The 72089-nt window shown below is 34.8% G+C and overlaps 2 protein-coding genes across 2 annotated transcripts; both read left to right on the top strand.

Annotated features, from left to right (window-relative positions):
* Positions 1-13288: 13288 nt before the first annotated feature.
* Positions 13289-19462, top strand: LOC114754063 (protein gar2-like). Its single transcript, XM_028942798.1, has 4 exons — positions 13289-13845; positions 14063-14234; positions 18597-18643; positions 18739-19462. The coding sequence occupies exons 1-4, from the start codon at positions 13412-13414 to the stop codon at positions 19235-19237; spliced, it is 1152 nt and encodes a 383-aa protein (XP_028798631.1). The 5' UTR covers positions 13289-13411; the 3' UTR covers positions 19238-19462.
* A 16738-nt stretch (positions 19463-36200) lies between these two features.
* On the top strand, positions 36201-40393 carry LOC114754065 (protein ALP1-like). The gene is made up of 2 exons (XM_028942801.1): positions 36201-36668; positions 39168-40393. The coding sequence occupies exons 1-2, from the start codon at positions 36533-36535 to the stop codon at positions 40211-40213; spliced, it is 1182 nt and encodes a 393-aa protein (XP_028798634.1). The 5' UTR covers positions 36201-36532; the 3' UTR covers positions 40214-40393.
* Positions 40394-72089: the final 31696 nt, after the last annotated feature.

Below are 72089 nucleotides of genomic sequence, written 5' to 3'. Positions count from 1 at the left end.
AGAAGTAAATACCTGCACGCAAAGTTATGAAGTAGTGTTCGATCATATTATCGATAAATGGCTTATCGATAATGTGATCGATAAATGGCGACTAAGGCAAAACATAGAATGAGTAAAGCGCATTACCATTTATCTGTCTTCTCATCGATAATCTATTTATCGATCATGTGATCGATAAATACCTATCAAATTTGTATCCCGATATTCGATCATCCTGATTATTGATGAAGTGATCGATAATTTACTCCAGACTTTCATACACGACTAAGTTAAGAATGATCGATCAATTGATCGATCAGCACATTATCTAACACGTTATCGATCAAAGTTTCTGCTGAGTTACTTAATTCTACAGAGATATTATCTAACAGCTTATCGATAAAACCTTGATCGATCAGATGATCGATCAACATAATGAAACACAAATTACTTACTTTGTTATCATCAAAACCTTAATCCTAACAATCATTGATGATTAATCTATTTACTTGGTATTCTAGATTATGGATTGACAATCTGAGGGCATTTGCATCATCAATTCATTTACACTCTAAGTGGTTTCAACAATGTTTTAAATGTTGCTAATTAACTTTGATTAAAGTGGGTTTCCATTAACTAAGACATTGAAGAGATTTCTAAACTCCCAAATCAATTTAAGAGCCATGATAGCTAAGCCTTTATCATTAAGAGTCTATTTCATGTTACTTTCCTACTTAATCCAAATCATTCCTTTGTTCATTTAAAATACCAAAAAGATTTACTTCTTTGCAATTTATATTTACTACACCACTTTTTGAACAATTCAAACCCCTTTTACCTTACCCAAATCAGTATGCTTTTGAAAACCAATTTAATCTTGGTTTTTCTAATAAAGCGCTCCTCGAGAAGAATGATTATTGGTGCCCTATACTGCATTATCTGATGCAATCACAATCTTGATGACCCAAAAGGTGACATTCTGATCCAATCAATAGCGCTGTTGTCGGGGAGCCATTAAATTGGTTCCCTAGTAAATGGTTTTTCATACCATTGTGATTTGGGTCGATTTTCGTTGATTTTTAGTTTTTGAACTTTGATTTTGCATTCCATGGCATAAAATTTTTTGAGAAATAGAAACAAATATCTTGTTTTACTATACTTTTGCATTTGCACCCTTACACAGCATTGCTAAGATCCTGGATCTTACACCATTCCTTGTACCATTGGAAAGATTCGCATTAAGGGAGCATTGTTAGATCTAGGAGTTGCTATAAATATAAATAAATTTATTGATGGAGTAATAACTAATTTATCATTATACCCTCGCATGTTATTTTGGATTTTTTTAACTTCTATATTATATAAATAAATTCACACCTTATTTCAAATTGTATAATTTATAAAAATTCACTCTCATGTCAACGTGTCAATACGTGTATAAAACAATTGATATGATGATGTTTTTCTATCTCTAATTGATATAATAATTATTTAGAAAATCAAAATTAACAAATTTGATCCATATAAATCCATCTAGTACCTTTTGGGTAGCATTAGTAAAATTATTAATATTTTTATTTAAACTTCGTTCAAGCAAAATGGATTCAGGTGAAAAGTACAAAATGACTAGTTAACATTAAAATCTCAACATAAATCGTATCCTATGGATAAGCAAGACGTAAGTGGTGAGTGTTGTGTTTTTTCATTAATATTGACTCTTTCCTTTGTCGTAGCCAATGGATCAATGTGGAAGAAAGTTGTAGGCGACGTGAGAAGGGTCTAAAATAGTGAACAAAGTGTGAAGTTTTTTTTTTTTTGAATGGGCATAGATGAAATATCATAAAATACATAAGGACAAATTGATCATAAAATTTGACTCCCCTCCAAAAAAACCCTAATTTGGGAGGAGCCAAAATGAGGGGAGGGAGGGGAGGAGAAGGGAGATTTTGACTTTCCTCCCCTCCAAAATTTCTAACCAAATGAGGGGAGGACCTCATTTTCCCTTCCTTCCCCTCAAACCAAACATGAGTTCATATCTCATTTGCTTTCTCTCAAAATGCATCATTCCGCTTCTCATTTGGTCTTTCTTAGTCATTCTCATTATTGATCCTTGCTCGTAATTTTACAATTCTGTTTTGCCATTAGTCCACGCCCTTAATTGCCATTTCTGTGATTTTACAACACTTTATCTTTTCTCTTAGTTTTCCTGCACATTGAACCCAGATAAAATGTAATACCAAATATCAAAATAATAAGACATATTGAATTTAAGAAATGGTAAAATAGGTCAAATTAGCAATTATTCTATACAGTCACTCTTAAACACAATTGGCCTCTAAATAGCCCATTTCGGCTCAATTAAGGTACCAAAACTCTAAGATTTGATGCATTTACTCCATAAAAAAAATGGACTCATCAAAATTTTAATTATATTTAAAAAAAATGCAACAAAAATTTGACTTATTAAAAATCATTTTTGTTAAATGTTGAAAGTTAGTAGCGATTGTCTACGTCTTCACAAATATGTCTATTTCACTAAGCAATCATCCTTTCCATAGAGGTAAATCTTTGCTTGCTAGGCAAGAGAATAACAAGTTACAAATTCTGTCTTGGTAAGACATATATAAAGAAGGCATAAAAGTTCAAATTGTTTGTGCTCAAAACTTTGTAGTAGTTTTTTAACTGTTACAAAATTGACATAAAAATTCAAATTGTTTGTAGCAATTTTATAACTACTACAGCAGGTCGCATCTGCAAAAAATTCAAACTTTGGAGCTGATTATCTAGTAGTGGTTGGTCATAGTCTACAGCGATTTCCCACCACTGTCATATCCACCTTAGGATCCACACTTAGTATTGGCACTTGCAGCAAGTTTCTCTCATAGATACTAAACTTAGTAGCGGCATTGATGGGTTGGCAACGATTTTTGGTAACTGCTACAAATCGATTTGCTGCACATGATTTCATGTGGTTGCTAAAATTGCTATCAAAGCTTTTAATACCTGTCAAAATTACGAGGAAAACATCTTTTTAACCATTGCTAATCCGGTCTTTTTCTAATGTATTAATTTGTTGAAATGAGAGAAAATTGTTATAAATTATCTACTTTGAATTAATATATAAATTAGTTTACATTGTGCAGAATTGAAAGTGTAAGAAAATGGGCAGTCCACCCTTGGTGGATTGGACCCAAACCCATTAAGCTTTAGGGTTCTGATGTAAATAACAAAACATCCAGGTCGAAAACTACAATTTACCCCTTTTTGGTTTAAAATGGTTGAATAACCGTCGGGATCAATTCAAAATGGGAGGCAGTTTTTGGTTTCTACGCAGACTTAAGAAACCAACCGAGAGATCAGTTGCATGACAATCATTTTCGGTCCTTGCGTCTCCTCTCTCAAGTTCTCTCATTTTTTCTTCCTCCGAGAGTGCATCTGCTGTGTATCCAGATCCGCGTTCGAAACCGTAACCGGACCTCCGCGTGGCTATCTGAGATTATCTTATACTTCAGGTACGCCCGAATTCATCAGTGGCATCAGAGCCTGGTTCATTTTTCTGTTGCTTTATTTATCTGTAGCCTGTGTTCTTTTTTCTCTCTTTTATCCAGTGTTCTTTTTTCGATTCCAATGAAAATTCTGTGATTTGCTTCAATAAATATTATGCAAATCCTTTATATTACTTTCAATGTGATAGTTATGTGTCTTATAATTGTGATTGGACATACTAGATATTCTCTGCCTCCATTAAACACGTTGTACATCATATTCATTTTCGGTTCCTCTGCTTTTTCGTTATTGGGTCTTCTTAAAATCAAGTTTTTAGGCTCCAAAAATTATCCCATTGTGTAGAGGACAAAAAAATGAAGAAAATGATATAAAATTTGTGAAAAACGAACACCAGACGGCCAAGATATGGAGGAGAGAAGTTTCCAGGTCCGACGGGTCCGTCAGACCCGACCTATCACTCCATCTGGGTTGAGTTAACCTGGCTGGAGGAAGAAGATTGTGGACAGTGATCAAAACGGTGTTGTTTTGATCACTATCCCAAAAAAAAAAAACCAAAAGTGGGGTGGTAAGCCGGTTGGGCTCACTTGGTCCGGATTAAACCTGGCCCAACTGGTCCAAAAACAAAAAAACAAAAAATAAAAAATAATAATAATTGAATTAAATTAAAATTTAAAAGAAAAAAAGAGGGTTTTTTTTTTCCAAAAATGCCACGTGGACACCACCACCTAAGAGGTGGTGGAGCGTAGATGTTGTCGGTACAGCGCTTGTTGATGGCGTCGAGCTCCATGGCGGCATGTGGATTACACGCGCCGTGATCGCGAGTGGGCTTCAAAAAAAATTTTAATTTTCACAGAATTTATTCTTTTAGGGGCGCGTGTAGGAGCGTGGGAAGTCCGTTTGAGGTGCGGTTTGTCTCTAAAAATCCGTAAAATCAAGATCTTCATTTTGATATATAATTTGCTAATTTTTGAGACAATTAAGGATCTGTTTGTGAATATTTTTAGTGCATTTTCTTGTATTTTCATGCGAAAAAAATTCTAAAATATTCAAAATAATTTATACTATTTTGTTTTAGGTGAAAATGAAGCAAGAGGCTTCTGGTAGCACTGAAAATATCGAACATGGTTCATTAGAATACTCATACATGGATGATGGAGTTCCAGAATATGAACCAGAGGATGAGGATCCTGAGGAGGACCCAGAAGAGGTTCCTCAAGAAGACCCGGAGGAGTAAATAGATTCTGGACCTGAGTCAGAATCTTTATTCCCCATTGAACCCCTCTGTGCCCAACCTCACTTGGTCTTTAACGATTCGCTAGATCTTCCTATTGAAACTGAAGTTGAGGAAGGAGAAGAGGTGAATCAACCCTGTACCCCTGCTTTAGCTATGAGTATAGCTGAAAGAGATGCAGCCAAATTGACAAACATAAAAGGCGTCAATGGCGTGCTCGCTAGTTACGTCCATTACATGACCGATAAGAAGAATACCAAATTCTACCTTAAAGTGATAATGGAGTACGTAAGAGCAATAAGGGTTAGATTACCTTATGACCAAAACACACAAACTTAAGAAACTGAGGAAAGCAATGCTTGATTACCTTTATGTTCATATCAAATGATGTAATATTTATATTCGCTTTATTAATGTTTGTTATATGAAGTTTTTGGTTTCATGCATTGTAAACAGACTAAGTGTGTTACTTCATTTAATGAAATTACTTAAATTATTGTTATATGATTATTTGTTAATAATATATGTATGCTTTTTTATAAGTGGGAGCTTTTAGAAGATAAGACTTCTAAGAGCCACAATTTTTGAAGTGCTTATATAACATTCTTGATAGGACATAATGATTATTGCCTGTATCTGTGTGATGAGAAGTACAAACATATGCTCTTGATCATAGATCTTGCAATGTCATTACTTTCTAATCAAGGATGATATAAGTACAAGACATTGTATACTTCGCCGTGCTATATGACTAAAATGTTCCATGGTACGTCTCTCTTTTTGGAGAGAATGTAGAATAATATGGGATAAATTTGTCATAGAATTGAAAATGGCAACCAAGAACATAATTGCTGAGCTTAATAAAAGGGGAAAGCTTAACGGGGATAACTGGGACATATGGCACCGAAAGGTCCAATACATCTTGGAAGAACAAGATGCTGTTAAACCTCTAACCACTGCAATGATCAAACCTGAGGCTAGGAATATGGCCCAACATAGGAGAGACCAAGAGGCTTACCAAGTTTGGAAGAAGAAAAACAACATAGCAAGAATCACGCCTCTGAGTGTAATGGCTGATGACATAATGTGCAAGTTTGAGAGGTACAAAATTGCACAAGCTATGTGGATAGTGTTGAAGGACAAGTTTAGTGGTACTTCTACCACTAAACTTAGAAGGTTAATGATTAAATTCGATACCTACAAACTCAAGCCAAACAATCCTATGAAGCAACATCTGAGAGAGATGGCCAACATGATCAGAGAACTTAAAGAAGCTGGACATCTGCTGTTTGATGAACAGTAAGTGCAGGTTGTTATCAGATCGCTCCCTGCTAGCTGGGAGCACATGAAAGTCAATTTGACCCATAATAAAAACATCGTTTCTTTTAACGATGTAGCCAAACACTTGGAGCTGGAGGATGAATGTTTAGAGGCTTACAAGACCTCTAGACAAGCTTATTACACTGAGGATGCTAGCACTTCCCAACCAAGGCCCGATTCCAAGAAGGGCAAGAAGTTTCAAAAGAAAGGGAAGAAGGGTTGTCCTCAACCCAAAAAAGGAAAGAAGCAATTCAAGAAGAAGGGAAAGAAAGGTGGCAAGAAGAAGCTAGACCTAAAGAAGGTCAAATGCTTCGCCTGCCAGAGAATGGGCCATTTCGTATGTGACTGTTCAAAACAGGCTGAGAGCGAAAAGGTATTAGTGGATTATATGAATTCACATGTTTCATATGTTTCTAGTACTGTTTTTCTAACATAACCTGTTTCTTCTTCTTGGATTATAGACTTAGGCTCCACAGACCACTTAACTAGGGATGGAGGATCCTTTATCGAGTACCGTTGGTTGCCGTATCAAAACAAGTGGCTTTACATTGGGAACAACGCAAGGATCGAGGTTAAAGATTTGGGCACCTGTAAATTTACTTTGCGTGGTAGGAAGACTTTGATACTACATGATGTACTTTATGCTCCTGACATCCAGCGGAACTTGGTTCCTGTGTTATGCCTTTGAGAAGTTGGGTTTGAAGTAAACTTTCATGGTAAAGTTACAGACATTTTAAGCAACTCAGTTCTTTATGGTTTACCTTTCTTGTTTAAAAAGTTCTTTGTTTTGGATATTGTTGGTGATTTCAATAGTAATGAATGCTTTGCTATTTCTTCAAGTAATGTTGACATAAACACCTAGCATGCTAGACTAGGACATATTAATCAAAATAGAATGATTAAATTAGCCAAAGAAGGGTTGTTAGGTGCCATTCCCAATATGGAAATGTCATTATGTGAGAATTGTCTAGCTGGTAAGGCAACAAGAAAGCCTTTCAGTAAGGGAACAAGAGCTGAAAATCCATTGCAATTAATTCATTCCAATATATGCAGTCCAATGAGTGTGAGGGCGAGACACGGAGCTTGGTATTTATTACCTTTATTGATGATTTTTCACGATATGGTCATGTCTATTTTATCTCACACAAGTCTGAGACTCTTGAGTGCTTCAAACGTTACATAAACGAGGTAGAGAATTAAATGGACAATAAAATTAAGGCATTACACACTGATCAAGGTCGTGAATATTTATCTGAACAATTGAAACTGCTCTATGAAGAAAAAGGGATAATTAGACAACTGACTATCCCTGGCACTCCATAACAAAATGGAGTTGCCGAAAGAAGAAACAGAACTCTTCTAGACATGGTTAGGTCTATGATGGCTCAAGCAAACCTGCCAATTTCATATTAGGGTGATGCTTTGTTAACGGTGACCTTCATGCTTAACCGTGTACCCTCAAAATCAGTCACTTCCATGCCCTACAAGTTATGGACAAAACGTAAATCAGTTCTAAGCATCTTGAGACCCCGGGGGTCAGCGACGTATATCCATGACGCTTCTCATAAGCATGGGAAGTTAGGTCCCAGAGGAAAGAAATATATCTTTATAAGGTACTCTGAACAATCAAAGGGATACGTTTTTATAGGTGAAAATGAAGATGGAACGGTGACTGAAATAGAATCAAGAGATGTAACATTCATTGAGACCAAATTTCCTAATAGAGGAGATGTTGACCGCATTGTTTCTCTTTATAAGACATAGGAACAAGATAGTACAGAACAAATTGACAAACCAAAATCGTCTAGGTGTGTCAATTTGAGTGGGACCAAAGAAAGGTCAACACCAAGACCTGAACAAAGAAAGAAAGATAAGTAAATAACTCTTGTCAGAAGGAGTAACAGGAAAAGTGTTCCCAAAAGACGCTTTCAAATAGAAGGCGAATCTTTCTTAGTTACTCCAGAAGGGGATGATAAGCCCCGTTCTGTACGAGAAGCCTTGTCAAGTCCTGCCAAGGAGGAATGGATGAAAGCGATGGAAAAAGAAATGGACTCAATGAAAAAGAACAAAGTTTGGGTGTTAGTTGATCTTCCAAAAGGGCGTAAAGCCATTGGGAACAAGTGGGTTCTAAAGATTAAAAGAAAAGTGGATGGATCATTTGACAAATACAAGACTCGATTAGTAGCAAAGGGGTACACACAACAGGAAGGCATAGATTATGAAGATATGCTCTCACCTCTTGTGCGTTTCAACTCTATTTGACTTATTCTGGCAATAGTAAACAATTTAGACCTAGAATTACATCAGATGGATGTAAAAACCACATTCCTAAATGGTGATCTGGATGAAGAAATCTATGGAACAACCATTAGGTTTCATCAAAAAAGGAAAGGAAAATAAAGTTTGTAAACTCAAAAGGTCCATTTATGGATTGAAACAATCATCCAAATAATGGTATTTGAGGTTTCACAAAGCAATAACCTCATATGACTTCCAAATGATAGAGGAAGACCACTACGTCTACATTAAGCGGTTTGAGGGTAATTTTGTCATATTATCCTTATATGTAGATGATATACTATTAGCCGGAAATAGTCTAGATTTGTTGGTGGCCATTAAAGAATGGCTTTCGTTGAATTTTGAAATGAAAGATATAGGCAAAGTAGAGTATATACTTGGAGTTAAGATCTAAAGAACTCAAAAAGAATCCTCTCTCTTTCACAAGAGAATTACATCAACAAGATTCTTGAGCGATTTAACATGAAAGACTGCAATCCCATGAGTACCCTGGTTGCTACCAGAGTAGCCTTGAGTCTTGACATGCATCCCAGAACCGAATCTGACAAAAAGAAGATGGAAAGAGTTCCATATGCCAGTACTGTTGGTAGTTTGATGTACGCAATAATGTGTACAAAACCAGACATCTGTGTAAGGAATTGAAAGACACGTAGCGGAAAATAACTTTAAAATTTTCTAATTCCTTGGTCGGATCTACTGATTGTGTTTAAGTCAAGTGGTAAGAGGTGTTACCTGCGGTATTCGAATCGTTGGTGGCTCGGGGATTTCGACGTTCGGGATGCCTACGCTCTCCTTTTGTTTGTGAGAAGTCGACAACTCAGATCGGCTTCCTATACCGGTATCCACACGAACAGCTTTCAATCACGAACGACGTGCTAGCGCCTCTTGTCCTTCTAGGGTTTTTGAGAATCCGTCCTCACCGTCTCTCTTTTGGCTGTTTCTTATCTGCAAACCTTTTGCACTCTCATCCACACAAAACCCTAGCTCCTAATATCAAATATATAGGATGTCATCGGTATTATGAAGGACATTGGATTTCGGAATTAATCCTAAATTAATTCCGAAATTAATACAATATCATATATTGCGTAATCTGATAAGAAATCAATTAAATAAATACGGTTTGTATATTAAATCCGTCCTATAGATTTAATTTACCTATTCATTTAATTCAAAATAAAGATATGACGAAATTATATTTGATTTATTCTAATAAATCAAATTTGAGATATTATACCTTATCAATTTAAAAAATGATATAGATTTAATTTATCCTTATAAATCAAATCTTATAAATATCTCTTATATCTATAATATATATATACGCGAATTTATATATATATATACATGTCCACCCTAGATTATTCATTGAATCTGGACATATCTTAGATTCAATGAATCTGGACATCATAGCTCGTGTTGGGCTATTTTGTGTGCGACCCTGTAGGCCCATATGAAGTTGGCAGTGGGCCATTTACTATAATGACTCACAAGTCGTAAGCGGTCTCTAGCAAGACATCACGACTACCCAAATCATATGAGGATCGATGAACGATGTAACCTTTCATACAACCATATCACGTCCCTTTTGTCACACGACATTTCGGTCATGGATGAGGCATGGAGAACGTCATCCTCCTATTCCTAACTGTTACTTTCTCAATCGCTGAGTAGTCTGAGTATAGAAATAGAACTACCTTTCCATTATAGTATGGCCATACATTTCTTAGACTCACTCATCGAGGGGCCCAGTAATATCTCTCTACGAATGTGAAGGACAAATTCCATCTTGACCATTCACATTCCTCCATATGAAAAACCACTAAGCCTGAACATAGTCTTTATGATCACTCGGTCAAAAGTGACTTTTGACTAGGTCAAAGCTGAGCGTTTCTCATGAAGGAATCCATAATGATCTCAAGTCAAAGGGCATAGTGACACGGTTTGTATATGAGAGAAGCTTATAACTTAACCCATGCAGCTCTCTCATAGCGGGTCGGTCCAACACCTTGTACTCTTACATGTGCCTATGACTTTGATTTATATCTCATACATCTTCAAAGTAATACTAGTCTTATTTCATCTCTGCTCCCACATAGATGACCGACCAAGGACATTTAGGATAAAATCATGAGTTATCCAAGGATAATCATCACAGTAAACATGCAAATAATATGATAACATAATTAAGAAATTCATAAATCAACAATGTTCATAACACAATGATTGGTCCCTGGGGCACAATTTCCAACAATCTGTTATGCAGCCGGACTGGTAAGCAGATTCCAGTCTAACCCCGATGAAAAGCATTGGAAAGCAGTGAAGAGGATCTTGAGATATTTAAAGGGCACTTCTAATTATGCACTGTGCTACGAAGGAGGTGATCTGTGCCTTGTTAGGTACTCCGATGCCGATGTAGGTGGAGATGAAGAAGAACGAAGGTCAACTTCAGGTTATACCTTCTTGCTCAACAATGGCGCCATATGTTGGAGTAGCAAGAAGCAAACGTGCATTGCCTTACATTCAATGGAAACTGAGTTTGTGGCATGCACCGCAGCAGTGCAAGAGGTTTTATGGCTGAAGAGATTTATAGAACACCTTGGATTTGGAAACAAGAGTACCAATCCAGTGATGGTATACTGTGACAATACTGCAGCAATAGCCTATACCAAAGATCCTAAGTATCACAGCAAAACCAAGCACATCGACATCAAGTATAATTTTGTTAGAGATTATATAGCACAAAAGATTGTTACTGTACAATACATTTTAACCAAATGTATGATAGTAGATCCTCTGATAAAGCCAATAAGCGAAAAAGTTTTTAAAGAACATTTACAAGCCCTTGGCATACGTAAAGTGTAATTTGTAAACCTCATTAATGAAATTATATTTTTTTTGTTATCACTTTATGTGTTTGTCCGAAAGTATACAATGTCTAGTATGTCGTACAGGTTAAAAAAGGTTGGCTCTCTCACACGGGCAACCGCCTTTGACACTCAGGTGGAGTGAGCAAAGATGAGATATTTGTGTTAACCAGTAAAGTAGCAAAAAAAAATGCTGATATGGTAGGGAAGAAACACAAACTTTATGTCACCTTGACTAAAGTGTAGCAAGTCAAGATGAGATCCATGTTGATAAAGTTGGATCAAAGTTTAGAATCCTACTTCCATAATACCTGTAACCAGATAACAAACTCTTCAACGTCGACGTCATAGCAATGAGCAGAGTTAAAGAATTTGGGTTTAGATACTAAGTGTGTCTAGACTTAAGTCTGTACGATGTTAATGATAAGTCCAAAACGACATACGCTCTTATAGTAAAAGAGTAACACTATAGCATGTGTTTCATACCATATGTGCTGGGAGAACTGCAAAAGGAAAGCAAGTGAAAAATCCCTGCTTCATTGCTGTGTGAGTCCCAGGGAGGAATTATCCTCCTGTTGGTGTCCTTTGACTTTGACAATATCACGAAGATATGTTTCAGTGACTGCTACTTTGGCATGTCTCCTATGGTCATGATTGATGCGATCTAAGGTAATATGCTAAGAAAGTGACTGATTCATATCAAAGTGATATTTGGGTGAAAGGAAGATTGACTGTGATATACACACCTATGCTAGTGTATGTGACATGTCCCTTATGACATTTTGTTGTCGTAAGTGTGGACACTAGACATACGAGAAAGGTAACCTGAGTCAAACATTGACTCAAGAGGGATTAGATTTACCATGAAAAAGTGTATATAGGTGAATCTAGGACATCTGAGGCATAATATTAAAATTCAAGCTACACGTAGGAGTGGTTGACTTGTGCTGGTCCTATAAATAGGATTTCTAGTATAGGCACCCTACTGAAGACATTATGCCCATGCGGTCACGGCAAAACACTATGTATGAAATTAAGGTGAGAAAAAGAGACTAGACCCACAACATCTAATCCACCAAGTGTGAGTGGGAGATGTAAGAAAATGGGCCAATCCACCCTTAGTGGATTGGACTCAAACCCATTAAGCTTTGGGGCTCTGATGTAAATAACAAAACATCCGGGTCGAAAACTGCAATTTACCCCTTTTTGGTTTAAAATGGTTGAATAATGGTCGAGATCAATTCAAAATGGAAGGCGGTTTTTGGTTTCTACACAGACTTAAGAAACCAATCGAGAGATCAATTACATGACAATCATTTTCGGTCCTTGCGTCTCCTCTCTCAAGTTCTCTCATTTTTTTCTTCCTCCGAGAGTGCATTTGCTGTGTATCCAGATTCGTGTTCGAAACCATAACCGCATCTCCTCGTGGCTATCTGAGATTATCTTATACTTCAGATACGCTCGAATTCATCAGAAAGAATATAAATAAATATATAAAAATATAAGGATTAATGTAATTTTTAGTCTATAAAATTTGTACTTATTTTAGTTCTAGCTCTTCAAATTTTAAAATTATAGTTTTAGTCCATAAAATTTAGTCCGTCTTAAAACATTAATCCCAAAAGGTATAACGATGTTAAAATCTACTGAAATATTGTAAATATTGTTAGAATGGTGATATAAACTCGCCATATGGCACCTAGTTGATATTGTGTAGATAACAAAGGGAACGAAAGAACGTGTTTTTAGAATATAGTTTTTTAGCCCTGTTTTTCTTTCTTGCTATTCATTTGAGGCGTTGTTCATGTTCTTAGAACTCATCCTCTGTATAATGTATAATGTTCTGCTATCTATATAAGATTTAATTATGTGCCATCTGATGAGTCCACATAATCATTTTAACACTATTTATGATACTTTAGCATCAACACCATCACATCAGCAATTAATATTTTGAAATGTACTAAATTTTAAGGACTAAAACTATTTATTTAAAATTTAAGAGATTAAAATCAAAATAAACACAAATTTATTTAGAGATAAAAATTATATCAACCCAAAATATAATGACATTAGCATTCCCTCGCCTCCCTCCATTCTTCCCAAACATCCCTTCCGTCGCCTCTCCTCGGGGAGCAAACAATCCCGTAATCCCTACTTGTATGAAGCCGTTTCCACGAGTTGTATTGCGTGAGTGCCGACTTCAGGGATGGTTCTCTCCAACAAGAAGTTTAAACAGAAGCTTAGAGCGGAGTTAGCTCATTCTCAGTCCGCAAATCCCGATTGTTGTTTAAAAAATCTTCTTGATTCTACGACCCAGAAAATCCGATTTTCAAAGAGAGAGAAGCGCAGAAAGATTCGTTCTTTGCGACAATCCGAGGCTGCCCAAGAAGGTGGCGATGGTCATACCGTTGATAAAAGCAAAGAAGACGAGGGTACACAGAGGAAGAGCAAAAAGAGGAAGAGGAAGGCTGAGGACAACGGTGTGGCAATTGGGGCTGTAAAGGATGCGAAGAATTCGAAGAAGAGACGTGATAAGAAGAAGAAGAAGAACACGAAAAAGGCCAAGAAGCACAAGGATAAAGATCCTAATCCTGGAGATGAGCCTCCAGAAGCTTCAGAGTTAACCAAGAGTAATGGCAGGTAATATAGAATTATGCCCAGTTACGAACTGTTCGACTTATCAACGTGATGATGGCATGTGTGACACGATTTCTCAGCGAAATAATATAATATCTGCATTCGTAGTTGCTTATTGAACGAGTTAATAGGATGTTGAGGCTTATTTATTTTGTATTGTTTGATATAATGTGATTTTATTAGGATATTTTAAGCGTTTGGCTTTTCTGTTATATGTCAGTGGACAAATTGCTGATGTCCCTACAAAAGTGTATGTTGGAGGAATTCCCTACTATTCAACCGACGATGATATTCGAAGCTATTTCCAGGGCTGTGGCACAATAACTGAAATTGATTGCATGACGTTTCCCGAGACTGGCAAGTTTAGAGGGATTGCCCTTATTAGTTTTAAGGTAAGAAGTAAAGCAATATCATGTTGTTTACCTCTTTCTATTCTCCCCTCTTCCTCTTGCTCCTGAATAGCTGCCACAGTGAATGATCCTAATATGATTTTAACTTGTGTCTTGCAACTCTTTTGACTTCTATTTCAATTTGAATTGATTGCTGCTCTGTCATTGTTAAGTTTAGATACTAACGTAAAAATCATAACTCACAAATTGGTTATGCTTCAAAAATGAGAATTGTATTGGTCTTAAATGCAGGCATCAAAGATGAAAATTACTAAGATGCTTGAATAAAATATTCCTCATACTTCTTAATCTGTCCATTCTTACTGAGATGGATATTCTGTATGCATACTGCGAGGACCCTAATTCTGTAAGCGTATAAAAGATGTTTTTTTTTGGACCTAGGAACTCTTTTAACTTTAGCCCAGAGAGGGGATGAGTGCTGAGTGAGGGAGAGGGAACCCTTATGATGAGTCAAGCGATGGAGGTAATAGACAATTAGTGGTTTTGTAGATAGAATGTATCAGGTTGAGAGAGAAGAGAAAGAATAAGAGGTGCTGGAGGAGAGGAGTCTGTTCAAAGGAAAATTTGAGTCCTCTTCTGGGAGGAGTCTAGCTGCCCTCTGCTATTCTTTCAATTCAGGATTACTTTGGTGGAGACGGCCCATTCGTCAACTACTTTCCAGAGGTATTTCTGTTTTGCCTTCTAGTGTTGGGCTTTTAACACAGACATGGAGGTTAATGCAATAGTGAAGTTAGAAGACCAGAAGTAGCAAGTATTGTCCTACGTTGCTATGAGGGATGTAAATATCTTCATTATTGTAAGGTGTTCTTATTTTTCTGATGAACATTGTGGTTTAAAATAAGAAAAATAGTCCAGTTTGATCTAGGTCACAGGGGAGTCTATACTAAAGCTAAGGGAGCAATTTCTGAAGTATTCCTACTTATCCTGATTCACCAGCTCATTTAAGAAACTTGAACTTATATCCTTAAAATGGAAGATCAGATTTTACTCCATTAAAGAAGAAGGTTATTCATGGGAAGAGCTACAGTTCTTGCCATTTTCTTCTCATCTGTTTTCCTTGCTCAGGAGCATATTTTCCAATTCCTCTTTTTCTAGTTCTAATCTGCAAGCCCATAAACTTGTAATTACGATTAGATATCCATGGCTGCATGATGAATCATGACCATGGGAAACTGGACCTGAGCTCCTCAATGGTTTCTCCTTTTCCTTTTCTCAATGCCTGTCGTGCCTCTGGTCAGTTTTGTCGGCTGTAATCTATCTATGACCTTATACGGTCATTGTTGTATTCTTGATAAGAAAAGGGAATAGAATAGAAGAGTTTAGACAGAATAGGGAAGAGAGATTAGGAGAAGAGGATCAGGGAAAGACATGAGATCAGAGAGAATAGGAACAGTAGAAGAACAAGAGGGAAGAATGAGAGAAAAAGAGAGAACATGACTGAATAGTGCGCGCTTTATTATTAGGTAATCAACAACATACAATAGGATATACTTGTAGTCTATTTATAGTAGCATGGGCCTGCCTATAATTCTATCCGAACAAACTTAATAGAAATACAACAGAAACTGTATTCTAAATTACTAACGACTACTAACCAGTTGCTTAATCCTTGTAATATTTGAATTTAATTACAATTATACATCAATAGCCCCCTCCCCAGAAGGATCCTTGCCCTTAAGGATCTGGGACTACAAAATCTGAACTAACAGGAAAAATCTGGAAAAAATTGACTTGAATATTGATGGAATCACTGTCTTAGCATTTGTGGACTCAGGCCTATGTAGTCTTGATCCATTGCAGGCGTGTAATGGGCTGTGTATTGGGCTGTTCCCATTAGCTGCTACCGAGGGCCCCACCATGTGAAGTAGCTTTCCTTCCTTGTACTTGTACCTACCTGAAACTGGATCAAGTTATTGCCCAGTGGATATTGTCCAAAACCAGAACCAAATACACCAGATATTGTACTAAACTAGATCCCATAAGCATTTTAATCAGACACCCTTTGATCCATGTCAGATTCACAGGAAGGGAAGGAAGTTGATGGCAAATTAAGGTTTTGTTAACTAACCAATGGATCCAAGGCAGCAACGCTTTTGAGCCCTTTGCTTGAGAGATAAAGAGTTTCCCAATACCCATTACACCCTTCTTTTTCCTTCGTACCACCATCTATAAGTTTGACCTTTCAAACTATACTTTTCTCAACCACATGCAACCCAATGGTGCTGAAAGTGTCTGAGCTTCATAAGTAACATGTTCATTCTTTTTCTTCGAAACACAGATACTTGTCCTAACTTGCAAATACACACCAGCTGAAGAGTTAGCGACAGACAATGGCGTAGCGGAGACAAACGTTGACAGAAAACCCATCACCTTCAATGCCCCTGCAACTTGAGCAAAACAGAGCAGCTTCTTTGCTCTTGGAGTTCCCAATGAGTCCTATAGTTTTGGATAATTCTTTCGGAGGCCATTGTCTAAAGGAACAAAACTCGATGGTGAAGAAGAAAGAGAAACCAGCAGTGATAGCGTCGACCTACATGCATTGTGCGACACACCTAGAAAACCTCCAAGAGGGTTGAGAGTTGATGACCGACCAACTCCAGTTGCTGTTTTCATGATTTTTGTGAGGTTCTTGGGGACAAGAGGAATTTTCAGTCCCTGCAGAAGTGATTTTCTCCCTGGGTTGAGACCCACTAGTAAAGAGAGCAGTCTTGGAATGGGTCGGCATGGGTTGAAATCTTTGAACTACTAAAGTTGTCCCTGTCACATATCTACTCGTCTTCTCCATTGAAATCTTCTTGTTCTTGGCGTGTGATGGATATTTCTTGAAGTCTTGGTCTTCTAGCTTTAACCATTGATCTCGGATTGAACATGCAAACAGGTCCTGTGATTTCTTTCTTCAAGGCCGGCACATAAACATCTGCCAAATACTTCCCAGGCAGGTCCAGTTTGCTAGAAAGAGAGCCCAAGTCAAAATACCTTATTGTCGAAGACGGAGCAAGTCGCCATGATTCTGTTTGTTAACTGATCGTTCCTCGAAGTTGCCTGCCAAGTCCTGAAGTTGTGCTGACATCACTAGAACGATGTCTCACGGAGTCACAACAGATGCAAGTTTGTGTTCAATGCTCTATTATCTTTCATCTATGTTTCTTGAATTCCATCATAGCACGACATTCACCCATTGTTTGATCTTGAGACATTGGCAAGGAAAGACTAGTTCTAGATACCACTGATATATTATTGATAAGAAAAGGGAATAGAATAGAAGAGTTTAGATAGAATAGGGAAGAGAGATTAGGAGAAGAGAATAAGAGAAAGACACGAGATCAGAGAGAATAGGAATAGTAGAAGAAGAGGGAAGAACGAGAGAAAAGGAAAGAACATGACTGAATAGTGCGTAATTCATTATTAGGTAATCAACAACATACAATGGGATATCCTTGCAGTCTATCTATGATACCATAGGCTGACCTATAATTATACATCAGTCATATAGAGATGCGACTATACCCAGTTTGTGAACGAGGTCTTATAAATAGAACCTGAGGTAGTATGAAGATGATGTGGGAAGAGACATGACAATAATGTTTTGTTATTGTAATATAACATAGACAAAGCATCATTTCTTTCTTGAGCCAATGTCGAATTGCTATAATATTAGATGCCATGGTAGATTTTGAGATAAGCCACTAATCATTGCTTCAAAATGAGATTGAGGTCAGTGACACTTACAAACTTATATATATTGTGCATTTTTGAACCTGAGATTATTAGACACACTAATATTAGGTGGTATACTAAATGAATGAGTCAATCAATTGATCAATCAATCATCAATAAATATGTATCGAAGTATAAGAAACGTTTCTGTTATTCTGTCATTCATTTTGATTTCCATGTTTTTGGTTTAAAAGTTAGTCTTCCCTGTGGTGCTTGATTCCTGTACTTTTCTTTTCATAAGTTGACTATCCCTATGTCAAGGGCAGCGCTACTTGTTGCAGTTGCTTGTCAATTGGGAAGAAACAGCATCCATGCATTGGGATGATGATAACAAATACACCTCCTTCTGCGTTGTTACATTATGACATTCGACCATAGCTTAGCAGCACTATAAATTCTTTCAAAACACTCAAAAGTCAAATCTATGTATTTCTCTGTTAATCCCTCATCCATCACTTCTCATTGTATTTGTTGGTTATGAAAAGGTCATCATGCCTTAGAAAATTAAAGGAAGTTCTGAAAGTTATCGAGGATTAATTTATTGTTTATGGACTTTGGATCCGAATCTTTTCATTATCCCGAGTCTTTTCATTATTTACTGACCCTTTCTTGATACTTCTTCAACAGACTGAAGCTGCTGCTAAACGAGCCTTGGCTCTTGATGGATCTGACATGTTAGTATTACTGGTGATCTTGTCCTTTCAAGTGATTCTTTATTGTTCTTGTCGATTTGTCTTTTCATACTCATCAAACGTTTGACTTATCTCAGGGGAGGACTGTTTCTTAAAATTCAACCATATAAAGCAACTCGAACCGTTAAAGGGTCTGATTTCACCCCAAAACCTGTGGAGGGCTACAACAGAATCTATGTTGGAAATTTGTCATGGGACATAACGGAGGATCAATTAAGGACTTTATTCTCCAACTGCAGCATATCATCCATACGTTTCGGCATGGATAAGGAGACAGGAGAATTCCGAGGGTATGCCCATGTGGATCTCACCGACAGTCAATCGGTGAAAACAGCACTTTCCTTGGACCAAAAGGTGATGTGTGGAAGACCTGTTAGGATAACTTGTGCAGTTCCTTTGAAGAAGCCATGGAAACAAACAAGCGATGTGCCTCCGAACACCCAAGTTGATAGGGAGAAGTCAAGCTCCAGTGGAAGTGGTAAAATGAAGAGGAGGACATGCTTTGAGTGTGGTGAAAAGGGACATATTTCTTCTGCATGCCCAAAGAAACAGAATGTTGATTCAAGTACAAGCTAGAAAATGTGAGGTTTAACAGAGAGATTTATTCTCTCAAGTTGACTTTACTAAAACCATTTAGCAAAGCGACATATATTTGGAAAAATGGCTGTTAGCGTAGCTTAACCACTGTCATTTACTGAATTGATCAAATTTTGGTGGGAAAAGTGTTATAAAGAATAGCAGATAGGAAATTTGGACTTTTGCGTTTGATCCTATAGTTAGTGATTTTTCTTTTGAAGCACACCAGTTTCCGCGCTTTCAGCCTAGCCGCCGACAGTCTTTATACATTTATCTCCCAGCTTTTGGTCTGATGCATTCACAGAGCGACTTTTGACTTCACTGGGATATTAGAATTTAGAAAAAAAAAAATTTTTTGGGGGGGGGATTCACAGAGCTACTTTTGACTTCACTGGGATATTAGAATTTAGAAAAATAAGTTTTTTTTTGGGGGGGGGGGAGTTTAGTTTTGACCATTTTGAGATCCAAACTAGGTAGTACATACTACTTGTTCTAAATTAAGTTAGTTATTTATAATAAATAGATATTGTCGTTTCTAAAATATCCTTGTTAATTAAGTTTATTGATTAGGATTACTATTATTAGAACTATTTTAGAAAAAGAAAAAAAAGAGAGATAAATATGAGAGATAAAATGGATTAGAGTTTTATATTTAGAATCAAAACAAAATTAAGGATCGGAGGTAGTGTATATTAAGATTGAACGTTAAGTTTGAGATTGTAAAATCAGCATATTGACCTTCAATGTTGTAAATCACTTTGGCAATTCATGTTGTCTTTTTGAAATACATAAATCATACCAAGAGGTGTGGGTCTTAATAGAAAGCGTTATAATTGTTTAAGCACAAAAGCTTAAGTTTGAACTTGTGTCAATGTATTGGCCAAAACAAAAACACTTGTGTAAATGTAGAATACGCCTTTGAGATTTATCTTTTACTTGGAGCTTGATTTTATTTAAATATAAATTAGTTAGAATTCAATGTAAATTCATATATCAAATTAGTTTCTCTTATTATAATAATATTCTAATCTTTAATCAAGAGTTGTCTTATTATGGATTTTTATTCAGTGGGTCGATGAATAATGTTTATGGCTATGATGAAATTTGTACCATCCAAAATCTGACATAAATGGTTTAAATTTAAAATTTTTAATATGCAATTTTTCAATAATAAATATATTTGCTTTTAAGAAATATCAATTATAAATTATCTTTATTCTAAATTCTATCAGAAAAAAAGATTTTTTTTTTGAAGAAAAGGCAAAATGATTAACATTAAATATTTGTAACAGTCTACAAAGTGCAGTTAGTAACTGGAAACACTACAGGGGACAAAAAAGGGGGGAAATTAGTCATTACAAACAAGGACATCTACTTTAATAACTCTGTGACCGTATGAAAATGAGTCACATCAACCAGCCTCTTCTTGAAACAAACCAGTTGGAGTTCAGAAGCATCTCCGCCCATTGTTGCACCCATTCTAGCCATCCAGAGTAGTGTAGTCCTTAAACAGAGAAAATTGAACTTCCTGGGATCTACAAAGGAAAGATGGTAGTGGAAGCCTTGGATTGGAGCTCGCTGAAAGAAAAGTTATCAGTAGTTGCTACTGCTGGACATCTCATCTGTTCGGTTGTAGAATGATGTGAAGCAAAAGCCATACGTAGTAAGCCAGCCCTGAATTTCTTTTATAACCTTCATTGGTTGTTCAATCTTTCCTTCGCGTAAGGCTTGATTTCGCTTCTGCCACACTACATTCAATAAGATTATCATTCCTTTAGATGCGTTTGGTACAAGGGATTTGGAGGGAAAGGGAAGGAGGGGGAAGAATTTTAATCATTTCTTCTTGTTTGGCAACACACAAATTTTAGGGGTGGAGGAAAAAAATTTTCCCTCTCCTCCTCTTTTCAACCTCCCTTCCAAAATTGAAAGGATTTGGAGGGAAAGTGTAATATTTTATCATATTGAGACCATTATGCCCATTATTTTTAATATCCTTATACTATCCTAAATTTTTTTTCTTGTCTCCAAACGCTGTTCTCTCATTTGCATGGCCAAATGTTTCATTCAAAGATAGGATACAGTATAAGTTGAGGCTGAACATTACCTTAGCCTTCTTTTCAATAATACTTCACGCTCTAGAATATATTAGAATTTTGGTATAAGTATTAGTCAATTTATTAAATGTTATTTATAATTCTATTTTATTAAACATTCTATAAAATTTGAAAAAATAATCTTAAATAAAATAAGCATAAAATTGTCCATTTTAAAATATTTTTTCCTCCTCTTTCCTCATGAACCAAACAAGGTAATATTAAAATTCTTCCCCCTCTTTTTTTATAAATCCAAACAAGATAATATTAAAATTCTTTCATTCTCTTCCTCTTCCTCTTCCCCATCCTTCCATTAAAATCTCTCTCTTCTCCTTTTTCTGATCGAGCCAAACCCTTAAAGAGAAAATCAAAATTATCATGTGAAAGCTGCAACAGTACTTATTTCAGCCAGAGCAGGAAGGAATCGAAAGTGTTCACATCAAGTCTGATTGATAGACATCCATTCCATATAGCTCGGACATATGGACATGAGATAAACAACTGTTCCAGAGTTTCTTGACAATTGCAGCCAAAAACACAAAGTAAGGTAGATGTGATCTGGCGCAGGTTCAATACATCCCCCATGGAATTGCTTTACTAAAAAGTTTCCAGATGAAAAGTAATGACTTCATTGGAAGAGAAAGAGACCAAAGAAATTTCTAGAAATTGTCGCCGTTACCATGCGGCTGAAGAAAATTATGAAGATATTTCTTGGATCGATTCCTTGCAGTATAATAACCAGAGGTATTAGCAGTCCATTGCAAAGAACCACGCCTTGACTGAGACAAAATTGGAGTTGAAAAGATCTCCTTGATTGTACCTTCCGAGTATTTAAATTAAAATCTAAACTATCCAAAATCAATTTAGATAAAGCATAATAAAACTGTGCAATGCAATCTGTGTAGCCAACTCTTTTTAGTAAGACAAGGCAACATTGTTGTAATCAATGCCAAAGTCGCTTGCATTTGCATGTATGTACCTTGGTTGCAGATGGGAAGAGGAAGAAATAACTAATTAGAAGTGAAAGTGAGATATTGTGATGGCGAAGAAAATGTTAGGAAGAGAAGCAAGTGGTATGAAGAGCAGAAGTTGGAGCGAAGAATTGGTGAAAATAGTGAGTGTGATGTCCAACATATTGCTAGGAATTGCCAGCCTAAGCATCCACATCTCATGGAGGTTCCTGTGTCTTTCTCTAAGAGAATGCTCTGTTTCAAAGGTATAGAGGACGATAACTCATATTCTGATCTCTCACAAACTTCAAGAAATTAGTTGATTAACTAACATATGATCTAGGTTTATAATTGTTGGACTATGCCTAATCCACTCTAAGTGGATTACTTATATGAGGGTATGGGAAGGACCAGCCGAAAATAGGTATTAGATGGAATGAGACTCTAGGAGAACCTATCTCTTGTGACTCCAAACATAAGAAATCGGATAAATGATCGAGGTAGGACCTTAAGAAAACCTGTCTTTTACAATTCTAGCCATGAAGACACCACAAGGTTGATCACTTACTTGATACTATCGAGTATTCGCACGAGAATACAAGGATGCAAGCAAGACTTACATAGAAAAATAAACTTAATTCTCATTAATCAAATTCTAAAACTCAAGTACAAAAATGTAGCTTATACATAGATAACTATAGAACACTCTAGAATCAGTGTCCTAAAGCATAAATGCTACAAACGATGATGCCTTATTAATGATTAATGAACTATGGGATGCATCATTTATCGCATAGAGATAAAAGAAAATAACCTAAACTTCAAGAATAAGTTTACTATCTAAAAATAGAAAACTAAATTAAAACATAATTTTCTAAAAATAATCCTTGACCAAAAGATCTTATTCAAAGCAAATAAAAAGGAAAACTTCCTAAAAACGAATTTAAATCATAATCAATGCATAATGATGCCTTTCAATGTTTCTTGAAAGTTCTTGGACGTCACTTATACTTCTCTTTCAAGACACATGCTTGTCACATAGTATTTTAAATAAATTCTTCAATCTGAACTCCACATGGGGCTTGTACATCATTTTGTTAGGCTTCTATCAATGTTATCACCATTCTTGGACTCTTGTTAGGCTCACTAAAATGTGTTTTCTCCAAATAAGTGGGCTCTAAATTTTGTAGCTCTCTTATTAGACAGTTCAAGGCTTCCTTCATAGCTTTGGTTCATACTCTTGTCATTAGGCCTCTAGTGCCTTGTAATGAATCTTTTAGAATGTTGGACTTCCTTTCATGCATTTGAGCTCCTTGCTCCACTCCTTACTCTTCCTTTGAAGCTTGATTTTAATCATGCTATGCACCTCCATCACTTTACCCAAGCCTTATAACAGCTTGAAATTTAGGTACCCAGTTTATTTTATTTGAAATATTTTGTTAGAGGGAAATTGATGAGGACGTTAAGGCATGCATGGTGTGTTAAATATAGACCTCTCCCCATATTTTCCTCTGCATGCTCCTCCTTCATCTCCATGGGTTGTATCTATAACTCCGACTTCTCTTTGGAATCGGGCTAGTGTGGACATACAATATTGCTTACGATTGCCTTGTATGCTTCTAAACCCTCAATAATCATTGGTGAAATCTGTGGTGATGCAATTCAGTTTGTGATCAGATGTGATTAATAGATTGAATTTTTTGCGTGGACAAGGAATGGCTTATTTCTATTCATGATATGCAAAAGGGTACGTAGGATATGCACTATCAGCACCTATAATTTATCAATATCATAATTTGTTATAGGTTTTATATCAGAATATCGTTATCGAATTTTTTTTAATCTTGCAATAATTTTTGTGTAACAAGAAGGATGAAAATGAAAAAGAAGTTCAATTTTTTAATCTCAATTATCGAATTAAGTCTAAAAAAATTGTAAAGTAACGTAGTGCATAATCTTTTAAAACTTGATACAATGTTGTTGTCATGTAAAAGTCAACGTTAGCCAAACATTAATGAGGGTGAAAGACTCTTTATTAACCTAATGTTGATTGTTAGAAAATAATAATATTGCACCAATTTTTAAGGATTATTATCTTATTTCCAGACAAATAGTAGACGCTTCAGAGGAAATTAGTCTCCAAAGGATATACCATGCATATTCCATATGTTGCAAGCACCATTAGAAATGGTTTGTCTAAGCAGTATGGCAAATCCATCCTTAGCTGAGTAGCAGTCTTTAGACTTATCATCCCAAATCAACTTGATGGAAGTACGCAAAAGTACGATATACTGTCACCATTTTAATGACATTCCAAGTTCCATTCTCCAACTTTATCGATCTAATAGAGCTCCTTGTTTTCCTTCTTCACACCGCTGAGTGAAAAAATTTCATATTCCTCTCTCCTTCAGTTTTTCATTTGACCATTGGCCTCTGTTCCCAATAACTATGTTCACATAAGTAAGAAAATCCAATAAGATACGAGTATTTCTTTTATTCCAGTTCAGAAAAAATTACGAATATGTTAATGTAAAGTTCCCAGCCCGTTTGAAATATGAATAATTTCATTTTCTAGTAACTTGATTTTGTACTGCAAATTTCCCATTGGAAACTTGCTTCAGTTAAGAAAATTAATTGTTCTATCCAACTTGCTTTTAACTTGAGAGCTACATTAACAGGGATCAGCAATCCTGAATGATTTTCTCACAATGCTTTAAACAGAGGTACTAAAAACAAAACTAGTCATCAAACTGGTCAAAACAGTAATCAAATGGTAATTTAAGGGTGATGAAGATACCTTCATCTAAACCATTTAATTTAATTTAATTTAATTTTAGTTAATTATTTTAGTTTAATTGGTAGTGGGTTGGATTCCTTACTTTCATTTTTAATTATTATTTTAAGTACTTTAATTGCTAGAGATATATATTGTCAGGTTTTTCACTTTCACGCTAGACTTGAATATTGAATTTACATACAGTTATTTCCCCTGTCGGTTTCTTTCTTCTCTGCTCTCCCTTCCCTCTCATATCTTCCCTTTCCCTTTTTCTTGTTCGTTTCACATTAAAGGGTCAATATATTTAAATCCTAATTAACCCAATTATGATTAATATTCCTCCAGTCCTTAATATAGAACCTAATTGTTGAATTAATTTTGGTCATAAATATAAGACCTATTTATCACATTTATCAATTTTTTCTAAATTAACACTATGGATACTCCCTTAATCATAATCAATAATCAAGTAGAAAAAGAAGGAAGGATATTAAGAAAGATGATTATGGTGTTTTAATAAAAGCATGTTATATTTCTTATAATTAACTAACTTACCTGACTTCCTTAATCTAATTAAATTAGTTAAATGGATCTTATATTAAGGACCGGAGGAGTATAATATAATGGAAAAATAATTTGCAGGTCCTTCTAGTTTACCTTGATTTTGAATTAGGTCCCTCAACTTTTTTTATTTTCCTTTTTACTGGATCCTTCAACTTTTTATTGTTAAATTTATTAATCCTTACTGGTAAATACATATTGACATAGTCAAATATTTAGCTTAGACACTTAGGTTTGACCAAGCTCACCTCTCTTTTGGCTCGGTGCTCAGCGTCATCTCCTTCCCCAACATTCTGCCCACTTGAAAATGGGTCACTATTACTTCCCACATCTCCATAAAACCTTCCCTTCCATTAATCGCAGTCACCCAGACCTCTTTATCTATTCTCATAGTTGTTCGTTAGACTCAACTTCCTAACCCAACGTCTTTGAGGAGTGAAATAAAAAACAACACAGAAGAACGAACTTATACGTGGCATTCGCAACCCATGAAAAAAATCATGTGTTTGGTTAGGCTCATTTGATCACCTTCCGCCTTTGCCTGCAGGTCTCGCTGGCCATAGCGATTGGTCTTATTAAGTGGTGGGATAAGCACTTTTGTTAATTAAAAGACTCTGTTTGACTTTGTTCGCAACACAAAAAGCAAAGCCATTTATGTTGGGGAAGGAGATGATGGCTAAGCACCGAGCAAAAAGGGGAGGTGAGCTTGGTTAGACCTGAATGCCTAAGCTAAATATTTGATGGTGTCAATATGTATTTAATGGTAAGGACTAATAAATTTAACAATAAAAAGTTGAAAGATCTAATAAAAAGGAAAAAAAATTGAGGGACCTAATTCAAAAAGGTCAAATTGAAGGACCTGCAAATTAATTTTTCCTAATATAATTTGATTAAAATGTATTAAATATATATAATGTTGAAAAGAGTAATATTTAAATAAAAGATGCATTAATTTGTGAGTAAATAGAACATTAATGTATAAATCACATGTAATTCAATATAACAAAATTACTAGTACAAATAAGTATAAATACGATGGACTAATATTTTTTGTTCTTCTTTTTTTTTTTAACCTCCAAACGATGATATTCTGGTTTAATAATGAGAAAAAAATATGAAATCTAATTGACTTGTTTAAAATTATTATTGAACTGGTTAAGAGACTGGTTCATCAATTTATTGGTCTAATCGGCCAATCTAAATAGGGTTTTACTACCAAGCTCAAAATGATAACAATATGGTTCAAATCTCTTTAATCTCTCTGTTTCTTTTCTCTCTGTTTTTTTTTTTTTGACCAGCAGTTTCTTTTCTCTCTTGAAGAAGTGTAACAGAGGAGTAAATAATGGGGTCATGATTTGAGGCAGTCAATGCTAATGTAGAAATACGTCGAGTTATTTTGATTGATTTTTAAGGCTAATTTTTAATTTGGTGGTCTAAGTTAATAGGTCTCTCCACTCCAATAAGACTGTTGAATTAATTTTGTCTCTATCATGAAATTGACACGAAATTTAATAATTAAATTGTTGACTTGATTTAAACAGATTATTTTTGCGATGATTATGACCGCTCATCCTACAGAGGGATCACTTCAGTCTAACTTATTTAGGAGGAGTTTCAAAAAGGCGTTTGAAATGATTAAATTTTAAATAAGAAATAAAATATGTTATTATTTGTAAATTCAGTATTATTAAAATTTATTAAACTGTGGTTGGCAAACCTAATTTAAGATGTAATAATTTCAAGTTCCTTTTTATGAGATTCTCCCGTTATTTCACTTCTAATTTCTAATAGCTTTAGGTCCTTTGAAAATTTAATGGTTATATGCAAAAGGTGACTAAATGAATATGTGCTTTGAAGACTTTTTTCAGTTAATACAATTTTTAGTTTTTTAAAATTTATTTTTATTTTGGTTTATTAAGATTTAAATAATAAGTTCTAGTTCATTGAGTTTCTTTTCATTTAAAACATTAATTTTTATAATTTAATAAAAATATAAACTAATTTGTCATTTGAGGGAGTTTGAAATTTAAAGGGTTAAAATAAAAATGAAGATAAATTTAAAAAGGAACATGGATTATATTAACTTTTTTTTTTTTAATAAAAAGGTTATGAGATTAGGGGAGGATATTGCTGTCCCGAAAAGTCAAGAATGCCAAATGTCGAAACGTAATTTGAAGAAAGTCCATGATTTCTTTTTTGGTTTTTTTTTTTGTTTTTGATAACAAAAGTTGGTTCTTTAATTTTTTTAAATGAAAATAGTCATTTTCGATGCCATGTTGGTTTAACAGTTGAAGACTTCAAGTTAGGAAGGGCAACATGGTTGTCCTTTCGCATGAACGTCCGGATTCCAACTATGTTAAATGCGGAATTGTATTTAATTTTAAATATCAAATTTTAATTTATTTTGTTTCTTATATTTATTATTTTTTAAAACTAATTTATCTAACTTATAAATTGATATACAATCTAATATTACACAGAGACATTTTAAGGAAATATTGTCACAGGGTTGGTGCTGACATTGGCATTAGAATTGCCCATTTTAATACTTAACTTCATTCTAGCATCTTCTAGTGAAAAACCATATCCTACTAATAAACCAATAGCAAACAAATATATGACATCTTTTGTGATAAGATCTCAATTCTCATTGTCTCTCATATTTATTATTTTTTAAAGATAATTTGTCTAATTTATAAAGTAATATATAATCTAATATTATATAGAGGTCTTTTTTAAAAAAATTGTCATATTTATTATAATTAACTAATTTAGTTAACTTTTTTAATCTATCAAAATTAATCAAGTATCTCATATGCTAAGGATTGGAGGGAGTAGTTTTTTCACATCAAGGACCACTGTCATATAATAATAAAAACAAATCTCATACGTTAAAGGCTTCCTAAATTATGTTATATAAAGCCGAGGGAATATAATCCATCGTAAACAATATAAGATTTGTTTTCATTAGGGCTAAATTATACAAAAAGGCCTTTAAAATATGGGGCAATTGCGTATAACCTCCTTAATAGTTTAAAGTTTAAATTTAATCTCTCTCTTTAATATTTTAAAGTTTAAATTTGATCCCTTGATCTTTTCACTACAACAAAAAAGAGTTTTCACGATGCTAATTTACGGCGGTTATTAGAAAAAAAACATTGTAAAAAATGTGACGGTGGCATTTCTGTAATTATAGGCGGATTTTTAAATGCGGTTATTTAAAAAACCGCCGTTAAAAGTCTATTAGAATTTTAAAATCCATTACATGATAGTTTTCACTTTTCAGAGTCAAAGCTCATAGTCCCCCATATCATCCTCACTCTATTTTCTCCCTCCTCCTACATTTGTCGGTGTTTATCCATTGCTTCTGTCATTTCTGCCATGTTCTTCCATCACCGTCGCTGTTGCTGTTGCTGTTGCCATTGCTGTCGCCGTCGCCGTCGCCGTCGCCATCGCCTCATGAAAAGACCTCTTCTTAATACATAATTATAAAACTATTTTTAAAATGATAACCATGGTAGAAAAAGAATTGAGTTAGAGTGTTAAAATACTACCATGGTTATAAAGAGTTTGACTTATTTCGAAAACGTCCCAGTAGCTCAGGATGCATAAAACACCCATGGGTTTAACAATGTAGAACAAAACCTCAAGACACAGTAACCGCCCATAAGCCCAACATAATATTTATCCCACAAAGACTTAGGGCACAAGAAACATAGGTTGCTCAACCCAGCCCATAAGGCATACACATAAGAGTATCACATACAGCAGAGTCTTATGGCCTTCAGCCATTTTAACAGCATTCCATCAAATACAGTCATCCAAACAAAAGAAAGTATATGTCAACACAGTTGTGGGCCCTAAAATGGCAATATACATAACATTACATGCCTAAACCAAAAGAGGACTACTAGGCTATGCTCGCCTATGCCTCTGGTTGCTTCCCTTCACGCCGAGCCAAACTAGATGGCTCTCCTGAAAAGTATTGATGAACAGCGGGGTGAGACGTAAAGTCCCAGTAACCAAGTATTAATTTATGACATATACAAGTAGGATGGCAAGTTGGTGAAGTAGTGCTTAAATATAGTTTAAGAAATAAATGGTACTTTAATAGATATAATCACATAAAAAGAGTATATCTCTCCATCCACAACACAATTCATATAAAAGTATATATATGTAACAACACAATGAAATATGCCCTCCCATCACCTTGCTCCTCCTTATGACTCCTTGACAAGGACTCGGGCTTTCTGTGCTGAGTAACCCGGCCAAAGGTCACCCCACTCACATCAAGCAACGGGCCCCCTCCTGTACCTACACCGCCCAAGAATGGACTATGGTGCAAGAGGTGTCTACCCAAGAGTTCATTCTCAATTCCGGGCCAAGGAAAAGGAAGAACTACAGGGGTCTAACAATAAGGCCAAACACTGGGATCCGTAGTGTAGGCATGCCGCGCGGGCTTCAAGAACAATTATCCTCCACGTAACAAAATCCCATCCTCCACATATGAACCCCATGCATAGTCACAATATAAATCAAAATATCACAATCTTCAAAATAAGATGATATAATTTCAAACAAAGTATAACACATTTTCATTTCATTTAATAACATAATATTAGTATATTAAATTTAGTACTACACGAAAACACAATTTCCAATAAAACACAACTCAAACATAATTAGATCAACATACTTCCCACTTCACCAAAATTTGTCATATAATAAAATATATATTTTATTCACAGGCATACTTTTACAAATTAACTAAGAAAATAAAAACATAATAAACACCTTACAATCCAAAGCGTGTATATAAAATAAATTAACCCCGGTTACCTCTACTCCAAGCTTAACCTCACAGCTTGAGAAATAAGAGCGCAAATTACAAACTCCGAAGTACAAGATAATCTACAAATAATATAGATACAATTTAATATGCATACAAATAATTAACTTAAATTACATAGAATTTATTATTAATAATATCTATACTTATATTTACTATCCAAAAATTCTTACTTCAAATAACAATTTTTCTCTACCCAAATAACTCATTTAAATTATAAATATTTATAAAATATTGTTTTTATCTAATATTGTAAGGATCTCAATTTATAACTTAAGTTTCCAGTTTCAAAATTTTTTCTAATAATATAGTCTTAACCTATTTTACATTTTAAACCGATTAAAATATCAATAATATATTAAGTAACCCAAATAAGTTATTTAACTTAAATTTAATCGGTAAAAACATTCTATATATCTTGAATAATACATTTTTCAACTAAAATCTTAGTTTAAAATTCTCAAAACAATCAATAAACAACTATAAACCGATTAAAATTTCAATAATATATCAAACAACCCAAATAAATTATTTAACTTAATTTTAATCGGTATAAATATGATATATATCATAAATGACAGATTTTTCAACAAATAAATTTAATTTTAAATACCATAGATAATGAATAGACAAATCTAAACCGGTTAAAATTAACTACTTATTTATCTCTAAATTTCTACAGTCATATATTGTCAAAAATCATTACTTACTCTGTACCCAGCTCACAAAATTTTCTCTAAACACTGTAGTAATACTACTAATATAAAGTTCTAAATATATAGAAAATATTCATAAAAGAAATCTAATAGAAAGAAGTATTTTTATGTACCTAAATGATCCCCAAATGCTAGCACGTCCTTGCAGAAATCTTCACTCACTCTCTTGTTCTTTGTTTTTCTTCCTGCGTCTCTCTCCCTCTCTTTCTCTATTCTACGTAACACTCCCTCCTCTATTTATCATTCTCATTTCAACCGTCCACCCCAAATTTTCTTCTCTCATTTATTATCCTTCCCCATTTTTCCTCCTCCCTCTTTAATTAACCGCGTCAACATTCTTCTTTGCCTTCAATTCACCCCAGCTTTTCCACCGACTTTGGTGGAAAAGTTGGGGTGTGTTTTTTTTGTTTTTTTTTTTTTTTTTTTTTGTTTTTATTTTAAATATTAATAAAATATTATTATTTAATAATAATAAAATATTATTTTACATTATTTAATTTATTATATATATATTTTTTTTAAGGATGTTACACCTCATGCTCTTCATTCTTATTTGTGAGTTTTTTACCTCCATTCTTTCCGTGGATTTCATAGTTTGTGGTTTGATATGATTATTTTTTTTTGTGAAAAATATGATGTTTAATCTGAGTTTAAAGAGATCTGATTTTTAGCAGATCTGAGTCTTTGATTTTATATTTATTAAATCTTAGTTGGTTCAATCTGATGGCTAAAGGTGAAGCTAAGTGACGTTATTACGATGGGAAAGAATCTATATTTACTCTATCAGAATGCTTTTAGCTGGTAAGAGACTTCCTTTGAAGCTTTGTTCTCCCGTTCCATCTTGATCAGTAGAGTTACAAAAAAATTTCAGGGCGGCTATTTATATAACTGCCATTAAAAGTCACATACCACGACGATTCTTAAACCGCCGTGAAATCCTCTACATTTTACGCCGATAGCATATAACTGCCATTTGTAGTAGTGTTTATTCTTTTATTATAGACAAATTGTCATTAACTTACCATTATCTTTTTAATGAAATTTGTCATGTTAGATTATCATAAGACACATTGCATGGTATCTTACATAGCATCTTATCTAATATAATCATTTTATAATAATTATATCATTTTTATATAAGAATTAAAATGTCATTTTATCATTTTAAAAAAAACTCTACTCCTTTTTATTCTTATATTTTTTATCAGCATAAATTTTTAAATAACAATTTTCTTCTACATTTTGCCACACAAAAATTGATATTTTAATTGATAAATGAATGTCAAAATCTTAATAAATTTATTAAGATTGTAAAATAAGATCATAACATTATAAAAATATTACCGTGAAAGTAATAAGTTGGTTTTGATAAGCATTAAATAGGGGCAAAAAAATAATGGAAGGAATTTTAGTTTTAAAATGTTAGGGGAGTTATGTAAAACTAATTTAAAGTTCAAAAAAGTTTTATAAAATTAACTTAGATAAGATACCATGTAAGATGTGAGGCGTCTTATGTTGATTTGATTTGATGTGGCAAATTTCGTTAAAAAAGATAATGATGACTTAATAGCAAGGGGTTCATAATGAAAAAAGTAAAAGATCAAGGGGTTAAATTTAAACTTTAATATGTCAGGAAGATTATATGCACTTTTTATTATTATATGACAGTATTTTTTAAATTACTTTTTTGTGAAAAAAAAATGAATATTGTCTATCAACATATATTCTCTTTATTTTTCTCTTTAAAAAGTTTAGGCATCAAACATATTTTCAAAGCTTTCAATAAATCCTATCCTGGTGACTAGTGACAAATTTTGCTAACATACTGTAATTTTCCTAAACTAAACTATCAAACTCACTCGTTCACTTGTTTTAATGAAGAAAAAAAATAACAAAAATTGTCTTATGGACTTTTAAACGGAAATAGCAAACAAGCAGGATAGACTAATTACTTTCTTTAATGCACTTCACACCAACCATCATTAATATTTTTTCCGGCCAACCATAATTAATATAAAACATGAAAATCATAACAAGTTGCATTTTTTATAAATAATAAATGAAATATAATTTCCATGAAAAAATGAAATATAATGCATAAAAATAATAAATATTCTCTATAGAAGAGAACAACAAATATTCTAAAAATTTCACGGACAACAATTAGAGGACGTTTATATTCATCTACATTATTTACATTGTGTTTTTTAATTTTATAAATTTTGATAATTTTAAATATTAAATTCATTTCTAGCCAAAGATTATTAATACAATATTAAAGATGTAGATTGAAATTTTTTTTAAAGAATATAAGATGTGGAGCACTCAAATATAAATTGAATAGCATATATAAATACATTCATATTAAAGATGAAATCCACTGTCTGCATTCACTAAAAAAGAATGGTCCAAATATTACACTCCTAATATAATTTTAGGATAATACAAATTGGAGTCTTTAACTATATTTAAAATATTATAATTATAAGTTAAATCAGAAATAAGAGGGAATTAACTTCTAACATGCTAGGAAAGAAATTATTTATGTTTCCGACAAAAAAGGAGCAAATTATTCCAATTCATTAGCTACAAGCAATTTGATTAATTTAAGCATGCACCTATTTTTTTTTTTTGCGTAAAAAAATAATAGTATAATCATACTCATCTAAACCAGTATGGTAAAGTCAAAGACAAATTACTAAAAAATAGAAAATCACATAGATTATTAATACAACATTAAAGATGTATATTGGAATTTTTTTAAAGAATATAAGATGTGGAGCACTCAAATATAAATTGAATAGCATATATAAATACATTCATATTAAAGATGAAATCCATTGTATGCATTCATTAAAAAAGAATGGTCCAAATATTACATTCCTAATATAATTTTAGGATAATACAAATTGGAGTATTTAACTATATTTAAAATATTATAATTATAAGTTAAATAAGAAATAAGAGGGAATTAACTTGTAACATGCAAGGAAAGAAATTATTTATGTTTCCGACAAAAAAAGGAGCAAATTATTCCAATTCATTAGTTACAAGCAATTTGATTAATTTAAGCATGCACCTATTTTGTTTTTTTTTTTGTTTTTTGCGTAAAAAATAATAGTATAATCATACTCATCTAAACCAGTCTGGCAAAGTCAAAGACAAATTACTAAAAAATAGAAAATCACATAAAAATCTAACAGAGACAACATCTATACATGGAAACTTACTAAGGGGTCATGAATGTTGCAATCTTCAACTCAATAAATCAACTTCTTAGACAACATAAAAAATAATATAAAAGCATAAGAAAATCACAAGCATGCATGTGTGTGTCAATTAGGGTTCCACCCAATTTCAGTTTGAGAGAGTAAAAATTAAAGGTGACTTAGGGCTTGCTTGTTTTCTTGTTTTAAAAACAGAAAAACAAAGAGACTTGTTAATTTGTTTTTAGTTGATTGTCTTAAAAAATAAAAAAACAGTAATATGTTTTTAAAAACTAAAAAGCCAAAACAATTTTTACATGTTTTTTTTGTTTTTGTGTTTTTTTTTTAAATTTTGAGAAATTTTCTTGTCTTTTCACTTATTATCTACTACTTATCACTACCAATGACAAATATCACTTGCCAAGTATGATTTTTTATTATTTTTGTTTCAAACGTGATTTTTTTAAAATTATTATCCAAACAAATTTTTTTTAGTTTTCAAAAATTATTCTAAAAAATAATTTTATAAAATTGTTTTGAGAATAAGAAAACAAAAAACAGAAGTAAACAGGTCCTTAATTTTTTTTTTTTCATAGAAGGTTTGTCTCTTAAGAGTTTGGATTTTCTAAGAGAGCAGGTTTGTCTGTCAAATAATCATTGAATATTTTACCAAAAAGAATAATTATTGAATAACTTTTTGACCATGTTGCTAACAAATTAGTCAGTTTCATGCATTGCAAACAAGATTTGAAATGAATCAAGATAAATGTAACGCAGGAAGTACGCACCTTGTTATTCTTTTGCTGGTACGAATCCCCTGAGAAAGGAAATCTGAACCCTTAAAAATAACTCCCATGTTTGGTGTTTTTTTGGGTCAGTTCTATGTTTGATTAAAAGCTGAAAAGGAAAAGGTCAATTATTATTGAAAACAATGATAACAAATTTGATATTTCAGACTACAAAATCTATAAGTTGATTATTTTTCAAATGAAAAACAGTAATAAAAGTGGGATAAAATATGACTAATTGGCCAGATTTCAAACTCTCTTTAGATAAATAAACAGTTAAACAAAAATAGTTATCTTACTCTTTGGTCCTATTTACAAGGCAGAGAGAAATTTTTTTTAATCTTATTTACAAATTTTTATTAAACTTTTAGCATGAATGTACTATTTTGTCTTTTATTTGTTATAGTATACTCATCAGATTTTATTGATAAGACACTTTTAACATGATTCACACATACCGAGAAAAATTTTAAATCACATTAACTCTTTATTAAAATATAATAAAATTCTAAATTTACTCATATTTGATATAATAAATGAAAAATAAAATAGTATATTCATTCTAAAAATTTAATAAAGTGACAATATGACCAAGAAAAACATTTTCTCTTTCTCATAAGTACGATCAGAGGAGTATATGGTTATTTTTTTCAAATGTGTATATATTAAATAGAATAAAGTTGAAAAGTTATTATACAAACGAGATTTTATAATTAACACCAGAAGTAATGTATTTTAATAGAGTTAAAGTAGTTTAGGTTCTTTTTGGTTTTTATAAAATATACTGAAAATGTCTTATAAGTAAGGTTAGAGGAATTATTGATAATCAGATTACAAGTAACGATTCTGCAAAGTATAATTTAATTTTAAAAAATTAAAAATCAAAATTTTTCTCTCAAGGAAAAATCAAATTTACTGCGCTTTAAATATATCTCGAAATTACTGAGAGTACTATGAAACAAGGAAATCTTCGGTGTTCATGTCCAGCAAACACAAGGTCGTTTTGCTTGGCAAAGTATTACTCATTCTGCTTTTGGTGCTTACGTTTCCTTCCCTTTCACAGATAAATAGCTTGCCTTGCTCATGTTTTATGTTATCATTCATTCTTTGATTGCGTGCATCTTTCTTCCCACCTTCTTCACTCTTGTATCCGTGTTTTTCACTTCCTTAAACTTACCATATCAAGTTTTGAATTTGCGGGTACAACCCCGTTTTTAATTAAACATGTTCATGCTTGTCGAGCTTCATCTGATTCTGCTTCCATTGATTTGAAATCGGGGCTCATGGTAAATAGCTTGTTTTGATTTTCTTGGTTTTTATTGTTGGTGGGACTTTCGAAGCATTCTTCTTTACATGGGTTCCATCAGAGGGATCAAGAAGAGGAAGAAGGCCGAAGGTAAGGATGAACACGATGCTTCAGAAACTCCATTGCAGTTTCTTCAACCCCAGCCCTTGGATTGGTGGCAACAGTTTTCCCAGAGAATTACAGGTATCCGCGATACACAATACTTCTAGTTAAATGTTCTTTCCCATTAGATTTTGTGGGATTTATACATTGATACTATTTCTTCTGTGCATTACTCTCGTTTTGTTTGGGGTGGGGTATTAGTTGAAATTTGAAGCTTAAAGTGGTTTGTATGAGTTGGGTCAAATGAACATCTCAACTACCACAGGGATTGGTCGATTTGACATTTCGTCTATATATTTTTATAACTAAACTTAGGTGAGCAAGCGATGCTAAGAAAATGTTCAAATGTCATATTTTTAATGAAAAACGTTATGGCAAACATTTAGAAAATTGAGTTTTCTCTTTATTCTTTTTTATGGTTGTAGTGTTACTTCAGGGAATGGATCATCGATTATGTTCAGAGATATGGCTCACTGTGCTTTATCATTGTAATCTTTCGTGAATGAAGTTGCTGAGTGATTGATATTGTGGGTGGTGTCTGATATTTCTCTGCACTTGCTATGTGTTGTATGCTATGAGTTAGTAGTTTATCCGTTTCATGTCATGAAATGTGAGTATAGAAGCTTGTATTTGTTTGTTGAACTTGTTTCTTTTTTTTTTTTTTTTGACATTGTACTGATGCTGCACTTGATGAACATACTTCTTGGTTTGCTGCTTTAACCTGATTATGTTTGTACTCAGAAGAAACTGATTTATCAAATCAGGAACACTGTCCATATGGAAATAATCTTCTTCATATATATCTCCTTGACAGTGTTTTAGTTTATTAACTTAATCTTACTCATTGTGAATGTGCCTGCTGTAAGTTACTACTTGCACTGATCCAACTTCTCTCTGTCCAAGCATTTCAAGGCAATTGATTCCAGTTGTTGCATCAAATTGGTTTTTATTATCTTTTTTTGCTACTTTGAATATTAAAATTCCTTTCTTTGTGCAAATTATTTTGTATGATAAATTGTACTCTTTTCAACTTTGACTTTCATTGATTTAACACCACCTTATGTCATGAAACTGGTTAAAGAAAACTCAGAATGAATTCCCACCTCTGACTATAGTTTGTCTCAGAATCTTGCTTTCTATCTCTCTCTAACTTCTACTTTCAAGGAATCATATGGGTTGACTAGTCACCTGAAGTGTGAGCAACGGGGATTGGGTAACTGAATTTCCTGATTACAGATAAATTTACAAGATTGTATTCAGCACAATACCTCAAAACTTCTTATTTTTGTGTTAAAAGGAACCATCTTGCCTTGTTTTTATTCTTTCTATATTTCTGAAGTGGGAAGATCAAACAAAAGGAGGACCTTGCTCTTGTTTTAGGGTGTAAATTCATATAATATAAAATATTGTCTTCAACGTCTGAGTCTTGATTTATAGAGAGATATATAGGGAAAGCTTCAATGGACATAAAAGTTCCTCCAATGAATTTGGTCCAAAAATTATTGGAAAATGTTACTCTTCTGGTCTTAAATGTAAGACCCATTTTGTATTGTAAATTTACACTACAAATGGATCTTAAGTTTAGGACTGGGAGGGTATATCTTAATAATTCAAATTGTATTTAACTTCCATATGAGACTTTAAACCTGCATTTGCACTCTTAGTTCTTCTTGAAAGGGATTTAATCATTTTAGATCTGCTATATCCTCCAAAAGAAATTGCTGCTATAACTAATGGAGTCCCACCTTTGTCCGTCATCACAATATGTATTTCCATTTGTTTCGTTTATCTGTCATCACAAGAGAATACAAGGCCCTTGACTACTTCAGGATATTTACGGAAAACTTTTTGAGTCTGTTGCATTGTCTAATTTTTGAGTCTGTTGATCCAACCATTACCTGCGACCTAGTTTCTCTTCCTCTGGTAAGGCATCTTAAGGAGAAAGAGAAGAGAGCTGATGTATGATTACTTTCAGCCAAAATTCATAGTAATGTGATGTCTCCCTGTGATTCAGCTAAAGCTGCGGAAGAAAATCAAAATACTTCTGCCCCAGAATGGTAGGGAGAAAAAGATAATGAGCTTAAAAGCTGAAGAAATCTAAAAAGAACGAAAACAAAATTGCAAAGAGATGCCTTTGCCAATTTTCCCCGGCACTGACAAGGCATTGCTTTTTTTAAATTATTCAGCGTTATTGGGACTTTGCTGTATATAAGAGACTTTCGAATGGTGAGATATTTGTGCTTTTTCACCTGTTTCGGTATCTTGGTGTCACTATTACTTGTACACTAACTTTGCACAGACCCATCATTATTATTTCTTCATGGATGCTTTTGAGTAGTTTGTCTAGCAGAAGAGAAGGACATTATTTACCCGTCTGTTTCATAACTGTGCGTGAGATGAACTAACTCATTTAAAGAAACTGCGTGTCTAACTTTTTGTTGGTTTTAGTCAGTTGTGATGCAGCAACATATCCCATCATTTGTTATGTTTTCAATATGTTCTTTTGTCTGTGATATTTGAGAGTCATGATCAAGATTTTCCAGTAGATATACGCTCATGCTTCAATTTTTCTACTTTTAGGACCTTTATCTCAATCAAAAAATATAGAAAAATTTGAGTCTGTTTTCAAGATCTCGAGAAAGACGTTCAACTACATATGTTCTCTTGTGGAAGAAGATATGAGGGCCAGATCTTCAAATTTCATGGATATAAATGGCAACCATTTGTGTCTGAATGACCAAGTAGCTGTTGCTCTTAGGAGGCTTAGCTCTGGTGAGTCATTGTCAACCATTGGTGACTCATTTGGAATGAACCAATCTACAGTTTCCCAAATCACATGGCGATTTGTAGAATCCATGGAAGAACGAGGGCTTCGCCATCTTACTTGGCCTTCAACTGAACAAGAAATGGAAGAGATAATGACAAAGTTTGAGAGGATAGAGGGCCTTCCTAATTGTTGTGGTGCAATTGACATCACACACATAATGATGACTTTGCCTTCAACGGACTCTTTGAATGACGTATGGCTGGACCGTGAGAAGAACTGCAGTATGATATTGCAAGCAATTGTAGATCCTGATATGAGATTCCGTGACATAATTGCGGGTTGGCCAGGAAGTCTGAGTGATGACCTTGTGCTACGAAGCTCATCTTTCTTCAAACTCACTGAAGAAGGAAAGAGGTTGAACGGTTCTAAGAAGACACTCCCAGATGGAACAATATTGGCTGAGTACCTGATTGGGGACACTGGTTTTCCCCTTTTACCGTGGCTTCTCACTCCTTACAAAGGGAAAAGCCTGTTACCTGACCAGGCTGAGTTTAACAAACGGCTTGGTGCAACCCGAATGGTAGCCAGGCGAGCACTGGCAAGGTTGAAAGACATGTGGAAAATAATTCATGGTGTCATGTGGAAGCCTGATAAGCACAAATTGCCAAGGATAATTCTTGTTTGCTGTATCCTGCATAATATAGTCATTGACATGGAGGATAACGTACATGGCGATACACCCTCGTGCCAGCAGCATGATTCAGGATATCGAGAACAAACCTGTGAATTCGTAGACAATACCGCTTCTCTTTTGAGGGAAAAGCTTTCTCTGTACTTATCCAGCAAATTGCCAGCTTGACATGACATGAGGATTGTTGAACCCAATGGTGGGTGTTGCAAAAAGCTGAAGGAGTTGAACACAAATTTTAATGCTGCTTCTTTTTGTTCCAGTGTTGTTTTTAACTTGTCCATGAAAGGATTGAACAGATAAACATTTATATTGAAGGCTGTTAGTTTGATTGCTGTCATTGCTTTGGAAGTATTGTGGTCCTTGGGTTGGGATAGCTTTTGCCTAGAGTTTTCAATTACTGCTTTTCACGTGGCTGTTTTTTTCCTTTTGCGTTCATGGAAATTCCAACACTTGTATCCATAGAGTTTTCCGGTATAAAAAAGTTTAGGTAAGTTGGGTCTTGGGGGCTTACTAGGGGTCTGAGTATGCCTTCAGGTTTAGAAAGTGTTTATAAAAGGACTTACAGAATGTTTAATAGAAGGTCCTTATATCAGTAGCGGGATTCAAACCACGATCTTATGGATTATGAATTGATTTCTTATTAACTGGATCAATTCTTGTTGGCTATCCATAGAAATTTTGATTGAACTGATATTTGAGCAAACTGGATTAATTTAGTCAAGCTAGTGATGTAACAAGCTATGCCAATATGCAATTAGCTAAACTGAAAACCCAAGACTTTTTTTTTAGGGGGATTTTATTATTAAAAGTCTGCTTTAGAATTTTAACATTATTTTAGTTTTGGGTTTGGCTTGAAATGGATTTTCTATGCTATTGCCTTTGTCAAATAGCATCCAAACTAAGACATTTAATTTTTTTTTATTTTAACAAATTTAATTGGTATGTCAAATGAACAAAGTATAAAATAAAAAGTCTTTTTGATTGCCATTTTTTTTTCTAAAAAATCTGATTGAGAATAAGAATAAATAAAATCATATTGAGCTGGTGTAGTGACAAAATAATATTTAACATTAGATGTTGAGAGAAAGGACGTGATTTCGAACCACAAGTAGCAACTTTATAAAGGTAGAACTGGAATGGAGTGTTTAAATCATAAAATCAGCTAGGAAATAGTCCAGGGTGTGAGGGAGCATGAATTTCTGCCTATTTTCCTCCCTATTTTAATTTAAATTTGATGAGCTGACATGAATGGAATAATACATTTTTATTAAGGATTAAGTTTGGAAGGATAAAATTAAGTAATAAAATATTTTGCTTTCCTCACATGTATGATAGTTGGCATGTAATGTGTCCCATTAGGTATCACTTCTATTGAATGAAGGGGACACCTAAGAGAGGTAGGTGGCAAGAATCAAGAAGATAAGGGACACATGGCAAAAGAGATTAAATGAATTGCCAAGATCATGCCACACATACAAGATCAAGGGCTATGATTTAAGCAAATCTTTATAAATATCTCCCCTTCCCGTTTAGGCCAAGATTTTGGCCAACATAAGAGAAAAAGGGGATGAGAGGCTGAATTCACTAATAGAGAAGGAAGAAAAAGAAGGTCATGAGGTTCCATGCAAGAGCAAGCTCCAAGACAAGATATACTTATGGTTTTTGATGTAGTTTTCCTTATTACTTATCTTATTATGTTTGGTTATAGTTTTGATGGGTTTTGGAAGTTTGAAACCCTAAGGAAACATGTTGCACAAAATTGACAGGGTTAAGAGAAGATGATATTGATGATAGAATAATATTTAAAGGCTTGAAAGAAATAAGAATCAAATGATTTTGAGATAATTTGTGAAAGATTTTATAATTGTGTACTTAGGGTTATATTTTCATCTAGGGCTAGTTCTTGAGGCTAGGGTTGGACTTTAATGATTTTGATACTTCCAATGAGTTTAGAATGAAAAATTGCGTAGGGTACAAGTAAGGAAATAAGTTTGGAAGTATTAGAATTGAAAATAGAAATTTTAAACCCTATAACCCTTACCTCTTGTCCTTGTGTGTTTATAAGGAAGGAGTTGGACTTTGATTATTTTGAGCTTAGAACTAGATTCTACATAAAAAATTATGTAGGAATAGTATGTGAGATTAATTTTAGAAAGATTAAAAATAAAGCTTAAAAGTTAAGGCTAAACTACATTCAAGAAAGAGTTAAGGATGGAAGGTGTTTGATGTCATGACTCCATTAAGCATATGGCATTATGTGTTGATGCATTTAGGGTCATGAGTGTTGGAAATTGTGCCCTAAGGGCCAATCATTGTGTTATAAACATTGTTAATTTATGAATTTCTTAATTATGTTATCATATTATTTGCATGTTTATTGTGATGACTATCCTTGGATAACTAATGATTTTATCCTAAATGTCCATGATCGGTCATCTATGTGGGAGCAGAGATGAAATAAGACCAGTATGACTTTGAAGATGTATGAGATATAAATCAAAGTCATAGGCACATGTAAGAGTAGAAGGTGTTGGACTGACCCGCTATGAGAGAGCTGCATGGGTTAAGTCATAAGCTTCTCTCATATACAAACCATGTCACTGTGCCCTTTGACCTGAGATCATCATGGATTCCTACATGAGAAACGCTTAGCTTTGACCTAGTCAAAAGTCACTTTTGACCGAGTGATCATAAAGACTATGTTCAGGCTTAGTGGTTTTTCATATGGAGGAATGTGAATGATCAAGATGGAATTTGTCCTTCACATTCATAGAGAGACATTACCGAGCCCCTCGATGAGTGAGTCTGAGAAATGTATGGCCATACTATAATGAAAAGGTAGTTCCACTTCTATACTCAGACTACCCAGGGATCGAGAAAGTAACGGTCAGGAATAGGAGGATGACGTTCTCCATGCCTCATCCATGACCGAAATGTCGTGTGACAAAAAGGACGTGATATGGTTGTATGAAAGGTTGCATCGTTCATCGATCCTCATATGATTTGGGTAGTCATGATGTCTTGCTAGAGACCGCTTATGACTTGTGAGTCATTATAGTAAATGGCCCACTGCCAACTTCATATGGGCCTACAGGGTCGCACACAAAATAGCCCAACATGAGCTATGATGTCCAGATTCATTGAATCTAAGATATGTCCAGATTCAATGAATAATCTAGGGTGGACGTGTGTGTATATATATATATAATATCTCAAATTTGATTTATTAGAATAAATCAAACATAATTCTATCATATCTTTAATTGTGAATTAAATGAATAGGTGAATTAAATCTGTAGGATGGATTTAATATAAAAACCGTATTTATTTAATTAATTTCTTATCAGATTACGCAATATGTGATATTGTATTAATTTAGGATTAATTCCGAAATCCAATATCCTTAGCGTCCTATATATTTGATATTAGGAGCTAGGGTTTTGGGCGTGTGAGAGTGCAAAACGTTTGCAGATAAGAAACGGCCAATAGAGAGACGGTGAGGACAAATTCTCAAAAACCCTAGAAGGACAAGAGGCGCTAGCACGTCGTTCGTGATTGGAACGCTGTTCGTATGGATACCGATAGAGGAAGTCGATCTGAGTCGTCGACTTCTCACGATCAAAGAAGAGCATAGGCATCCCGAACATCGGAATCCCCGAGCCACCATCGATTCGAATACCGCAGGTAACACCTCCTACCACTTGACTTAAACACAATCGGTAGATCCGGGCAAGGAATTGAAAAAAAATTTAAAGTTAATTTCCGCTGCATGTCTTTCAATTCCTAACAATGAGATATCAAGAAAAATAAATGAAATGATTGTCCAAGCAATCTTAATGGTTGGAAGCAAACGAAGCTAAAGAGAACAAGAGAAAGCTTAATGTTACAAGGTAGTGAATTTACATTTCTTGGTGCTTGATGTGCATGCTTGTGTTTTGATATGCATTATGTTATTTGATGATGATATGAGGTACAAATATGTCATATCCCCAAAATTTTATTTGGAAATAGAAAGTTAAAAACATGAATAAGGTCCAGTATAGAAAGTACACAGAGGGATAAAACAACTTTTGATGTGAAACCCTAATAGGGTCTAGGTTGGCAATTTTAAAACTATCTGTCTAGGAAGGGCAAAACAGAAAAATTTGAGCAAATTTCCTAGAAAATGGTAAGAGGATAAATTAGAGGTTTTGGAACCTCGATGGAGGCCCTAAAAGTGAAATTGATGTGAAAATATATTATTATCGAGTTTCCTGAAAACAGAGGTTTTTTGGGAAAATTGTGGAGAATTAGAAGAAAATAATTATTTTAAATATTTAGGGGCCTCAATAATTTTAGAAAAAATATGGAATAATTATCTAAATATTTGATTAAATTTATAAAATTGGTTTGAGGCCTTGGAAGTATAGAAAATTATTTTTGGAAATTTATTTCCCACAGTTTTATCAATAAAGGCCTAATCGGGAAAAATTCAAAATAAATAGTTAGAGGTGAAAAAAAATTCTAAAAATTTTAGATCATATTCTTATATTATAAGAGGACTTTTCATGAAGAAAAATGTGACTTTGGAGATCTATAAAAATGATAAAAAGTTACAAGTGAATAATAACTAATAAAACTTCAAAATGGTTTAGGATGGAAATCTAAATTGTAAGCCATCTTTTTGGGCCATCCTAGGCCATAAATGCACCTCACATTGGGCCAGAAAAGAGCCTAAAATTGTACTGAAACATCCTTCTTTTAACCCCTTAGAGTACGCGTTTAGAAGAGTTACGGTTCAAGCGATTCATGAAACAAGCTCATAAATCGAAAATTTGTAATTTGTTCTTGGGTATTGTTCATTCGTTAAATTTCAGATTTTTGGTCCAAATTTGAAAAATAATAAATAATTATAGAAATATCGTATTGAGGTGGTTCAAAATTCTATTTGAAGTTCTTTCAATTTTCCATAGGAAAAAATATAAAATTGGACTAAACCCTTGGAAATTCATACATTTTATTCATTGAAGTTTACTATTCATTTGGTCAAAACTGTACGTTCCAATTTCTCTGCCCTAACTTTGATCAAACATAACTCTTAGCAGACACATCCATTTTAAGTGATCTACTACTTGTTTTAAAGCCCAAGATGTGTACTTTATCCATACCAAATTTCATAGGCAGAATAATCATTTACCTCACCTCCACTTTGTCACTAACTCGTGACTCCTTTATGGATGCTTCATCTCCCTAACTTACATTAATAATTCATAATTAATTCTTTGCTTGTGTAATACCTTTCTATTCATGCATTAGCCAAGCCATTCCCATATAAAATCATAATCAATCGCACATGTCATCATCATTATTTATAATCACATACCATCAATGTCACATTTATAACATACATTACTATACAATCTATGTAATGTAATACGATAACTTTCTTCAATTGTTTTCCTCTTTCCTTGCTTTACCTTCATGTATCATTTGCTTGATCATTATCACCTATTATGGTTGGTTAAGGAAGGGTGAGATTTGAGAGAATCTCAGTAGTAAACATTACCATCAATGCATGCAAGGTGATACAAGTGTATGACATGTTTACTTGATCTAACTCATGCTTACTTATAACATATTCTCATGTTCAATAATTCATACTAACATGCATGGCCATGGAAAATATCATTAAAATAAAGCATCATGCTAGCATCACCATCTCATAACATCATCCAATCACATAATGCACATCAATACACAAACATGCACATCAAGGATACAGAAAGGTAAGTACACTACCTTGTATCCTTAAGTTTTCTTCTTGCTCCCTTTTGATTCCAACCATTAAGGTTGCTTGCTCAACCTTTACCATTCATTTTTCTTGATATCTCATGGCCCTAAATGTATTAACACATCATTTCCATTCATTCATTAGAGCCATGGTAATCAATAACATCAACACTTTATTTTCTCTGATGGGCTTAATTTCCAACCTTTCTAAAATTAATTTCACATGCTATTCCCACATAATTTTGCATGTAGAATCCATTTCCAAGCTCAAAATAATCAAAATCAAACTCCTTCCTCATGAACTAGCCTTGACTGAAATATTACTCAAGTTACATAGTCTTAAAATTCAACCAATTTCAACATAAAACCACTTGATTCTTGTTCCTTTCAAGCCTTTAAACATTATTCTAACATCAATTTCATCTTGCCCTATTCTTAAGAATTTTGTGCAGCATATCCCCTAAGGGTTTCAAGCTCCAAAAAATCTATACCAAAGCTAAATAACAATTAGGGTAGTGAAAACTACATCAAAAACCATGAACGTATATTGTTTTAGAGTTTGATCTTGCATGGGGTCACTTGGCCTTTCTCGCTCCTTCTTTCTCTCTCTAGAATTTATTTTACAAGAGTTTCCCCATGGTTCCCTTGAGCTTGGTGATTTTGTAACCTTTTCTTAGCCCTTGGAGGTTAAATCAAAATTTTACCCAAGGACACTATAGGGTGCAACCTGGGTCGTTTCATTTAATTAGAGCCTGAAGAAATGGACCTAAGCTAACTTAAATATCATGCAATGCAAACTAACAGGAAAAAGGGGGGGTTTGGTTTTTGAAAACATTAAGTGAATTAAACTGAATAGTAAAAATATTTTTGGATTTTAGGGATATGAAAAACAGAATGTTGAAAAACATGTGATTAAACAATGATAGAATCCTCTTGAAAGTGTGCTTTGGCTATCATAGTTCAAAATTAATTGATGTGAGAGTAGAAATCACTAAGTTTCAAAATGATAAACCTTAAAGTACTCTTTAAGTCCAAGATCTTAATCAATAGGACTTCATTTCTTAAGATCCTGTGAAGTGTTCTTAGTGTGTGTAGAGGGATTAGCCAATGCAACAGGTTAAATATAATCAGAATCAACTCAATAACAAACACAACCGCAACCGTGCAAGGATAGAGAGAATCAAAAGATCACGAGTAGACATATATGAAACTACATATATTTAAGCTCAAAGTTCTGCATTAACCAATCTACTACATAAAATGAATATCCAAAACTGATTACAACTATAATCAAGTAGCTTAACTACAAATTACAAACCCTAGACCTAGGAAGTCATAAATTTGTAGCTGAACTAAGGATCAAACTGCTCCCCTTCTTAGCTCATTGAACTCCAACCATTGCTACACCTTCAAGAGGAAGGAAAACGCCTAGCCAAGCATAGAACTCTGAAGCTTCATAACTAGGAATGAATCTGAGCTACCCATTGTGGAGGTTTGATAGTGGAGGTAGAAGAAATTAGGGTTTGATGAGAGAGGGATGAGAGAGGATGAAATGGAGGCTATGTGTCAAGTAAATCTCGTCACTTACCCTAAAATAGAGTTTCTAAACTAGTAGTAAGGCGTACAGTTGGGTCAGTTTGCATGAGTGGATAGGTAAAATTTCTAAAAATGGTTCAGGTCTAGGTTGCTAATTCGAAGAGTTCACCACAGTTAAAGTATGGCTTCGCCACAGCGAACTATTCCCAAGAGGTAATCTGATTGATGATGTGTCTACGTCGCGGGGAATTCAACTTGTGGCTGTAGTGAACCTTCCCTGAGAGGTCTTCTAGTGATAATCCTGACTTTGCCACAGTGAAGTATGGCAGTGTTGATGTTGTTGCTCTTGTGTGTTGTACTTTCCTGGTCTTCACTCTTGACTCTACTTCTTGAGTGTCTTGAAATGAAAAGCAATGATTTGAGGTATCGATTATCCCAAAAATAAATTGAATGCAATTAATGAATAAATATGACAATTTTACCCTCAAATGACACTAACTCAAAACAAAGACTCTCAATCTCAATTAAGCACAACTATCATCAAAATGAGCCAAAAAGTGTAATAAAAACCTAGAAAATATCATCAAATAATGTAGACAATTTATGCTCAATCAAATTCCCCCACACTTAGACCTTTGTACTCCAGGACAATGCCCACAAAATATTCAAATTGATAAAAGTGCAAAAGGAAGTACCAACCATGCTTAAAGATGAGAGCAAAAAAATTAGTAAAGGCATGCCCACTAAGATCAATAACAGTGAAACAAAGAAGTGCTAAGAAAATAAATACTACAAGTGTTTAATCCAAAAGATGGAGCAAAAGAGATTTATCTCAGGGTTAAGTGTTTAGCTCTCAACTCACTTGTCTTGGGATTATTTCACTCTAAAATCTATTTAGTTCATTCTCTACCATAAGCTTGTGACAATTCTACCTCTCTACTACAAGAACCATAAATTGTAAATCAAGAGGGCTTTTAGGATTTGTAATGGTTAGTGAAGGCTAAGTGAACTGGATGGGAAATAAGAAAAAGAAAAATTGAGTACAACGCATAACAATTATTCTCACTAAGAAACAAGTATAAGGTTCTGAAGAAGGGACTCCAGACTTGTTCAAGATATAAAATCCCTTTTTGCTATTTATTTAGGTTCCCAAAATGTGTATAAAAGGTTTAGAACATATATATCTATATTTTTTTTATTTTTTTAAAATGTATTTTCTTTCGTTGGCTTTCCTCAAATATAATTTTTTTATATTTCTTTTACCTTTTTGTACTTTTTTTAACACAAAAACTGAGAATAGAATACTTATATTTTATTTGTATGCATTTTCTTAGAGGAATGGCGCAAAGGGGTTGGCAATGGTAAAGTGTTTGGGCTTATGTTTAGGTAAATAGGGTTTTAAAATGAATGCCTCTATCATGTTTACAAGATATCAATCTATTAAGCATCGATTAATAATTAAAACAAGTTCTAGAAAGATATGAAATTAAGCAGACTTACAATTTAACGAGTTCAGGCCCACATATTGTTCCAACAAGGTGAGCATCTCGATTAATCAATCTCAAAGTTTAAAAACGCATAATCCTACTTTCAAAGCGCAGCCTTGTTTACCTTTTTGTCAAAAACAGTGGTGAATGATTTAGCTAAGATCAACTATCATTTAAAAGCATGGATAGTTTTCTAAAAGCACATGTAGAATTTTGAATCTTCCAAAAACTTTTAGAAACACGAGAATCTAAATAGGGAGAATTATTGATGAGAAAGAGTAAAAATAGTGAAATTACAAAGCAAAAAGGTTTTGAAAAAGCAAAATTTTTTTTTGGGTCTCATCGCGGCGAAAGAAGAGGTGTGTCGTGGTGAACCTTGGCTGAAAGGGAAAATCTGGAAATAAACCTACTTTGCCACGGTAAAACCAAAAGTTGGCCGCGACGAAGTATGGCCGAGAAGCAAAAAAGGTGGAAAATAGAGCACTTCACAATGGCGAAACACAAGTTGATCGCGACAAAAGTGGGCAGTACTATGGAAAAAAAGGCAAAATGCAATGCAATTTTAAACTTCCTTGGAAACTACATTCAGAAATACACACAAATGATCTGTTCCAAAACACCTAAAAGGCCAAAATAGATGTATGAAGAAGCATTTGCTGAAATCCAAAATGGAGATCCCTCCCCCACACTTAAACATAACATTGTCCTCAATATTTAAACCAAAACAGCGTAAACTAATCACAAAATGAACTGGAAGTTATGAAGTCCAATTTAAAATTGAAGCATAACACACTGAATTCATAAAAGGAGGGAAAAGGGTGATGGAGTACAGGTAAAACATAAAGAATACGTAAAATAGAGCATAGGGGATCAACGCAAGTGCAAAGATAACAGTAAAGCAAGGAGGCCATTAGTAGCCATCCACTTAAACCAAGCATCCATTTAAGCAAGTGCAAAGTAATGAAAGCAATAGAAAAGCTTAATCAAGTATCCAGTAACTCCAACTTAATGGACAAAACAAAAACAACAAAACTAGCAAAAACACAAGGACTACTACTGCATAGTAGGGTCATCCGCCCCAAACCTAGATGGTCTTACGCTAGAAGTGCCTGTCCCAGACTGCCTGCACTGCTTATCAGTTCATCCTCATTAGAGGGCAATTGGAATTGTAAGCATTTGGTGATCAAAGCATCCATGCAACGTCGATAATGCTGGTCCCAATCATACATAACATCTCTATCCTTTTGCTGTTTCATCTCTCGAAGGAGGGTGACACGTAGCTGGTGGATATCCTTAGCAAGTCTATCAATATCATTAGCCAAGGTGTCTAAAGTAACAGATTCAGGGGCTTTCTTAGCTTCCTAGCCCTCCTAGCCTTCCTGGGCTTGAGCAAGAGCAGCAGCAAAGGTTGCACCAACATCAAAAACGGGTTGGATGGGAGGGGGTGGGCTAATGACGGGCTATTTGAGGTGGTTATATTTAAAAAGAAGGGTTGGCTCGAAGTAGCTATCATTGTTTTACTTAAGGACATTAGTAGCATGGAAAAGGTCAGTGATTAGGTATGGGAAAATGATGTTGTTGGTGAGTTTAGGGGTATTTATGGCATCATGGAGGGTTGATTAAATAGTGTTCGCTAAATCAAACAATTGGCTAGACATAAGGAGGTAGATGTATAAGGCTTAGCGCTTAGGGACGTTAGTAAGGTGGGTAATGGGTAGGATGTTGTTGCAAACCACGTGCGGCCAAAGATGTGCCTTAGGCCAAAATTCAGATCGCTTGGGATAGAGTTCTACGGTGCAGGGGCGATGCTAGCTTACTCCCTCATGATAGAGGGTTTCAACCACAGTGACAAAGGGATAGTTGTGTTTATATTCCGCATAACAATAATGGCAACAAGGTAGAAGATGGTAATGGTAGCGGATGTTATCAGCGATAAAGGAATAGTGAACACAGACATTATGAAAATCAATGATCATAGAGCCATGAAATTGAGCATAAGCATAGAAATAGCGAACAAAGGCATCATTGTCCATGGAATGCTATTGGACCAAACCAGTTAGTTGGGATACTTGAAGTTGGTGGACAAAAGGGTTATTTGGGGGGTCTAAGGGGAAGGGTCGCTCCTTAAGGAGAGGTCTCTGATCAATTTTTTTCATAAAGTTCTTCAAAGCTATACTCATCCCTAAAATCAAATTCACACAGAGGTGTAGGGTTCTTGGTACTAGGCATTTTCCTGAAACAACACACACTTAAGTAATCTAAACACATACAAACAAGATAACAACAAAATCTACCCTAGAAAAACCAAAAGTGACAACCTAGGCAATAGCAAGTGGTTATCGAATGATTCAAAGGTTTTCAAATAACCAAAAACTTTCAAAATTGGACAGAAAGATCACAGAAAAACAAATACACTATGAATAATTAAATAACCTAAGGGCTACGTTGCCACATCCAGTAATATGGCAATTAGAGATACAAAATATTCCTAAAAAATTAAGGGCCAAAAAAGATAAGGAGAAATAGAAGAATTTTAGTGGAAAATATTTATTATGATTTTCCAAGTTAAAGGTAAAGGTTTGACTAATTAAGGAAAATTGGTCAAAGATAATTATGGAAAAATATTTTCAAGCCTTAGAAAATTAAGAAAAAATAAGGATAATATTCTTTGAGAATTATGTAAGAGTATATAATTGGTTTTGTGACCAAATTACCCTTAGAGAAATTACAAAGGAATTTAAGGGTAATTTAGGCTAATTTAAGGGCTTTTATTTGGAAAATTCCAAATAAATGTATTTAAGGTAAGAAAAATTCCAAGAAAATTCTTATGATGTCCCAAGAAATTATAAGAGATATTGGGATTAAAAAGAGTCCCTCAAGTATCCAAGATTTTTCCTAATTCCTTCAAAAAGTGAAAAAATCACTAAAGAGAAGGAAATTAGTTTTCCTTTTTATTTTATTATTGGGAATTTAATTTTGAGACAAAGAGGGCATTTTGGGAAGATAAAAATGAGGAGAATAAATTATGGATCTAATAAAACATAATTACACAGGCCAGAGTACTATAATTATAGAAAAGAAATTAAATCTAGAGTCAAAGTGCATTGATAAAGTGAAAACTAGAGTCTTGCACTTTAAATGGCTCACATTTTGTCATGTGTCAAGCCCCTAATAGAGAGGATTTGAGTTTGCCAAGTGTCACACCTCAAATAGAGAGGATTTTGACTTTTGGTAATTAATTAGTTTGGATTTAATTAATTAAGAAAGAGAAAGTAAGAGTAAAGGGGGTAATGACACTTGTATCTTCAATTAATGAGGTAGTTGGGATATGAAACATCTTACCTTTAACCCCTCAGAGTATATGTTTGGAAGTGTTATGATTCAACCAGATCAAGAAACAAGCCCACAGATTGAAAATTTGCAACAAAATTAAAACATTTCCTAAACTTTCAGTCCAAGTCACGACTTGGCACCTCTAGGTTGTGACTTGAGTCCACAGAATGTTCGGGTTGTGACTTGGTATTTTCTGGTCATGACTTGAAGTCACAGAGGCCATTTTTGCTTCCTGGTTGTGACCTCAACTTCCCAGGTTGCGACTTGGGGTCACAAAGAGCTTTCAGCTACTATTCACTAAGCATTTTTCAGATTACAAGTCTAACTTTCGAAGGGCATAACTCTTAGTGCACACATCCGTTTTAAGTGATCTACCACTTGTTTTAAACCTCAAGATGTGTCTTTAATCATGCCAAATTTTATGAGCAGAATCAATCATTTGCATCATTTTTATTTTACCACTATTTTGTTGCTCAATTAGGGATAATTTATCCCCTTAACTTGAACTACCAGCTCATGATTAAGTCTTTTCATACATAATACCATTCCATTCATACATTATATATTCCCATTCATTATTACAGCCAATTACACAAGCCAACATCATCATTTATCATCACATACCATTAATAGCACATTTACAACATACATTGGTATACAAAGTGTACAACATGATGTAATACATTTCTTAAATTCTTTCCTCTCTTTCTTGCTCAACTTCTTGAATTCTTCTTCCAATCTCTTGTAGCTATTATGGTTGGTTAAGGGAGGATGAGATTCAGGAGAATCTCAGTAGCAAACAATAACCACCTAAACATACATGACAAGCTTGGCACTCATAACATGCTTGTAACTTAACATTTCTATAACATAGTAACATGTTTGGAAATAATAATGCATTAACCATAAAACACATAGGCCTATGACACATTCAAAACATATTCACAATCACAATGTGTGAGTTCATAAAATCATATAAACACAGAACATGTCACACGTGCAAGCAAATACCAAGCACATAAGAATAGGGTAAAGTTTGCTACCTTAAGTCATTAAGCTTTCTTCTTACTCCCTTTTGCTTCCAACCATTAAGGTTGCTTGGTTAACCACATCCAAAGCTTCTCTTGAATGCCTCAAGATCCTAATCACAACCATAAGGGTCACATTACTCATTAGGACCAAGAATTAGACAATATGGAAGACTTATGTCCTTAAACTTAATCCCTTTTTTCTTAATCTATAATGTAGTGTTCTAGCTTTGAAAAAATTGTTCCCTTAGGCTAATCCCACACAATCTTACATAAGGAATCCAAATATGAGCTTAGATTCATTAAAATCCAGCTTCTTCCCCTAGTCCTAGGCCAAAACTGAAATCTGTCACTTAATTTCCAGTTTTGATTCCAATGCTTCTAACTTCATTCTTTCATCTTATCCCTACACAATTTTTCATTTTAAACACATTGAAAGTATCAAAATCATCAAAATCACATCCTAGGCATAAGAAATAGATCTGGCTGAAGCATTTTCTCAAGTTACACAATCATGAAATTCAACTAATTTCAGCATAAAACCACTTGATTCTTGTTTCTTTTAAGCCTTTAAACATTATTCTAACATTAATTTCATCTCCCCCTATTCTTAAGAATTTCGTGCAGCATGTCCCCCTAGAGTTTCAAGCTCCTAAAAATCATTAAAATCCATAACTGAGCTCAACAACAACAAGGGTAGTGAAAACTACATCAAAAACCATGAACATACCTTATTTTGGAGCTTGATCTTGCATATGACCACTTGGCCTTTCTTTCTCCCTCTTCTTTCTCTCTCTAGAAACCATTTTTCTAGAGCTTCCCCATGTTTCCATGAGATTAGGATGAAAATGAGGGAGGGGCAGGGATATTTATAGAAAACAAGACTGAATCTCGACCGTTGATCTTAAAAATGTGTGGCTTGATCTGGATCGTCCATTTTCTCTTTTAATCTTATGGTGACAAGTGTCCTATGAGATCATGCCTACCTCATCATGATTACATCATGCTTACCTCATCAAGCCAAATGTCCTAATCCAACAATACACGTGTCTTGCATCCGGCCGTACAAGTGTCATCCATCTTTCCCCATCTGACTGTACACTTGTCTCTTCCATATTCTTTTATCATTTGGGCATTAAAATAAGATAGAAATTATATAAAATTCGTGCAAAATGCAACCTTTAGGCATTCCTCCACTTATCTTGCCATTCTGCACCGTATATGGTAATTTTTCGGGTCCTGACTTATCCGGGACCACTGGGACATGTTCTGGTACCTTTTTCTCACCTCAAATAAATCCACATGGCATTATATAACATGCCCAAAGAGGGAGTGATGCTCTTCCCTTGTTCTTCCATTAAAATAATTAAAATAATTAATCATATTTATTTCAAAGTGATCTTGACCGAATTCTTTGTACTGGTCCACAACTCCGAGAATCTATCTCTGGGTACCAATACTATTTATTCATTACAGGGAACTCCTCTAATTTTTCTTAAGTCAAATGTCAACCTCTAGACATTTGACTTTGACTTTTCTGGGATAGCATGTAATAAGCTTTAGATTCCATTAAAGCCAACCTCTTTGCTTTCTGGGGACGGAATTATTTTTAAAACCTGTGTTAATTCCTCAAGTATTTTTTCCCATTTTCTTCCAATTATATGAGGCCCCCTATACTTTAAATAATTCATTTTCAGTAATATTTAAAATTAGTCAAAACCCTGGGAATTCTACAAATTCCTTCCAAGGGCATTTTCATCATTTTTAGCCTCATACAGGCCTTTGAACCTTATTCCTATTTTTTTTAAAATTTTTCTAAAGTGTTTAGGCCTTAACTTACCATTTCCCATTTTATGGGATCTTTCAGGGATTTTCGGGCATAATTTTCATTTTTACCCTTACTAGCTCGAAACTTTAAAAAATTACAATTTTACCCCTGGTTTGGTTTAACCTCAAAATTCACCTCATTGAGGCTTCTAACAAAACCTTTGGCCCAGATTTATCTTTATTTCTCATTTATAAGGCTTAAGACTTCATCCAAGTCTCTAACTTCCTCTTTTCTCGGTCCTAGCAAACTTTCCCTTTACGATTTAGTCTTTGGGAATCTTGCTGTCCTTCCAAGGAATCTCTAGGACCTCTGCTAAAAAGGGTTTGGTAGTCTGCCCATTTCAAGCTAATTTCAGTATTTCTAGGCCTAAAAATCAAGATGTGACAGGATATTTTGTGCACATTAAATGAGCTCTTCCTCCCCATTTTTGCTGATTAAGTTTCGGCCAAAGAAAGGGCAAGAGGAAAAAGAGAGAGTTTCAAGTAGAATCAAGAGAAAAGAGACCAACTTTAATCGTCCAACCAAGACCTTAGGTTAGTTTTTGGTTCCAAGTTGTTCCTTTCCTTGTTTGCTTGAGTTGTTGGTTAAAATTTCTAGTTCTCCCTTTTTTCTTGTGCTGGCCGAAATGATGATTGTGGAGGGGAGGGAGTTTGGTTGTTAAAACTTGGTAGAACACTTCAAAGCATGGTTTTTCCTAGTGGTTTCAAGTGATTGTGGGTTGTTTTTAAAGTGATTTCCTTGTTGTTTTTCATGACGACCAATTCGGCCAAGGCCAGAACTAGACCCTAGGATGTGTTTTTCTTTGTTTTGGTGCTTCCATTGTGTTTAAAATGAAAATGTTGTAGGGTAAACCTAAAGAATAAGTGTTGGAAGCATTAAAATCAAAGTCGTAATTTTTGGATAATAAACCCTATTTGGTTTGGTCAAGAGAAAACTGGTAAAAGGAAGTTTCTTCTCCTAAATCCAAGTAGATATTTGGAATTTACATGAAAAATCATGTAGGAATGAGTCAAGGAGGAATTTTTAGGGTTAAGGAAACAAACTCTAAAAATTTAAAGAACAAAGGTGGGAGCTTTAAGGGACAAGGGTTGTCCTTGAGGTGTATTTTTGTTTTTGCTTGGTTTAGTTGATGATTGTTGGTGCCCTTTTTGTGGATTGTCATGTTAGGGTTTGGCATTTGTGAAAGCAAGGAAGAAGAATAAGAAAATCAAGAGCATTTGGAGAAAGGGAGCAAAGTTGAATCTAACTACTAAAATTAACTTTGCATTGTTGATTATTGTATGATTAATTGCTATTATGTGGATGAACTTTCTTGATTGTGATATGGTTGCTCTTTGTACTTTCTTGCATTGGCCTTTGCATGATTGAGTTTGCCAAATGATAAGCATGCTAGTTCACTAATAGTACTAATATGGTTATGCATAATAATGATGCTTATTGATGATATAGTTGGTTAATTTTGCTATTGAGATTTCTCGAAATCTCATCCCCTAAATGCAATCTAACATTTTAGGGCCTGAAGCCTCCAAGGGCAAGCTGCAGATTGAAGGTTAATTATGGTGCCAAACCATAAAAATTCATGGACTTTTGGTTATGTAAATATTCTGCTGGGACAATGCTATAAACCTAACTACACTGCCAACTTTGAGCATCGTTTTGACTAAGTTGCTGAACGCTTTTAATCACAAAATTTGGCATGATTGTAGATCACGTTCTAAACTTCATTTTGATGGCTAGCACATTAAAAATGGCCACTACACGATTTTTAATGATTTTTCAAAATTAAGGTCCGGAATCTGAGAAAAGAATTTTTACCAAAAGAACAGTGGTGACTTTCACAAAAACCTGACACTTTCTCAAATGGAATTGGTTCACAAGTTTATTTTTCCTTCAAAGAGCATTCAAAGAGCTTTTTACAAAATTTTGAGCCACTCTATTTTCATTTTTCTAGATTTTATGATTTTACAGATTTGGACCAGAAAACTAGATTTTTACCATATGAACAATAAAAATCCAAAAATCAGCGTTTTCTTGAAAAAGTTGAGCCCAAGAACATCCAATGTGGTCTAAAATGGTTCTAATTGAACCCTAAGTCAATCTGATAGCAAGGTGTAACATACGCAACCTAAAACTGAAACAAGAAAAAAAAACTCAACCCAACAACTAAACAAAGGAACTAAACAGAGAAACAAATAAACCTAAACCAGAACAGAGAAACTAGAGGAACAGAAAAGCAAAGGAAAGGAGAGGAAGAAAACTTACACAAAGGAAAGGATGCCTACATAGAGATAAAGGAAGCAGCAATGGAGAAGATTGACAATGAAGAAACACAAAAGGCTAGGGAAAGAAGAGGGCGACATGAGAGAAGAAAGGGTTGTAGTGAAGGTGAGGAGGGGAGGAATTGAGAGGAATGAAAATATGAAGAGATGGTGGAAGGAGGCCGATAGTTTCAGTAACGTATGGAGAGCGTGGAAGGTTAAGGGTAGTAGGGGAGTGAAAAGATGAAAGTGGAGTGAAAGAATATGAATGGGTAGGCAGTTAGGAGGGGTAGAATGATAATTGGATTATTTAAAAGTAGGGTTAAGATGAATGAATATGCGTAGGATTCAACACTTCACTGCGGTGAAAGATTAAGTTCACCTTAGCGAAAGCGTCTCGAGAGGAAAAAAGAAAAAAGAAAGGATACTTCACTGCGGCAAAAGTGTCCCAAGAAGAACACAACTAAAGCTTGGGGACTTGGTCGCAGTGAAAGCAGATATTCACTGTGGCGAAAGTGTCTTGAGAGCAACACACACAAATTAGGCAATCTTTACCACAGCAAAAGATTAAGTTTACCATGGTGAAAGTAACCTGAGACACACAACAGAAAGCAAAGACAGGTAGGATGAAACATCCTACCTTTAACCCTTCAGAGTACGTGTTTGGAAGCATTATGGTTCAAGCAGATCACGACACAAGCTCGTAGACTAAAATTTCAACATAATTACTCGAGTTACTATTCACTGTTTAAATTCCAGATTACAGGTCCAACTTCAAAAATTCATAACTAATTCTATAAAAACTGTATTGAGGTGTTCTAAAATTCTACAGAAAGGTCCTTCAATTCTCTTTAAGAGAAAAATATCAAACTAGACTTATCCATGACCAATTCGTACAGTTTAATCAATAAAAATTACTATTCATTTGGTAAATTCGGGAACTCCCAGATTCTATGCCTTAACTTTGAAAATTCGTATCTCTATGTGTACACATCCAATTAAGGTGATATAGCTCTCATATTAAAGTCTGGGATGTGTACTATAACTCTGCCAAATTTTGTGGCTTAACTCATTCATTTGGTAGGTCAAACTGGAGCTACAAACTCACTGCCCAGGACCTACGTTTTATCTCTTAATCTCTTTTTACTTTAATTCTTTCTATTTCTTTGGCATACATAAATTGGGTTTACACTTTCCCAATAATCCTCATACATTTCTAATCATACCATAAACATTGTAATTACATACATGGCATTATTGGCATCCATAACATAGATTACAAAATAGGAGAATTATACATTGAATAATAACATCATTCATTAACATCAATAATTCTCCACTTCCTTCTCCTTGCCTCTCATGCCATTATTGCCCACCATTGATTGACCTAAATAGTTGGTTAGGGAGGGGTGAGATTCAGGGGAATCTTAGTAGCAAACACTACCCATAAGCATGCAAGACATAATGCAAATGCATGACATGTTATAACATGAACACATGAATGCCATGGAAAGTAAGCTACAACATTTCATGCTTTCATAACATATAGCCAAGGCAAAACATAACATAAACTTGCAAACATAACTTTGCAAATATTTCATCATAGCTTAGTCACATCATGGCAACACAATCACATCATGCAAGCATACATATCAAGCACACAATATAGGTAAGTTCACTACCTTGTAACATAGCTTTCCTCTTGCTTTTCCTTTGATTCCATTATCTTTCTAACCCTATGGATTTTCAGTCAACACCATTAAACATCATCTTGGATGTTCCAAGGTCCTAAAAATATCAATACATGACGTAAAACAATTATTAGAATCAAGTCATCAACTTATCTCTACTTGATTCTTTCTTGAACATACTTGAACTCTAACTTTTGAGTTTCAATTCCAACCTTCCTAAAATTATTTTCACACACTATCCTCACATAATTTTGTATATAGAATCCATTTCCAAGCTCAAAACAATGAAAATCCAATCCTAACCATTCAGAACAGTCAAGGCCGAACAGAATCACAAACTAAGGGAAAGTTGGCTTTCTTGCAAAATCAACATAGAACCACTTGATTCTTGTTGTTTCCAAGCCTTTAAACATGATTTTAACATCCATATCATCTTCTCCTATTCCAATAAATTTCGTGCAGCACCTCCCCATAGGATTTCAATCATCAAAAATCGAATCAAACCAACCACCAGCTCAAAAATAACAAGGGAGGTAGAAACTACATCAAAAACGACACACATACCTTGTTTTAGAGCTTGATCTAGCTTGGGATCACTTAGGGATTCTTTCTCCCTCTTCTTTCTCTCTCTAGAAACCTTTTTCAAGAGCTTCCCCATGGGTTCAAGGAGCTTAGACGAAATGCAGGGGTGGGGTATTTATAGAAAGCTAGAATAAATCCTGGCCGTCGGTTCCAATTCGATCTTGGCCATCCATTCTTTCTTCTTGAATAAGTAAGCTTTCTCTCCAAGAAATGTGACACTTGTCTAGGGTGATGTCATCTTGATGACATCATGCTTACATCATCAAGTCACGTGTCTTGCATCCAATCGCACACGTGTCTTGCATCCAACCATACACGTGTCTTGCATCCAACCGTACACATAAGCCCTTCTTTTCCCATCTAACCATGCACTTGTCTCTTCCATATTCCTTCATCATTTTGGCATTAAAATAGGGAGGAAATTAATATAAAATTCGTGTAAAATATAGCCCTTAGGCATTCCTCTACCTATTTTGCCATTTTGCACCGTATCGGGTACTTTTTTGAGTCTTGACTGACCCGATACCATTGGGACATGTTCTGGCACTATTTTCTCATCTTAATTAAGTACATATATGGTGCCATCTTAGAGGAGCATAGATGAAAATAATTAGCTCTACTGACAGGGTGCTTAACCTTACTGAGTCACGCAGTAGAGATTTCACTATAATGAGTAGACAAAGGACTGTCTAAAATATTCCCGTACTGCATTCTGATTTTTATGCTGTCCATAAATATCTTCTGTTGACTCATCATGATGACTCGTAGGTGTCATGATTGCATTTAGTGACTTAGCATACTGACTTAACGCCGTCATGATGGTCTTTAGATATTTTCTTTCTTCTTTTCCCATAAATATTATTAAATAATACTTAATCGGGGTTACCTTCTCCGAATTCTTTCTATCGGCTCGTAACTCCGTTGATCTGTCTCTGGGTTTCATTCTTTCCCTTTTATCATGAGAAATTCCTCTAATTTTTCTCGGGTCAAAAGTCAAACTATGGACAGCTATTTTGACTTTCCCGGGATATGGTATAAATAGGCTTTAAATTTAATTAAAGCTAACCTTGTCAGTTTCTGGGGACGGAATTAATTTTACAATCTATGTAAATTTCTCAACTACTGTTCCCCATCTTTTCCTGATTATTTGAGGCTGTCTCATAGCTTAAATAATTCAATTTAAATTACTATCTCAAATTGTCCAAAACCCTGGAATGACTTCTAGGAATTTCTGTCATTTCTAGCCTTATATCGTGGTGAGAACCCACAAGGGAAAAATCCCACGAACCCACAACCGATCTGAATATACGCACCCCAAGAACGTAAACAAAGGTCTGGTGATCTACTTGAACCCTTAAACACGGAAGAACAAGGACCCGAAGTGTTGAAAGACGCCACAAGATTGATCAAGCCTTGATAAGTCTGTTAGTTCAATGAAGAACCCTAGAGAGAACTCCTCTCAATCAGAAATTGCAAAATGCAAGTTTTCATTCAAAATTCCAAATCTCCTCCCAAAATGAGGGTTACAATATCTTATAGAGGATACATTCAAGATCTGACCTAAAAAGCATTAAATGCAATCTAGAAAATCAAAACATAATAAATTCATAAGGACTTGATTTAGGTAACTTGGAAATTCAAAAGTCAAATCTGCCAACTAATTATGAATTTTCGCACAAATGCATTTAATGAAATATAATCAGCATATCAAGCCCAAAATATGATTAATTAGGCCCAAATGAGTCTTCTCATGTGTTGTACTTGATCCAAGCTCCTTAAATTGAAGTCTCCAAGCCCAAGATATGATCAGTAGCTCCATTTTCAGCCCAAATGACATTAGTGACATCCTCAGCATTTTTATCCAGATTTGATACTCCAATAAATGCCATTTGCTTTGTCAAGGTGTCTTGCACTAGCCCACTCAAAGCTTCCTTAATTCTTTTAGCTCTTGCTCTTGTGATTGGTCCAGTTGGGATTTGCAATGGATCATTGGAAGTTGAGGAGTTAGCTTGCTGTATCGCATCATTCCCCCTCTCCTCAAAAGGATTCGACCTCGAATCATCACCTGCATCAAAAGGAGATAAATCAGCCACATTGAAAGTAGCACTAACATTATACTTACCAAGTAAATCAATTTTGTAAGCATTGTCATTGATTCTTTCAAGCACTTGAAATGGACCATCTCCTCTTGGAGCTAATTTGGACTTTCTTTGAGCTGGAAATCTTTCTTTCCTCATATGCCCCACACCCAATCACCAGGTTCAAAGAGAACACGCCTTCTTCCTTTGTTAGCCTTGGATGCATATTGCTCATTTTTCTTTTCAATTTGTTGTTTCACTTTTTGATGAAGTTGTTTCACTGTTTCAGCTTTTTTTGTCCCATCAAGACTGGCCCTCTCATCAATAGGCAATGGTAATAAATCCAAGGGAGTTAGTGGATTAAAACCATACACTATTTCAAAAGGAGAATAATCAGTAGATGAGTGCACACTCCTATTGTAAGCAAATTCAATGAATGACAAGCAATTTTCCCAATTCTTCAAGTTCTTTTGAATCACAGTTCTAAGCAATTGAGTTAAAGTTCTATTAACTACCTCAGTTTGTCCATCAGTTTGTGGATGACAAGCAGTAGAAAACAATAATTTAGTACCCAGCTTACCCCACAAAATCCTCCAAAAATGACTCAAGAATTTTGTATCCCTATCAGAAACAATACTTTTAGGAACACCATGAAGTCTTACAATTTCCTTAAAGAACAAATCAGCAATGTATGTGGCATCATCAGTTTTATGGCAAGCAATGAAATGTGCCATTTTAGAAAATCTATCGACAACCACAAATATGGAATCCATACCCTTTCTTGACCTAGGTAAACCCAAAATAAAATCCATTGATATATCTACCCAAGGTTCACTAGGCACAGGTAATGGGGTGTACAAACCATGTGGCAAGACTCTAGATTTAGCCTTTTTACAAGTTATGCATTTAGCACAGATTCTTTCCACATCACGTTTCATTTTAGGCCAAAAGAAATGTTCATGCAAAACATCCAAAGTCTTTTTCACACCAAAGTGACCCATTAATCCTCCCCCATGTGCTTCTCTCACAAGTAATTCTCGCAAAGAACATTGAGGCACACACAATCTGTTTTCTTTAAACAAGTACCCATCAATCCTATAAAACTTTTCAAATGCTTTCTTTTCACAAGCAAGAAACACTTCAGCAAAATCAGCATCAATGGCATACAATTCCTTGATATATTCAAAACCAAGCAACCTAGCATTTAGAGTAGTAAGAAGAGTATACCTTCTTGACAATGCATCAGCCACCACATTTTCTTTACCTTTCTTGTATCTGATGACATACGGAAATGTCTCAATAAATTCCAGCCACCTTGCATGTCTCTTGTTCAGCTTACCTTGACCCTTAATGTGCTTCAAAGATTGATGATCAGTATGAATTACAAATTGTTTAGGCCAAAGGTAGTGTTGCCAATTCTCTAATGCTCTTTTAAGTGCATAGAGCTCCTTGTCATATGTTGGATACTTCAAGGCTGCTCCATTCAACTTTTCACTAAAATAAGCAATTGGCTTTCCTTCCTGCATCAAAACAGCTCCTATTCCAACTCCAGATGCATCACATTCAATCTCAAAAGTTTTGTTAAAGTTAGGCAATACTAATACAGGTGCAGAACACAATTTATCCTTAAGCCTAATGAATGCAACATCTTGTTCTTTATCCCATTTAAAACCAACAGACTTTTTAATAACTTCAGTGAGTGGTGCAGCAAGTGTGCTAAAATCTTTGACAAAGCGCCTATAAAAACTAGCCAAACCATGAAAGCTTCTCACCTCAGTTATGCTTTTAGGTGTTGGCCATTCTTTAATAGCTCTTATCTTTTCTTCATCAACTTCTATTCCTTTAGCACTCACCACAAAGCCAAGAAAAACAATTTTATCCATACAAAAATCACACTTCTTCATATTTGCAAACAATTTTTCCTTTCTCAAAACATCAAGCACACAATGCAAATGATTCAAATGCTCATCAAGATTCTTGCTGTAAATCAGAATGTCATCAAAATAAACCACAACAAATTTCCCAATGAAAGCACGCAAAACATGATTCATTAATCTCATGAAAGTACTAGGTGCATTAGTTAACCCAAATGGCATAACTAACCATTCATACAAACCATGTTTTGTTTTGAAAGCAGTTTTCCATTCATCCCCTTCCCTCATTCTAATTTGATGGTATCCAGATTTCAAATCAATCTTAGAAAAGACAATAGAACCATGCAATTCATCAAGCATATCATCTAATCTAGGAATGGGATGGCGATACTTTATAGTGATGTTATTCACAGCTCTGCAATCAATGCACATCCTCCAAGTTCCATCTTTCTTTGGGACCAAAAGTACCGGAACAGCACAAGGACTCAAGCTTTCTCTAACATATCCCCTTGCCATGAGCTCTTCCACTTGCCTTTGAAGTTCCTTTGTCTCTTCTGGATTGCTTCTATAGGCTGGCCTATTAGGAATTGTTGCTCCTGGAATGAAATCAATTTGATGCTCAATTCCTCTAATGGGTGGTAATCCAGGTGGAATCTCCTCTGGGAACACATCAACATATTCCTGCAATAAAGAACTAACAACACTTGGAAAGGAAGAGTTAATGTCATTAGTATCCAAAAAGGATTCCTTGTAAACAAGGAGAAGCAAATGTTGTTCAGCCAAAAAGGCATTCCTCACTTCACTTTCTTTTGCATAAAAACTCAATTTCTTTTTCTCTTTTCTCTCTTCATTTTTTTTCTGAAATTCTTTTTTTGAACTCTCATCTTTTCTCTCCTTTTCACTCCCATTTCTTTTTGATGTCTCTCTCACATTTTTCATATCACTCTCTTTTTTATCTCTCTCTTTTTTCATCTTAAGTTGATCCTCATACACTTGCTTTGGGGTCAATGGTACAAGAGTAATGGGTCTGTTGTTCATTACAAAAGAATATCATCTTTCTTTACCTTTCTATCAAATTCCCAAGGTCTTCCCAAAAGTATATGTCCAGCATGCATAGGAACAACATCACATAATACTTCATCACAATACTTCCCAATTGAAAAAGAAACAAGAACTTGCTTATCAACTTTAATCTCCCCACATTCATTCAGCCATTGCAGCTTGTATGGTCTAGGGTGTCTAACAGTGGGCAAATGTAATTTCTCAACCATTGTAGTGCTTGCAACATTTGTAACACTCCCACCATCAATTATCAAACTACATACCTTGTTATTAATGAGGCAGCGAGTATGGAAAATATTTTCCCTTTGCTCATTCAACTCATCTTCCTTCACTTGACAATTCAAGGCTCTTCTAACCACAAGGCATTCTCCTTCCACAGCATACTCAATCCCATCATCACTAGCATCTTCAAGTAGGGGCATGGAGTCATCACTTTCACTCTCACTTTCAGTCACAACTTCATTATTTTTCAGAATCATAACTCTCTTGTTGGGGCATTGAGAAGCAATATGACCTGTACCCAAACACTTGAAACATTTTATATCCCTATTTCTAGAAGTTTGGGAATCAGATTTACCTTTGCTCTTTGATGAAGCTTCTTCTTTGCCTCTAGTGGTCTCCTTTTGGATAGCTTTTTCTCCTTTCTTCCAATTCTGTTTGAAAGAAGAAGTTGATCCAGAATGAAATTTTGAAGCACCTTTTCGCTTGAGTTGCTTTTCCACCTTAATAGCCATATGCACCATGTCTTCTAGTTCTACATAATGATGCAATTCAACTATATCAGCTATATCTTTGTTCAACCCACTTAGAAATCGGGCCATTGTTGCTTCTCTATCTTCTTGCACATTAGCTCTTATCATGGCCAATTCCATCTCCTTATTGTACTCCTCTACACTCCTAGGACCTTGTGTAAGGGTCTGCAACTTTTGATAAAGCTCTCTAAAATAATGGTTGGGAACAAATCTCTTCTTCATTAGAGCTTTCATTTCGCTCCAAGTTGTTACAGGCCTCTCTCCATTATTCCTCCTATTAATACCCAATTTATCCCACCAAACAATGGCATAATCAGTGAATTCTATTGCTGCCAACTTCACCTTTTTAGCTTCAGAATAATTATGACACTCAAAGATCATTTCTATTTTCTTTTCCCACTCTAAGTAGGCTTCAGGATCATTTCTACCTTGGAATGATGGTATCTTCATTTTGATGCTCCCAAGGTTCCCATCTACTCTATCTCTCTCCCTTGGGTTATTTCTCCCATATCTTCTCCCATACCTATCCCCTCTATGCCTATTCCTTATCAGTTCAACTTCAGATTCAGAATTGACTTCATCCTCACTACCACCAACTTTGTTATTTTCAGATTCAAAGTCATCCATAGAAACCTCCCTTTGCCTTCCATGCCTTCTAGGTTTAGGTTGGGCTCTTTGCAGATTTACAATCCTTTCATCTTGTCTATCCATTCTATCCCTTATCTCTCCATAAACCACATTCATCCGTTGAAAATGTTGCTGCATTGCCCTAAGGGTGTCTTCAATATTCATTGGATTTCCACTACCACCAGATGTCCCATCTGCATTAGACATTGTGACTTCAAGGAAAATTAATTATGTTAGTGAAGTAAAGTTCCTCACAAATTTCCTCACGTGTTTCCCTCAAGAATGACACTCAACACTCGTGTTTCACTCAAACTTGGCTTTTAAATTGAGGTATATCACTCTTGCCTTTTTCCACTCTGAAATCCCTCTTGAGGCTCTTTAAAGAACTAAACAATTTAAACAAAGCAATCACAATATGCAGAATCAGCCAACACTTAGGAACTTTGAGAAATTAAGAGTATTGAATATGGACCTTCAAGAAAAGTCAGAAACTCAATTGACACAAGTATTGCAAAAGCCAAAATAGAATTTGGATATGAAGATGATTTGCTCAAAACACTGCCAGCACTATAATTTCTTTTCGTTTTTTTTTTCTGTCCCTTTCTTTTGGGTACCTTTTTTTTTTCCTTTTTTTTTTTCTTGTCTTTTCCCTTTTCTTTTCTTTTTTTTTTTCACTGAATAATGCAAGGAAAATCACAAAAATACCATAAACAAAACAGAACAAGCAATCTGAACCCAGAAATTCCAGAAAACGCGTCCTTTTCAAATGGGTATAACTTGCCCTACAAAAGTCGGATTTAGATGAAACCAAAACGAGACGAAAGAAGGGATTCCGAACTATGAAAATGACCTATTAAACTTCACAAAACTCAACGGAAAAGTGAATGGACAAGGATGACAATTTCGGTGATGAACAGAAACGCAGAAGACGAACAGACACAAGAAAAGGCACCAAATGAAGAACGAAAATGAAGGTAAACTAACAGAAAAATATGACCTGAGTTTAGATCCAAAGCTCTGATACCAAGATGGTGAGAACCCACAAGGGAAAAATCCCACGAACCCACAACCGATCTGAATATACGCACCCCAAGAACGTAAACAAAGGTCTGGTGATCTACTTGAACCCTTGAACACGGAAGAACAAGGACCCGAAGTGTTGAAAGACGCCACAAGATTGATCAAGCCTTGATAAGTCTGTTAGTTCAATGAAGAACCCTAGAGAGAACTCCTCTCAATCAGAAATTGCAAAATGCAAGTTTTCATTCAAAATTCCAAATCTCCTCCCAAAATGAGGGTTACAATATCTTATAGAGGATACATTCAAGATCTGACCTAAAAAGCATTAAATGCAATCTAGAAAATCAAAACATAATAAATTCATAAGGACTTGATTTAGGTAACTTGGAAATTCAAAAGTCAAATCTGCCAACTAATTATGAATTTTCGCACAAATGCATTTAATGAAATATAATCAGCATATCAAGCCCAAAATATGATTAATTAGGCCCAAATGAGTCTTCTCATGTGTTGTACTTGATCCAAGCTCCTTAAATTGAAGTCTCCAAGCCCAAGATATGATCAGTAGCTCCATTTTCAGCCCAAATGACATTAGTGACATCCTCAGCATTTTTATCCAGATTTGATACTCCAATAAATGCCATTTGCTTTGTCAAGGTGTCTTGCACTAGCCCACTCAAAGCTTCCTTAATTCTTTTAGCTCTTGCTCTTGTGATTGGTCCAGTTGGGATTTGCAATGGATCATTGGAAGTTGAGGAGTTAGCTTGCTGTATCGCATCATTCCCCCTCTCCTCAAAAGGATTCGACCTCGAATCATCACCTGCATCAAAAGGAGATAAATCAGCCACATTGAAAGTAGCACTAACATTATACTTACCAAGTAAATCAATTTTGTAAGCATTGTCATTGATTCTTTCAAGCACTTGAAATGGACCATCTCCTCTTGGAGCTAATTTGGACTTTCTTTGAGCTGGAAATCTTTCTTTCCTCATATGCACCCACACCCAATCACCAGGTTCAAAGAGAACACGCCTTCTTCCTTTGTTAGCCTTGGATGCATATTGCTCATTTTTCTTTTCAATTTGTTGTTTCACTTTTTGATGAAGTTGTTTCACTGTTTCAGCTTTTTTTGTCCCATCAAGACTGGCCCTCTCATCAATAGGCAATGGTAATAAATCCAAGGGAGTTAGTGGATTAAAACCATACACTATTTCAAAAGGAGAATAATCAGTAGATGAGTGCACACTCCTATTGTAAGCAAATTCAATGAATGACAAGCAATTTTCCCAATTCTTCAAGTTCTTTTGAATCACAGTTCTAAGCAATTGAGTTAAAGTTCTATTAACTACCTCAGTTTGTCCATCAGTTTGTGGATGACAAGCAGTAGAAAACAATAATTTAGTACCCAGCTTACCCCACAAAATCCTCCAAAAATGACTCAAGAATTTTGTATCCCTATCAGAAACAATACTTTTAGGAACACCATGAAGTCTTACAATTTCCTTAAAGAACAAATCAGCAATGTATGTGGCATCATCAGTTTTATGGCAAGCAATGAAATGTGCCATTTTAGAAAATCTATCGACAACCACAAATATGGAATCCATACCCTTTCTTGACCTAGGTAAACCCAAAATAAAATCCATTGATATATCTACCCAAGGTTCACTAGGCACAGGTAATGGGGTGTACAAACCATGTGGCAAGACTCTAGATTTAGCCTTTTTACAAGTTATGCATTTAGCACAGATTCTTTCCACATCACGTTTCATTTTAGGCCAAAAGAAATGTTCATGCAAAACATCCAAAGTCTTTTTCACACCAAAGTGACCCATTAATCCTCCCCCATGTGCTTCTCTCACAAGTAATTCTCGCAAAGAACATTGAGGCACACACAATCTGTTTTCTTTAAACAAGTACCCATCAATCCTATAAAACTTTTCAAATGCTTTCTTTTCACAAGCAAGAAACACTTCAGCAAAATCAGCATCAATGGCATACAATTCCTTGATATATTCAAAACCAAGCAACCTAGCATTTAGAGTAGTAAGAAGAGTATACCTTCTTGACAATGCATCAGCCACCACATTTTCTTTACCTTTCTTGTATCTGATGACATACGGAAATGTCTCAATAAATTCCAGCCACCTTGCATGTCTCTTGTTCAGCTTACCTTGACCCTTAATGTGCTTCAAAGATTGATGATCAGTATGAATTACAAATTGTTTAGGCCAAAGGTAGTGTTGCCAATTCTCTAATGCTCTTTTAAGTGCATAGAGCTCCTTGTCATATGTTGGATACTTCAAGGCTGCTCCATTCAACTTTTCACTAAAATAAGCAATTGGCTTTCCTTCCTGCATCAAAACAGCTCCTATTCCAACTCCAGATGCATCACATTCAATCTCAAAAGTTTTGTTAAAGTTAGGCAATACTAATACAGGTGCAGAACACAATTTATCCTTAAGCCTAATGAATGCAACATCTTGTTCTTTATCCCATTTAAAACCAACAGACTTTTTAATAACTTCAGTGAGTGGTGCAGCAAGTGTGCTAAAATCTTTGACAAAGCGCCTATAAAAACTAGCCAAACCATGAAAGCTTCTCACCTCAGTTATGCTTTTAGGTGTTGGCCATTCTTTAATAGCTCTTATCTTTTCTTCATCAACTTCTATTCCTTTAGCACTCACCACAAAGCCAAGAAAAACAATTTTATCCATACAAAAATCACACTTCTTCATATTTGCAAACAATTTTCCTTTCTCAAAACATCAAGCACACAATGCAAATGATTCAAATGCTCATCAAGATTCTTGCTGTAAATCAGAATGTCATCAAAATAAACCACAACAAATTTCCCAATGAAAGCACGCAAAACATGATTCATTAATCTCATGAAAGTACTAGGTGCATTAGTTAACCCAAATGGCATAACTAACCATTCATACAAACCATGTTTTGTTTTGAAAGCAGTTTTCCATTCATCCCCTTCCCTCATTCTAATTTGATGGTATCCAGATTTCAAATCAATCTTAGAAAAGACAATAGAACCATGCAATTCATCAAGCATATCATCTAATCTAGGAATGGGATGGCGATACTTTATAGTGATGTTATTCACAGCTCTGCAATCAATGCACATCCTCCAAGTTCCATCTTTCTTTGGGACCAAAAGTACCGGAACAGCACAAGGACTCAAGCTTTCTCTAACATATCCCCTTGCCATGAGCTCTTCCACTTGCCTTTGAAGTTCCTTTGTCTCTTCTGGATTGCTTCTATAGGCTGGCCTATTAGGAATTGTTGCTCCTGGAATGAAATCAATTTGATGCTCAATTCCTCTAATGGGTGGTAATCCAGGTGGAATCTCCTCTGGGAACACATCAACATATTCCTGCAATAAAGAACTAACAACACTTGGAAAGGAAGAGTTAATGTCATTAGTATCCAAAAAGGATTCCTTGTAAACAAGGAGAAGCAAATGTTATTCAGCCAAAAAGGCATTCCTCACTTCACTTTCTTTTGCATAAAAACTCAATTTCTTTTTCTCTTTTCTCTCTTCATTTTTTTCTGAAATTCTTTTTTTGAACTCTCATCTTTTCTCTCCTTTTCACTCCCATTTCTTTTTGATGTCTCTCTCACATTTTTCATATCACTCTCTTTTTTATCTCTCTCTTTTTTCATCTTAAGTTGATCCTCATACACTTGCTTTGGGGTCAATGGTACAAGAGTAATGGGTCTGTTGTTCATTACAAAAGAATATCATCTTTCTTTACCTTTCTATCAAATTCCCAAGGTCTTCCCAAAAGTATATGTCCAGCATGCATAGGAACAACATCACATAATACTTCATCACAATACTTCCCAATTGAAAAAGAAACAAGAACTTGCTTATCAACTTTAATCTCCCCACATTCATTCAGCCATTGCAGCTTGTATGGTCTAGGGTGTCTAACAGTGGGCAAATGTAATTTCTCAACCATTGTAGTGCTTGCAACATTTGTAACACTCCCACCATCAATTATCAAACTACATACCTTGTTATTAATGAGGCAGCGAGTATGGAAAATATTTTCCCTTTGCTCATTCAACTCATCTTCCTTCACTTGACAATTCAAGGCTCTTCTAACCACAAGGCATTCTCCTTCCACAGCATACTCAATCCCATCATCACTAGCATCTTCAAGTAGGGGCATGGAGTCATCACTTTCACTCTCACTTTCAGTCACAACTTCATTATTTTTCAGAATCATAACTCTCTTGTTGGGGCATTGAGAAGCAATATGACCTGTACCCAAACACTTGAAACATTTTATATCCCTATTTCTAGAAGTTTGGGAATCAGATTTACCTTTGCTCTTTGATGAAGCTTCTTCTTTGCCTCTAGTGGTCTCCTTTTGGATAGCTTTTTCTCCTTTCTTCCAATTCTGTTTGAAAGAAGAAGTTGATCCAGAATGAAATTTTGAAGCACCTTTTCGCTTGAGTTGCTTTTCCACCTTAATAGCCATATGCACCATGTCTTCTAGTTCTACATAATGATGCAATTCAACTATATCAGCTATATCTTTGTTCAACCCACTTAGAAATCGGGCCATTGTTGCTTCTCTATCTTCTTGCACATTAGCTCTTATCATGGCCAATTCCATCTCCTTATTGTACTCCTCTACACTCCTAGGACCTTGTGTAAGGGTCTGCAACTTTTGATAAAGCTCTCTAAAATAATGGTTGGGAACAAATCTCTTCTTCATTAGAGCTTTCATTTCGCTCCAAGTTGTTACAGGCCTCTCTCCATTATTCCTCCTATTAATACCCAATTTATCCCACCAAACAATGGCATAATCAGTGAATTCTATTGCTGCCAACTTCACCTTTTTAGCTTCAGAATAATTATGACACTCAAAGATCATTTCTATTTTCTTTTCCCACTCTAAGTAGGCTTCAGGATCATTTCTACCTTGGAATGATGGTATCTTCATTTTGATGCTCCCAAGGTTCCCATCTACTCTATCTCTCTCCCTTGGGTTATTTCTCCCATATCTTCTCCCATACCTATCCCCTCTATGCCTATTCCTTATCAGTTCAACTTCAGATTCAGAATTGACTTCATCCTCACTACCACCAACTT

This window comes from Neltuma alba, unplaced genomic scaffold (genome assembly GCF_004799145.2).
Source record: "Neltuma alba isolate B1F8T4 unplaced genomic scaffold, ASM479914v2 tig00010060_pilon, whole genome shotgun sequence".
NCBI classification, from domain to species: domain Eukaryota; kingdom Viridiplantae; phylum Streptophyta; class Magnoliopsida; order Fabales; family Fabaceae; genus Neltuma; species Neltuma alba.
This window is presented reverse-complemented; position numbering and strand designations above follow the sequence as displayed.

Coding starts and splice junctions, on each gene's coding strand:
- LOC114754065 (XM_028942801.1), top strand. CDS start 36,533: ATGGGTTCCATCAGAGGGATCAAGAAGAGGAAGAAGGCCGAAGGTAAG. Junction 36,669..39,167: donor GTTTTCCCAGAGAATTACAG/GTATCCGCGATA, acceptor TTCTACTTTTAG/GACCTTTATCTCAATCAAAA.
- LOC114754063 (XM_028942798.1), top strand. CDS start 13,412: ATGGTTCTCTCCAACAAGAAGTTTAAACAGAAGCTTAGAGCGGAGTTA. Junction 13,846..14,062: donor TTAACCAAGAGTAATGGCAG/GTAATATAGAAT, acceptor GTTATATGTCAG/TGGACAAATTGCTGATGTCC. Junction 14,235..18,596: donor TTGCCCTTATTAGTTTTAAG/GTAAGAAGTAAA, acceptor CTTCTTCAACAG/ACTGAAGCTGCTGCTAAACG.